At 49.3% G+C, this 67500-nt stretch overlaps 2 protein-coding genes across 2 annotated transcripts in view; one reads left to right on the top strand and one right to left on the bottom strand.

The window, feature by feature from the left end:
* Window positions 1-18659: 18659 nt before the first annotated feature.
* On the bottom strand, window positions 18660-44987 carry LOC145337740 (leucine-rich repeat-containing protein 55-like). Its single transcript, XM_080182579.1, has 3 exons — window positions 44861-44987; window positions 41208-41931; window positions 18660-18966 (listed from the first exon to the last, which is right to left on the bottom strand). Exons 2-3 carry the CDS (start codon window positions 41809-41811, stop codon window positions 18731-18733), a joined length of 840 nt encoding a protein of 279 aa, XP_080038705.1. The 5' UTR covers window positions 41812-41931; window positions 44861-44987; the 3' UTR covers window positions 18660-18730.
* Window positions 44988-60886: 15899 nt separating this feature from the next.
* The window catches only part of LOC145337754 (serine protease 55-like), a gene marked incomplete at its 3' end in the record, with an annotated part of 18482 nt that continues 11868 nt past the window's right edge, over window positions 60887-67500 (top strand). Inside the window, exon 1 of the mRNA XM_080182598.1 lies at window positions 60887-60941. Within this exon, the coding sequence (XP_080038724.1) occupies window positions 60887-60941 (55 nt within the window). The remainder of the gene's footprint in view (window positions 60942-67500) is intronic.

Raw genomic sequence — 67500 nt, 5'->3', positions numbered from 1 at the left:
AAGGCCGGAATGTCCCGCCTGAGGGCAGTGGGCCTTGGCACGCTGCGCCCCCCCCCGCCACTCCTACCCCCACCCTACCCCCGGCCCACTACGCTTCCTGAGGTGAGCAAAATGGGAAAATTCCACCCAGTGAAAAGTATTGTTTCTTGTGCGCTATACAGACAATGCATACCGTTCATAGAGTACATAGAGGAGAAGGATTTGATTTGATTTATTGTTGTCACATGTATTGGGATACAGTGAAAAGTATTGTTTCTTGTGCACTATACAGATAAAGCATACTGTTCATAGAGTACATAAGGGAGAAGGATTTGATTTAATTTATTATTGTCACATGTATCGGGATACAGTGAAAAATACTGTGTTTTGCGCGCTGTCCGGACAAAGCATACTGTTCATAGAGTACACAGGGGAGAAGGATTTGATTTATTATTGTCACATGTATTGGGATACAGTGAAAAGTATTGTTTCTTGTGCACTATACCGACAAAGCATACTATTCATAGAGCACATAAGGGAGAAGGATTTGATTTGATTTATTATTGTCACATGTATTGGGGTAAAGTGAAAAGTATTGTTTCTTGCGCGCTGTGCGGACAAAGCATACTGTTCATAGAGTACATAGGGGAGAAGGGTTTGATTTATTATTGTCACATGTATTGGGATACAGTGAAAAGTATTGTTTCTTGTGCACTATACAGACAAAGCATACCATTCATAGAGTACATAAGGGAGAAGGATTTGATTTGATTTATTATTGTCACAAATATTGGGATACAGTGAAAAATATTGTGTCTTGCACGCTGTCCGGACAAAGCATACTGTTCATAGAGTACATAGGGGAGAAGGGTTTGATTTGATTTATTGTTGTCACATGTGTTGGGATACAGTGAAAAGTATTGTTTCTTGCGCGCTATACAGACAAAGCATACTGTTCATAGAGTACATAGGGGAGAAGGGTTTGATTTGATTTATTGTTGTCACATGTATTGGGATACAGTGAAAAGTATTGTTTCTTGCGCGCTATACAGACAAAGCATACCATTCATAGAGAAGGAAAGGAGCAGAATGTAGTGTTACAGTCATAGCTAGGGTGCAGGGAAAGATCAACTTAATGCGAGGTAGGTCCATTCAAAAGTCTGACAGCAGCAGGGAAGAAGCTGTTCTTGAGTCGGTCGGTGCGTGACCTCAGACTTTTGTATCTTTTTCCCGACGGAAGAAGGTGGAAGAGAGAATGTCCGGGGTGTGTGTGGGGTCCTTGATTATGCTGGCTGCTTTTCCCCGAGGCAGCGGGAAGTGTAGACAGAGTCAATGGATGGGAGGCTGGTTTGCGTGATGGATTGGGCTACATTCACGACCTTTTGTAGTTCCTTGCGGTCTTGGGCAGAGCAGGAGCCCAGACCAAGCTGTGAATCAACCAGAAAGAATGTTTTCTATGGTGCATCAGCTATGTCTAAAAAGAATGACCCCTAATTTCAAAATATTGGCCCCCACCCACCCCCCTCCTCTAGCCCCCATACTCACCCAGGTGGCACAGTGGTTAGCACTGCTGCCTCACAGCACCAGGGACCTGGGTTCGATTCCCAGCTCGGGTCACTGTCTGCGCGGAGTCTGCATGTTCTCCCCGTGTCTGCGTGGGTTTCCTCCGGGTGCTCCGGTTTCCTCCCGAAGGATGTGTGGGTTAGGGATGCATTGACTTGAACAGGCATAGGAGTGTGGCAACTAAGGGAATTTCACAGTAACTTCATTGCAGTGTTAATGTCAGCCTTACTTGTGACTCATAGATAAACTTTACTTTAAACTTGTCTTGGGTTGGGGAAAGACCCCTTAACCTTTGGTCTCTGAGGCAAACAGGCTCCCTGATTAGACACATATGATACCCATAAAACTTCCAATCACAGGGGCTAACCCTCCGTACTTTTACTTCATTCATGGGATGTGGGCATTTATTGCCCATCCCTAATTGCCCCTTGAGAAGGTGGTAGGTGAACCGCCATCTTGAATCTGTGTGGTGTAGGTACACCCATCGTGGTGTTAGGGAGGGAGTTCCAGAATTTTGACCCAGCGGCAGAAGGAACGGCCGATATATTTCCCAGTGAGTGGCTCGGAGGGGAACTTCCTTGGTGTTTCCCAGGTATCTGCTGCGCTTGTCCTTCTAGATGGTAGAGGTGGTGGGTTTGGAAGGCGCTGCCTCAGGATCCTTGGCGAGTTTATGCAGTGCATCTTGTAGATATTGCCGGGGGGTGGTTCGCCTCAGTTAGTTGGGTGATTGGTGGCAGAGTGATACCAACAGTACGGTGGCATAGCGGTTTAGCACCGCTGCCTCACAACGCCAAGGACCCGGGTTCGATTCCAGCCTCAGGTCACTGTGCGGAATTTGCATGTTCTCCCCGTGTCTGAGTGTTCCGGGTGCTCTGGTTTCCTCCCACAGTCCAAACATGTGCAGATTGAAGGATTGGCCATGCTGAATTGCCACTTAGTGTTCCAAGATGTGCAGCTTAGGTGGATTGGCCATGCTGAATTGCCCCTTAGTGTCCAAAGATGTGCAAGTTAGGTGGATTGGCCATGCTAAATTACCCCATAGTGTCCAAAGATGTGCAGGTTTGACAGATTGGCCATGCTAAATTACCCCACAGTGTCCAAAGATATGCAAGTTAGTCAGATTAGCCATGCTACCTTGCCCTTTAGTGTCCAAAGATGTGTGGGTTAGGTGGATTGGCCATGCTAAATTGCCCCTTAGTGTCCAAAGATGTGCGGGTTAGGTGGATTGGCCATGCTAAATTGTCCCTTAGTGTCCAAAGATGTGCGGGTTAGGTGGATTGGCCATGCTAAATTGCCCCTTAGTGTCCAAAGATGTGCGGGTTAGGTGGATTGGCCATGCTAAATTGTCCCTTAGTGTCTAAAAATGTGTAGGTTAGGTGGATTGGCCATGCTAAATTGCCCCTTAGTGTCCAAAGATGTCTAGGTTAGGTGTATTGGCCATGTTAAATTGTCTCTTAGCATCCAAAGAAGTGTAGGTTTGGTGGATTGGCCATGCTAAATTGTCCCTGAGTGTCCAAAATGTGCAGGTTGGGTGGATTATCCATGCTAAATTTCCCCTTAGTGTCCAAAGATGTATAGGTTAGGTGGATTGGCCATGCTAAATTGCCTTTGGTGTCCAAAGATGTGTAGGTTAGGTGGATTGGCCATGCTAAATTGCCCCTTAGTGTCCAAGACATGCAGGTTAGGTAGAATGGGCCAGACTAAACTATGTGTTAGTCTCCAAAGAGATGCAGGTGAGGTGGATTTACCTTTATTAATGCATGAGGTTACCAGAAACCAGTAGGGGAGTGGACCTAGGTGGAGTGTGTTTTTGGAGGGTCAGTGTAGACCCAATGGGCTGCATGGTCTCCTTCTGTACTATTGGGATTCTGTGGGTAAGTTTTAAGTTTACACGTTTATTTATTAGTGTCTCAAGTCACTTACGGGCAGCACGGTAGCAAAGTGGTTAGCACTGCTGCTTCAGTGCTCCATGGACCTAGGTTCGATTCCCGGCTCGGGTCACTGCCTGTGTGGAGTTTTCACATTCTCCTCGTGTCTGCGTGGGTTTCCTTCGGGTGCTCCGGTTTCCTCCCACAGTCCAAAGATGTGCGGGTTAGGTTGATTGGCCATGTTAAAAAAGTTGCCCCTTAGCGTCCTGAGATGTGTAGGTGCGAGGGATTATTGGGTAATGTGTGGAGGGATATGGGGGTAGGGCCTGGGTGGGGTTGTGTTCGATGTAGACTCGATGGGCCGAAGGGACTCTTTCCGCACTGTAGAGTTTTATGACTCTACGAAGCCAGCTTACATTAACACTGCGATGAAGTTACTGTGAAATTCCCCGAGTCGCCACACTCTGGCGCCTGTTCGGGTAACACTGAGGGAGAATTTAGCACGGCCAACGCACCCTAACCAGCACGTCTTTCAGACTGTGGGAGGAAACCGGAGCACCCGGAGGAAACCCACACAGACACGAGGGGAGAATGTGCAGACTCCACACAGACAGTGACCCGAGCCGGGAATCGAACCCGGCTCCCTGGCGCTGTGAGGCAGCAGTGCTAACCCACTGTGCCACCGTGCCGTACCACAGTTTGTGCAATGCAGGAACATGTCATTTTGATAGGGTCGGAGAACTATGATGTTCTGTCCCGCTATCTTGAACCTGTTAAGACACTGATCCGTAACACGTTGGAGTTCCTTACCCCACCCGTGACCTGGCAGTGTCTGTACACACCATCTGTTAACATTGTGTTCAGTACAATTGCACGTCCCCTACACAGAGTGAACTACGGACCTCGGTAGCCGGAAGGCTTATTGATTTGAGGATCAGACAGATCAGAAATAAAAACCTTCCCCACCCCCCCACCACCCCCACAACCACCTCTCCAATCCTGCAACTCCTGACCAGCTTGAATACCTATTGGGGGCTGGGGAGTGGGGGAGGCTCCATTTATCACAGCGGGGGACCGGCTTTGAGACTGGTTCTGCAAAGGCACTAATTGGGCGTGGCACAACGGGGGCTCTTGACAACTCTGCACAGGAGGAATCCCAGGCATCGACTTCCAGAGAACACATCTGCCTGAGCGAAATGTCAACTGGCAGGTGACTCGGCTGGAGTTCGGGGACTAATGGCCTTACTTCAAAAAGAAAACCTCAATGGCTTTGCACTAACCGCGCTCTCTCCTGTGGCTCCGTTGCCCTTCACAGATTTCCTATTTGCGTTCGGTTCGTCGAGATGCTAGCTGTTTGCTGTCAGTTTTGGAGGGGAGGAGTGGGGGAGGGGGCGATGGTGGGGAGAGGAGGGCCATTTTAACAGCTAAAGTTAAACAGCTAAGATTTTCCCAGCATAGAACGTAGAGAACATTACAGCGCAGTACAGGCCCTTTGGCCCTCAATGTTGTGCCGAGCTATGTCCAAACCCAAGATCAAGTTATCCCACTCCCTATCATTCTGGTGTGCTCCATGTGCCTATCCAATAACCGCTTGAAAGTTCCTAAAGTGTCCGACTCCACTATCACAGCAGACAGTCCATTCCACACCCCAACCACTCTCTGAGTAAAGAATCTACCTCGGACATCCCTCCCACCATAAACCTTATAGTTATGCCCCCTAGTAACAGCTACGTCTACCTGGGGAAACCGTCTCTGCTCGTCCACTCTATCTATCCCCCTCATCGTCTTGTAAACCGCTATTAAGTCGCCTCTCATCCTCCTCCACTCCAAAGGGAAAAGCCCCAGCTCCCTCAACCTTTCCTCATAAGACCTACCCTCCAAACCAAGCAGCATCTCCTCTGCACTCTCTCCAATGCTTCCGCATCCTTCTTATAGCGAGGTGCACACAACTGGGCGGCACAGTAGCACAGTGGGTTAGCACTGCTGCTTCACAGCTCCAGGGTCCTGGGTTCGATTCCCGGCTCGGGTCACTGTCTGTGTGGAGTTTGCACATTCTCCCCGTGTCTGCGTGGGTTTCCTCCGGGTGCTCCGGTTTCCTCCCACAGTCCAAAGATGTGTGTGTTAGGTCGATTGGCCATGCTAAAATTGCCCCTTTAGTGTCCTGGGATGTGTAGATTAGAGGAATTAGTGGGTTAATGTGTAGGGATATGGGGATAGGGCCTGGGTGGGATTGTGGTCGGTGCAGACTCAATGCGCCGAAGGGACTGTTTCTACACTGTAGGGTCCTATGTCTATGTTATTCCAAATGTGGTCTCACCAACATCCGGTATAGTTGCAGTGTAACCCCACGGCTCTTAAACTCAAACCCCCTGTTAATAAACGCTAACACACGATAAGACTTCTTCACGGCTCTATCCACTTGAGTGGCAACCTTCAGAGATCTGTGGATATGAACCCCAAGATCTCTCTGTTCCTCCACACTCCTCAGAACCCTGCTGTTGACCCTGTAATCCGCATTCAGGTTTGTCCTACCAAAATGAACATGGGAGCATTTCCCACAAATTGGACTACGGAGCGTCTTGAAGGCAATAATTCACGGGGAACAGACGTTAAGATACTTCAAAACGTCTCACGTTGAGTATTAACCCTCTGAAAATTCACCAGCTGATCAAAAATGCAAAGAACTTTCAAAAAAAAGGACGTTTTAAAAGCAAGAATAGATACTGACGTTAGATGGCTGCCACAAGTCACCTGATATCCAGCATTGCAAGTTCTCTTTCCCTGGTTGGCACTGCTGCCTTGCAGCGCCAGGGACCCGAGTTCGATTCCCGGCTCGGGTCACTGCTTGTCTGGAGTTTGCACATTCTCCCCGTGCCTGCATGGGTTTCCTCCGGTTTCATAGAAAGAAATATAGAAACCTTACAGTACAGAAAGAGGCCATTCATCCCATCGAGTCTGCACCAACCACAATCCCACCTCAGCCCCTAACCCCATATATTTACCCATTAATCCCTCTAACCTACACATCTCAGGACACTAAGGGGAAATTTTTAGCACGGCCAATCGACCTAACCCGCACATCTTTGGACTGTAGGGGGAAACGGGAGCACTCGGAGGAAACCCACGCAGGCACGGGGAGAATGTGCAAACTCCGCACAGACAGTGACCCGAGCCGGGAATCGAACCCGGGTCCCTGGAGCTGTGAGGCAGCAGTGCTAACCCACTGTGCTACTAAAATCCCAACAGAGCAGGAAGTCATTCGGTGCATCAAGCCTGCATTGACCCACTCACACCCTATTCCCGTAACCCCACAAATTTCCCCTGCTAATCCCTCTGATACTAGAAACCCATGCAGACATGGGGAGAATGTGCAAACTCCACACAGGCAGTGACTCAAGCCGGGAATCGAACCCAGGTCCCTGAGGTTGTGAGGCAGCTGTGCTAACCCACTGTGCTACCATGCCACCCCATCATCCCACCCAGGCACTATCCCCATATATTTTACCCACTAACCTACACATCCTTGAACACTAAAGGGGCAATTTTAGCACGGCCAATCCACCTAACCCGCACATCTTTAGACTGTGGGAGGAAACCGGAGCACCCGGAGGAAACCCACGCGGACACGAGGAGAATGTGCAATCTCCACACAGACAGTGACCCGAGCCGGGAATCGAACCCAGGACCCTGGAGCTGTGAAGCAGCAGTGCTAACCCACTGTGCCACCGCACCACCCCATTATTCGATGCTGCGTTCTATTGAATTTAAGTTCTGCCATGGAGGGGGATTCGAACCCAGGTCCCCCAGCTGAGTTCCTGGATTAACAGTCAACAGTAACACTAACAGGCCATCGCCTCCCCCTATATCTGGTGACAGATGGCAAGACCACATGACAGGAGTAGGCCATTGGGCCCTTCAGGGCCTGCACCATCACTCGGTATCACTCTGCATGTGCCCCGGTTTCTTCCCACACTCCAAAGATGTGCGGGTTAGGTGGGTTGGTTGGCACAATCCCCCTAACCCGCACATCTTTAGAGTGTGGGCAGATTGGTGGTGTTAATCCCTCTGATACTGGGGTCAATTAATTTGGTTTAGCATGACCCATCAACCTAACCCACACATCTTTGGATTGGGGGAAGAAACCGGAGCACCTGGAGGAAACCCACGCAGACACGGGGAGAATGTGCAAAGATGTGCTGGTTAGGTGGATTGGCTGTGCTAAATTGCCCCTTAACGCCCGGTGGACTAACTGTGGTAAATGCATGGGGGTTAGGGCCTGGGTGGGATTGTGGATGGTGCAGACTCGATGGGCCTCCTTCTGCACTGTAGGGATTCTATGATAAGTTTCTACTATCCTTAAACAGCATCTTCCAAACGCATGAACTTCCATCTAGAAGGACAAGAGCAGCAGATAAATGAGAACACCACCTACCTGAGGTTCCCCTCCGAGCCGCTCACCATCCTGACTTTGAAATATATCGGCCATTCCTTCGCAGTCGCAGTCAAAGCAAGAAAAGGTGCAGAGGTTAGATGGCTGCCACAAGTCACCTGATATCCGGCATTGCGGGTTCTCTTTTTCTGGGCGGCACAGTGGCACAGCGGTTATCCAGGGTTCACTTCCCGGCTGGGGGGGGGGAGTCATTATCTGAGTGGAATTTGCACATTCTCCCCGTATCTGAGTGGGTTTCCTCCAGGTGCTCCGGTTTCCTCCCAAAGATGTGCGGGTTAGGTGGATTGGCCGTGCTAAATTGCCCCTTAGCCTACAGTGGGCTAGCTGTGGTAAATGCATGGGGGATAGGGCCTGGGTGGGATTGTGGTTGGTGCAGACTTGATGGGCTGAATGGCCTCCTTCTGCATTCTACGGATGCTATGAACCGGTTGTGGGAAACTTTTGATCTGAATCAGAACTCCGGCACACCCACACATCCTCGTAAAATTTCACTGCGGTTGATGTCAAGAACCTCTTTGAAAGCATTTACTGGACTGCGACAGAAGTCACTCAGAGGCTGGGAATACTGCGGTGAGTAACTCACCCCCTGACTCCCCCTCCCAAAGCCTGTCCACCGTCTACAAGGACACAAGTCAGGAGTGTGATGGAGTATTCCCCGCTTGCCTGGATGGGTGCGGCTCCCAACAACACTCGAGAAGCTCGAAGCCACCCAGGACAAAGTAGCCCCATCCACAAACACCCACTCCCTCAGTAACAGCCCTGTGTACCATCTACAAGATGCACTGCAGCCACTCACCAAAGATCTATGGTTGCGCAGTGGTTAGCACTGCTGTCTCACAGTGCCAGGGACCCAGGTTCAACTCCAGCCTTGCGTGACTGAGTGGAGTTTGCATCCTGTGTCTGCATTGGGTTTCCTCCGGTTACCTCCCACACTCCAAAGATGTATGGGTTAGGTGGATTGGTCACGCTCGGGGGACGAGCTAGGGTAATGTCATTGGATAATGGGGATAGGGCCTGGGTGGGATTGTGGCCGGCGCCGACTCAATGGGCCAAATGGCCTCTTTCTGCCATTCCTTCGTAGCCGCTGGGTCAAAGCAAGAAAATCTGCTGGTGTAAGATGGCTGCCACAAGTCACCTGATACCCGGCTTGCAGGCTTTCTTTCTCTGGGCAGCACGGTGGGTTCCGAGTTCAATGCCCGGCTGGGGGTTCACTATCTGTGTGGAGTTTGCACATTCTTCCCGTGTCTGCGTGGGGTCCCTCCGGGTGCTCCGGTTCCCTCCCGCACCCCAAAGATGTGCAGGTTCGGTGGATTGGTCGTGCCAAATTGCCCCTTATAGTGTCGGGGGGTTTAGCCAGGGTAAATGCATTGGATAATGGGGATAGGGCCTGGGTGGGATTGCGGTCAGTGCCGACTCAATGGGCTGAATGGCCTCCTTTTGCACTGTAGGGATTCCATGGTAAGTTTGGCCGTTCCACGCAGTCGCTGAGTCAAAGCAAGAAAATCTGCTGATGTTAGATGGCTGCCACAGGTCACCTGATATCTGGCATTGCAAGTTTTGTTTTTCCGGAACTCCACCCCCATCGTGGGTCAACCCTCAGCACATGGACCGCAGCGATTCAAGAAGGCAGCTCACCACCACCTTCTCAAGGGGCAACTCAGGATGGGCAATAGATGCTGGTCCCACCCAGCGATGCCCATGCCTTAAGAATACATTTTTTAAAAAATTGCATTTTCCATAAGGATACCTTGTTAGTGGAGACAGAGGGCAGGATTTTCCAGCTACCCTTGTACCAGAGGCCAGAAAATGCCATCCAGGGTCAACAGATCTTTGCACAGCCCTGGGCCACCCGCTACCGATTCCATGAGGGCAATAGCTATGTGGAAAGGTATTTTCCCGATCTCATCAAGCTGGATTAAGAATCGTTCAGATGCTAATGTGTGGAGCATCACAGACTCTAAGCATGTCTGGGGGCAGCAGGGTGTGGCACAGTGGTTAGCACTATTGCCTCACTGCGCCAGGGATCTGGGTTCAATTCCAGCCTCGGGTCTTTGTGGAGTTGGCACATTCTCCCCGTGTCTGCGTGGGTTAATAAGAACATAACAAAATAGGAGCAGGAGTAGGCCATCTAGCCCTTCGAGCCTGCCCCGCCATTCAATAAGATCATGGCTGATCTGAAGTGGATCAGTTCCACTTTCCCGCTTTCTCCCCTTAATTCCCTGTCTATCAGAAACCTATCTACCCGTGACTTCAATATATTTAGCGAGGCAGCCTCCACCACTTCAACGGGCAGAGAATTCCAGAGGTTCACCACCCTTTGATGAAGAAGTTCCTCCTCAACTCCGATCTAAACTGCCCCCCCTTTATCTTGAGGCTGTGCCCTCTAGTCCTGCTGTCCTTTCTAAGCAGGAAGAATCTCTCTACCTCTACCCTATCCATCCCCTTCATTATCTTATACGTCTCTGTAAGATCCCCCCTCATCCTTCTAAACTCTAACAAGTACAGACCCAGTCTATTTAGCCTCTCTTCAGAGGCCAACCCCCTCATCTCCGGGCCAACCCCCTCGTCTCAGGGGCTTTCCTCTGGGTGCTCCAGTTTCCCCCCACAGTCCTCAAGAAGTGCGGGTTAGATGGGTTGGCCATGTGAAAAAAGAAAAAAAATTGCCCTTAGGGTCTTGAAATGCGTAGGTTAGAGGGATTAGCAGGTAAATATGTAGGGATATGGGGGTAGGGCCTGAGTGGGACTGTGTTCGGTGCAGACTCGATGGGCCTCCTTCTGTACTGTAGGGATTCTATGTTCTGTGAATTAACTCTTGGTGAGAGGGAGTTAACAGAGTAAGTGTGAGGACATTAGCTATGAGGAGAGGTTGGAGAAACTTGGTTTGTTCTCACTGGAGCAACGGAGGTTGAGGGGAGACCTGATAGAAGTCGACAAGATTATGGGGGGGCAGAAGATTTTTCCCCAGGGAAGGAGAGTCAGTTTCTTAAGAGATGGGTAAGATTCTAAATGAATATTGCTCATCAATACTTAATGTACCTGATACGTAATGAATTCTCTGGAATTCTCTGCCCGTTGAGGTGGTGGAGGCTGCCTCGCTAAATATTTTTAAGACGCGGGTTGATGGGTTTTTGATAAGAGAGGGGATTAAGGGTTATGGGGAGAGGGCGGGAATGTGGAACTGAGCCACGACAGATCAGCCATGATCTTATTGAATGGCGGGGCAGGCTCGAAGGGCTGGATGGCCAACTCCTGCTCCTATTTCTTATGGTCTTATGTTGAGGAAAGCGTGGATGGGGAGGAAATGGGGGAAATAAATCGTGATGTCTTGAGGAGCGTACGTATTACAGAGAGAGCAACAAGGTAGATAAATCCCCAGGACCTGATGAAGTGTATCCCAAGACGTTGTGGGAGGCGAGGGAAGAAATTGCGGGTCCCCTAGCCGAGATATTTGAATCATCGATAGTCACGGGTGAGATGCCTGAAGCTTGGAGAGTGGCAAAATTTGCACCTTTGTTTAAAAAGAGCTGCAGGGGAAAGACTGGGAACTGCAGGCTAGTTGGCCTCACATCTGTGGTGGGTAAATTGTTGGAAGGTATTTTGAGAGACAGGGTCTACAGGCATTTAGAGACGCAAGGACTGATTAGGGACAGTCAGCATGGCTTTGTGAGTGGAAAAATCACGTCTCACAAACTTAATTGAGTTTTTTGAAGGGGTAACCAAGAAAGTAGATGAGGGCAGTGCAGTTGATGTTGTCTACATGGACTTTAGCGAGGCCTTTGACAAGGTAGGTTGTTGCATAAGGTTAAATCTCACAGGATCCAGGGTGAGGTAGCCAAATGGATACAAAATTGGCTTCTTGACAGAAGCCAGAGGGTGGTTGTAGAGGGTTGTTTTTCAAACTGGAGGCCAGTGACCAGCAGTGTGCCTCAGGGATCAGTACTGGGCCCACTGTTATTTGTCATTTATATTAATGATTTGGATGTGAATATAGGAGACATGGTTAGTAAGTTTGCAGATGACACCAAGATTGGTGGCATAGTGGACAGTGAAGAAAGTTATCTCCGATTGCAATGGGATCTTGATCAATTGGGCCAGTGGGCTGACAAATGGCAAATGCAGTTTAATTTAGACAAATGCGAGGTGATGCATTTTGGTCGATCGAGCCAGGGCAGGACTTACTCAGTTAATGGTAGGGTGCTGGGGAGAGTTACAGAACAAAGAGATCTAGGGGTACCTTGAAAGTGGAGTCACAGGTGGACAGGGTGGTGAAGAAGGCATTCGGCATGCTTGGAAATACACTTATGGGTGGCACAGTAGCACAGTGGGTTAGCACTGCTGCTTCACAGTGCCAGGGACCCGGGTTCGATTCCCAGCTTGGGTCACTGTCTGTGTGGAGTTGGCACATTCTCCTCGTGTCTGCGTGGGTTTCCTCCGGGTGCTCCGGTTTCCTCCCACACTCCAAAGATGCGGGGGTTCGAAGCTGCAAGGTTACGCAGTGGTTAGCACTGCTGCCTCACAGCATCAGGGACCTGGGTTCGATTCCCGGCTTGAGTCACTGTCTGTGTGGAGTCTGCACATTCTCCCCTTGTCTGCGTGGGTTTCCTCTGGATACTCCGGTTTCCTCCCACAGTCTGAAACAATCCCACCCAAACCCTATCCTTGTAACCCCCACGAACACTAAGGGGCAAACCCACCCAGACCTGTTCCCTGTAAGCCTAAGTATTTACCCCTCTAATCCCCCTAACCTACACATCTTGGGGCACATTCTCCCCGTGTCTGCGGGGGTTTCCTCCGGGTGCTCCGGTTTCCTCCCACAGTCCGAAAGACGTGCTGGTTAGGGTGCATTTGCTGTGCTAAATTCTCCCTCAGTGTTACCCGAACAGGCGCCTGAGTGTGACGACGAGGGGATTCTCACAGTAACTTCATTGCAGTGTTAATGTCAGCCTCAGTTGTGACTAATCAATAAACTTTACTTTTAACTTCAGGTTGATTGGCCATGAGAAATTGTCCCTGACTGTCAGGCGACTTGGAGGGTAAATATATGGGGTTATGGGGATAGGATTATTCATGGTACAGACTCAATGGGCCAAATGGCCTCCTTCTGCACTGCCAATTCTATAACTTCTATAACCCAATAACTTCTGTAACAGAACACGCACGTCTTTCAGACTGTAGGAGGAAAATAGAGCACCCGGAGGAAACCCACGCAGACACGGGGAGAATGTGCAAACTCCACACAGACAGTGACCCGAGCCGGGAATCGAACCCGGGTCCTTGTGAGGCAGCAGAGCTAACTACTGTACCACCCTTGATCGTAGAAACCCTACAGTGCAGAAAGAGGCCATTCGGCCCATCGCGTCTGCACCAACCACAATCCTACCCAGGCCCTATCCCCGTAACTCCACATATTTCCCCCTGCTAACCCCGTTGATACCAGGGGCAATTTAGCATGGCCAATCCACCTAACCTGCACATCTTTGGACACAAAGGGGCAATGTAGCATGGCCAATCCACCTAACCCGCACATCTTTGGACACTAAGGGGCAATTTAGCATGGCCAATCCACCTAACCCGCACATCTTTGGACACTAAGGGGCAATTTAGCATGGCCAATCCACCTAACCCGCACATCTTTGGACACTAAGGGGCAATTTAGCATGGCCAATCCACCTAACCTGCACATCTTTGGACACAAAGGGGCAATTTAGCATGGCCAATCCACCTAACCCACACATCTTTGGACACTAAGGGGCAATTTAGCATGGCCAATCCACCTAACCCGCACATCTTTGGACACTAGGGGGCAATTTAGCATGGCCAATCCACCTAACCCGCACATCTTTGGACACTAAGGGACAATTTAGCATGGCCAATCCACCTAACCTGCACATCTTTGGACACAAAGGGGCAATGTAGCATGGCCAATCCACCTAACCTGCACATCTTTGGACACTAAGGGGCAATTTAGCATGGCCAATCCACCTAACCTGCACATCTTTGGACACTAAGGGGCAATTTAGCATGGCCAATCCACCTATCCTACACATCTTTGGACACTAAGGGACAATTTAGCATGGCCAATCCCCCTAACCTGCACATCTTTGGACACTAAGGGGCAATTTAGCATGGCCAATCCACCTAACCTACACATCTTTGGAGCGCAGGAGGAAACAGAGTACCCGGAGGGTGCCCACACAGACACAGAGAAGAACGTGCAGACTCCACACAGACAGTGACCCAAGCCAGGAATCGAACCCGGGTCCCTGGCACTGTGAGGCAGCAGCGCTAACCCGCTGTGCCACCGTTATTCATCAGTTTCCATTCCCCATGGGTTTCGACTCCTGGGAATTTAAGATCACCATGGAAAATATCTGCCGTAGCCGCAGGTTTTAAGTCGGTCCGCCTTGTTGTCCAACGAGGGGCATACACGCGATGGGTCGTACTTGGGCTGTTCTTGAATGTTCGAGATTGGCCTAGTTCTTCACGTCGTTAGTGTGCGCTTAAACTGGGACCAGATACTGGGCAAGACGACAGCTCGGTGACTATCACTGTTGGCTGTGCAGACACATGGATTTGGGCCGGTGTCTGCGGGAGTTTTGCGCATTCTCCCCGTGCTTGCGTGGGTTTTCTCCGGGTGCTCCGGTTTCCTCCCGCACCCCCAAAGATGCGCTGTTAGGCTGATTGGAGGTAATAAATTGTCCCTAAATTAGCTTCCCTCAATGTGGATGGCCGTAGAACAATAGATAAGGGTCATGGAGGGGGGAGGGGTACTGGTAGTGTTAAAGTGGTGGCGTGGGCTCGTTGGGTCGAAGGGCCTGTTTCCCAGGCTGTTTTTGTTCGTTTGAAGGGCACCCAAATGGCAAACTCTGAATTTTGCTTTAAATTTTTCTAGTGTTGAATTTTAATTTGACTAAGAATTTAGCTACCTGCTGTGTAGCTTGTAAATCGTGCAACTTTATGTGTGAATGTAGATTGCAAATGCAACCTTTAGTTTTTTCATATGTTCTGAATGTTTTTACCTGGATTTTCCTGAATAGAATAATTAAAATCGTCCAATGAAAATGATCTTCTTTTTGTTTCCAGCACAGGAACAATTCTCCGACTACCTTCTGGGCAACTGAGATGTACGTGTTAAAGAATAGATTTCTCCCTGGAACGACAGAGGTTGAGGGGAGACCTGATAGAAGTCTACAAGGGGACAGAGTGGACACCCCTCCCAGGGTGGAAGAGTCAATTACTAGTGGGGGGCGCACAGGTTTAAGGAGCAAGGTTTAACGGAGATGTACGAGGCAAGTTTATTTTGAACGGAGGATTGGGCGGGGGGGGTTCCTGGAGCTCGCCTCCAAGGGAGGGAGTGGCGTGTATTTATGTAAGGTGGCACAGTGGTTCGCGTTGCTGCCTCACAGCGCCAGGGACGCGGGTTGGGTCTGTGCGGAGTTTGCACATTCTCCCCATGTCTGCGTGGGTTTCCTCCGGATGCTCCAGTTCCCTCCCACAGATGAAAGACGTGCTGGTTAGGGCGCATTGATCCAAGTAGAGTGTGGCGACGAGGGGAATTACACAGTAGCTTCATTGCAGTGTTAATGCAAGCCTTACTTGTGACTAATGTAGCAACTTACAAACTTAAATTTTCGTGGACGCAGATACGACAGTGTCTCTTAAGGGGCGTCCAGAGTAAAGTTTAATTATCAGACGTGATCGGAGAAGGCTCGATGGGATGAATGGCCTAATTCTGCTCCTATATCTGGTAGCCGAAAAGAACTCCCTTAGTTCTTCTTAGTCTGGGGTGGCACAGTGGTTAGCACTGCTGCCTCACAGCGCCAGGGATCTGGGTTCAGCTCCCGGCATGAGTCACTGTCTGTGGGGGGGTCTGCATGTTCTCCTCGTGTCTGCGTGGGTTTCCTCTGGATGCCCCAGTTTCTTCCCCGAGTCTGAAAGACGTGCTGGTTAGGGTGCATTGGCCGTGCTAAATTCTCCCTCAGTGTTACCCAAACAGGCGCCGGAGTGTGGCGACTAAAGGACAATTTAGCATGGCCAATCCACCTAACCTGCACATCTTTGGACACTAAGGGGCAATTTAGCATGGCCAATCCACCCAACCTGCACATCTTTGGACACTAAGGGGCAATTTAGCATGGCCAATCCACCCAACCTGCACATCTTTGGACACTAAGGGGCAATTTAGCATGGCCAATCCACCTAACCTACACATCTTTGTACACTAAGGGGCAATTTAGCATGGCCAATCCACCCAACCTGCACATCTTTGTAACTGAGGGGCAATTTAGCATGGCCAATCCACCTAACCTACACATCTTTGGATATTAAGGGGCAATTTAGCATGGCCAATCCACCTAATCTACACATCTTTGGATATTAAGGGGCAAAAAACATGGCCAATCCACCTAACCTGCACATCTTTGGACACTAAGGGGCAATTTAGCATGGCCAATCCACCTAATCTACACACCTTTGGACACTAAGGGGCAATTTATCATGGCCAATCCACCTAACCTACACATCTTTGGACACTAAGGGGCAATTTAGCATGGCCAATCCACTTAACCTGCACATCTTTGGACACTAAGGGGAATTTAGCATAGTCAATCCACCTAACCTGCACATCTTTAGACACTAAGGGACAATTTAGCATGGCCAATCCACCTAACCTGCACATCTTTGGACACTAAGGGGCAATTTAGCATGGCCAATCCGCCTATCCCGTACATCTTTGGACACTAAGGGGCAATTTAGCATGGCCAATCCACCTAACCTACATGTCTTTGGATACTAAGGGGCAATTTAGCATGGCCAGTCCATCTAACCTTCATTTCTTTGGACACTAAGGGGCAATTTAGCATGGCCAATCCACCTAACCTGCACATCTTTGGACACTAAGTGGCAATTTAGCATGGCCAATCCACCTAACCTGCACATCTTTGTACACTAAGGGACAACTTAGCATAGTCAATCCACCTAACCAGCACATCTTTAGACACGAAGGAGAAATTTAGCATGGCCAATCCCACCTAACCCGCACACTCTTTGGGGTGTGGGAGGAAACCAGAGCACTCGGAGGAAACCCATGTAGACACGGGGAGAACGTACAGAGTCTGCTCAGAGTACCCAAGGGGAGAAAGTGAACCCAGGTCCCTGGCGCCGTGAGACAGCAGTGCTAACCACTGTGCCACCGTGCCACCCCCATGATTCATCTAAATGATGACCGTGGAACCATTGTCGATTGCTGGAAAACCCCATCTGGTTCACTAATGTCCTTCCGGGAAGGGAATCTGCCGTCCTTACCCAGTCTGGCCTCCATGTGACTCCAGAGCTACAGCTATAGAGTTGACTCTCAACTGCGCTCGGGCAACTAGGGATGGGCAATAAATGCTGGCCCAGCCAGCGACGCCCGTGTCCCGTAAAAACAAATAAATGTTTGCTGAGGTGGAGCATCCGCATTAATCCAGCCGTCACTCTTTCCTTGGCTGATTAACATCCCTGAGTCATTTCTGGCAACATCGTCCTGACCCGGGTTTATTTCCAGAAAGTTGCATTTCATTCCCTCCTTTTTTTTTCAGAATAGCCAAACAGACGGCTCATTCTCTGAATTCATACCACGTTTACAAGGCAGGGAAGTATCAGATTAACGAATGATTAGACACCAGCGAAACACTGAGATGTATCCTATTAAAATTTTTAATAGTGTCATCGCCCCTTCCCCCCCCACCCCACAAAACACCCCCGCTCCCCCTCACAAATTTCCTCGGTTCCTCGAATGTCAATTTGACGTCGCGTTTTCCGTCAGTCAACCTCACAGACTTGAATTCAATCCCGATCATCAGTTACCTGTAGGACGGACCCGACAGCACACGGTTAGCAGCGTACAAGACGCACGTGCCTTCTCAGACCTCCCGTACGGACGATTAAAACTCCCCCCACCAGCTGACAGGGCGAGATGAAATAAAAGGGGTGGGAGGAGGCTATCATGGAGCATAAAGGCCCACACCGGCCCTGCTCTGGGTTTCTGTACAGCCTAAGTATGCCTACAAATGTCACAAATGAGCCCCTCATTCAGGCGCGAGGACTATGATGGAGAAATCAAATGTTCAAACCCCTGGTGCCCTAAGTTTCGGGTAACAAAAGCCCCATTTCTCTAAGGCTACGAAATCCATTTGACTTGACACATGACGCAGATTTAGCCCTCCTCAGCCGCCCTGCTTTTGCCAAGTGCCACGTTCAAGCGAAGAATCCATCTCCGATCTTCTTCCAGCTCCCTTGGCCCACCTCCAATCTTCCTCAAAGTTTGACGCAGGATCGTCAAGGTTGTCCTTCCTCCGCTGAGTTTGGAACGACGCACGTTTGTCTCAAAGACGCAATGAAAGACAGTTCTGGTGGATTGAAAGGCTCGCGAGCCTTGTTTGGCAACTCCGAGTTGACGTTGGACCCCCCCTACCGTCGCGGGGGACAGCGCGGCGAGTTAAGGCCCAGCCTTCCCGCGACAGTGGCAATCGCGTCGAGAAAGAAACGGCGGCCAAATCCAATGAGCTTCTTTGAATCCCTCTCCCCCACCCCCCCCCACCACGGCGGTGCCCACACTTTCCAGCCTACCCGCAGTGTCCCAACATCAACGGAGTCCGAATCCGTAGCTTCCCTCCCTCATGCGTCAAAGACAGCGAGAGCGCCAAATGAAAGGAGGAAAAGTCTTTCCCAGAACCCGGACACTTCTACTGACAAAACGCACCCACCCCCCTCCCCGTCTCTCCATCCCCCCCACCCCCGCCCTCCCCCCCCCCCCTCCCTCGCTCGTCCCCTGGTCCTGCGGGCTAGACGGAAGGAGGCGAAACGCGATCGGCCTGGCGGCTTGCGTGCGTCACATCTCTTCCTCTTCGGTTGCCTTGTTCCAGCGGTGACAGCAGTTGGCGGTGATGCCCAGCAGGAAGTTGGTGGCGACGGACGCGATTGAGACGATGAAGCCAACGAAAGCGATGAACAGGTAGTCGTCCAGGCTCAGGGAGAAGCGGCAAGCTTTGAAGCTCTCTTCCGTCAAGGTGTGGAGCGGCACGCCTTTGACCGCAGCCGGACCGGCGCACTCCACTTCCCGGGAATCTGCAACAAGAGTCTCACAAGGTTATGGAGGACGGCGGGAGCCAGTTGGACGCAACACAGATGAGGAAGACAGACCGTTACTCAAAAGGGGCGCGCAGCGAGAGAGGTGGACGGCACGGGTGGTTAGCGCCGCTCCATCACAGCGCCAGGGACCCGGGTTCGATTCCTGGCTTGGGGTCACTGCCAGTGTGGAGTCTGCATGTTCTCCCCGTGTCTGTGTGGGTTTCCTCCCACAATCCAAAGATGTGTGGGTTAGGTGGATTGGCCATGCGAAATTGGCCCTGAGTGTCCAAAGATGTGTAGGTTAGGTGGATTGGCCATGCTAAATTGCCCCTTAGTGTCCAAAAATGTGTAGGTCAGGTGGATTGGCCATGCTAAATTGTCCCTCAGTGTCCAAAGATGTGCGGGTTAGGTGGATTGGCCATGCTAAATTGCCCCTTAGTGTCCAAAGATGTGCGGGTTAGGTGGATTGGCCATGCGAAATTGGCCCTGAGTGTCCAAAGATGTGTAGGTTAGGTGGATTGGCCATGCGAAATTGGCCCTGAGTGTCCAAAGATGTGTAGGTTAGGTGGATTGGCCATGCTAAATTGCCCCTTAGTGTCCAAAAATGTGTAGGTCAGGTGGATTGGCCATGCTAAATTGTCCCTCAGTGTCCAAAGATGTGCTGGTTAGGTGGATTGGCCATGCTAAATTGCCCCTTAGTGTCCAAAGATGTGCAGGTTAGGTGGATTGGCCATGCGAAATTGGCCCTGAGTGTCCAAAGATGTGTAGGTTAGGTGGATTGGCCATGCTAAATTGTCCCTCAGTGTCCAAAGATGTGCGGGTTAGGTGGATTGGCCATGCTAAATTGCACCTTAGTGTCCAAAGATGTGCAGGTTAGGTGGATTGGCCATGCTAAATTGCCCCTCAGTGTCCAAAGATGTGCAGGTTAGGTGGATTGGCCATGCTAAATTGCCCCTTAGTGTCCAAAGATGTGTAGGTTAGGTGGATTGGCCATGCTAAATTGCCCCTTAGTGTCCAAAGATGTGCAGGTTAGGTGGATTGGCCATGCTAAGCTGCCCCTTAGTGTCCACAGATGTGCAGGTTAGGTGGATTGACCATGCTAAATTGCACCTTAGTGTCCAAAAATGTGTAGGTTAGGTGGATTGGCCATGCTAAATTGCCCCTTAGTTTCCACAGATGTGCAGGTTAGGTGGATAGGCAATGCTAAATTACTCTTCGTGTCCAAAGATGTGTAGGTGTAATGCCCAAAGTTGGATACGTTAGGTGGATTGGCCATGCTAAATTGCCCCTTAGTGTCCAAAAATGTGTAGGTCAGGTGGATTGGCCATGCTAAATTGTCCCTTAGTGTCCAAAGATCTGTAGGTTAGGTGGATTGACCATGCTAAATTGCTCCTTACCCTAACTGGGGCTGTAACACGAAATTCTGCATTCTCTCCTTTCCTTCTCTATGAATGGTATGCTTCATCTGTATAATGCGCAAGAAACAATACTTTTCACTGTATCCCAATACATACGACAATGATAAATCAAATCAAATCAAAAAATTGCCCCTTAGTGTCCAAAGATGTGCGGGTTAGGTGGATTGGCCATGCTAAATTGCCCCTCAGTGTCCAGAGATGTGCAGGTTAGGTGGATTGGCCATGCTAAATTACCCCTTAGTATTCAAAGATGTGTAGGTTAGGTGGATTGGCCATGCTAAATTGTCCCTTAGTGTCCAGAGATGTGCAGGTTAGGTGGATTGGCCATGCTAAGCTGCCCCTTAGTGTCCACAGATGTGCAGGTTAGGTGGATTGACCATGCTAAATTGCACCTTAGTGTCCAAAAATGTGTAGGTTAGGTGGATTGGCCATGCTAAATTGCCCCTTAGTTTCCACAGATGTGCAGGTTAGGTGGATAGGCAATGCTAAATTACTCTTCGTGTCCAAAGATGTGTAGGTGTAATGCCCAAAGTTGGATACGTTAGGTGGATTGGGAATGCTAAATTGCCCCTTAGTGTCCAAAAATGTGTAGGTCAGGTGGATTGGCCATGCTAAATTGCCCCTTAGTGTCCAAAGATGTGCGGGTTAGGTGGATTGGCCATGCTAAATTGCCCCTTAGTGTCAAAAGATGTGCGGGTTAGGTGGATTGGCCATGCTAAATTGCCCCTCAGTGTCCAAAGATGTGCAGGTTAGGTGGATTGGCCATGCTAAATTGCAACATACTGTCCAAAGACGTGCTGGTTAGGGTGCATTGGCCGTGTTAAATTCTCCCTCAGTGTTACCCGAACAGGTGCTGGAGTGTGGCGACTGGGAGATTTTCACAGTAACTTCATTGCAGTGTTAATGACTAATAAATAATAAATATTATCTTTAATTGATTAAAATAAGGACTACGCCTTTGAACCACCATTGGATATTTTGTAGTGCTTTGGTTTTGAAATGCAACAATTTGATTGGTACTTCAGGCTTTCCGTAGTCATGTGACCATGCCATGAGGTTGCCATTGGAGGTAGGTTACTGCAGAAGAACTTCCACCCAGCAATAAATGGCAGAACCTTGAAGAGTATTGATAGGTAGAGGGATCTGGTGTACAGGTTACTGAAAGGGGCAATGCAGTTGGAGAAGGTGGTCAAAAAGGCAAACTTGCCTTCATCGGCCGGGGCGTTGAGTTTAAAAATTGGCAAGTCATGTCGCAGCTTTGTAGAACCTTAGTTAGGCCGCACTTGGAATATCGTGTTCAGTTCTGCTCGCCCACACTACCAGAAGGTTGTGGAGGCTTTGGAGAGGGTACAGAAAAGATTTACCAGGATGTTGCCTGGTGTGGAGGGCATTAGCTATGAGGAGAGGTTGGAGCAATGGAGGTTGAGGTTGAGGGGAGACCTGATAGGAGTCTACAAGATTGTGTGAGGCCTGGACAGAGTGGATAGTCAGAAACATTTCCCCAGAGCAATGGGGAGAGAGTGGGGCAGTGGGATGAGTTTGGGGATTGATACAGGGCTATGGGGAGAGAGTGGGGCAGTGGGATTAGTTTGGGGATTGATACAGGGCTATGGGGAGAGAGTGGGATTAGTTTGGGGATCGATACAGGGCTATGGGGAGAGAGTGGGGCAGTGGGATTAGTTTGGGGATTGATACAGGGCTATGGGGAGAGAGTGGGATTAGTTTGGTGATCGATACAGGGCTATGGGGAGAGAGTGGGGCAGTGGGATTAGTTTGGGGATTGATACAGGGCTATGGGGAGAGAGTGGGGCAGTGGGATTAGTTTGGGGATTGATACAGGGTTATGGGGAGGGAGTGGGACAGTGGGATTAGTTTGGGGATTGATACAGGGCTATGGGGAGAGAGTGGGGCAGTGGGATTAGTTTGGGGATTGATACAGGGCTATGGGGAGAGAGTGGGATTAGTTTGGGGATCGATACAGGGCTATGGGGAGAGAGTGGGGCAGTGGGATTAGTTTGGGGATTGATACAGGGCTATGGGGAGAGAGTGGGATTAGTTTGGTGATCGATACAGGGCTATGGGGAGAGAGTGGGATTAGTTTGGGGATTGATACAGGGCTATGGGGAGAGAGTGGGGCAGTGGGATTAGTTTGGGGATCGATACAGGGCTATGGGGAGAGAGTGGGGCAGTGGGATGAGTTTGGGGATTGATACAGGGCTATGGGGAGAGAGCGGGGCAGTGGGATCAGTTTGGGGATTGATACAGGACTGTCGGGAGAGAGCGGGGCAGTGGGATTAGTTTGGGGATTGATACAGGACTGTCAGGAGAGGGGGGGCAGTGGGATCAGTTTGGGGATTGATACAGGACTGTCGGGAGAGAGCGGGGCAGTGGGATCAGTTTGGGGATTGATACAGGACTGTCGGGGGAGTGCGGGGCAGTGGGATTAGTTTGGGGACTGATACAGGACTGTCGGGGGAGTGCGGGGCAGTGGGATCAGTTTGGGGATTGATACAGGACTGTCGGGAGAGAGCGGGACAGTGGGAATCTATCTAGCACACTCCAATGATTGGTACTCACAGTTTGAATGGTTGTGTGGGGTGGGGAGCATGGGGCAGTGCTCATGAACGCACGATCTCTCGGCGTCTGACTCTCCTCCTGCAAACTGGAAGCGTAGCAAGTTGAGATGTGAGTTAGATCTCCGCTAATCACCTGCACACCTCACAGACTGTGAACGATGGCTGTTCCGAAGGAAGATGGTGTATGTGAGATGGGCAAGGTGCCAAGCTAGTTGAGGCCACTGTTCCATCATCTCAGCTGAAGATATTATGAGTCAGCGTCCAACTCAATGTCACCAACACTGAGGTGTGAGCCGGGGCTGGATTCACAGTGACAGCAAGACTTTATCATCTCTTACCCTGCAAAGTCAAATCAAAGACACTCCGCATCCTCCTGATCTTATCTACTCTGTATTTGACTCTAGAAGATCGTCATTGGACTACAGATTGGACTCTTGCTGTGCCCAGTCAAAGTTCACTTTCCAGAATCTCGTGACAAGCTACACTGTTCCCCCCCATCAAACACTCCCAGGACAGGTACAGCACGGGGTTAGATACAGAGTAAAGCTCCCTCTACACTGTCCCCCCCATCAAACACTCCCAGGACAGGTACAGCACGGGGTTAGATACAGAGTAAAGCTCCCTCTACACTGTCCCCCCATCAAACACTCCCAGGACAGGTACAGCACGGGGTTAGATACAGAGTAAAGCTCCCTCTACACTGTCCCCCCCATCAAACACTCCCAGGACAGGTACAGCACGGGGTTAGATACAGAGTAAAGCTCCCTCTACACTGTCCCCCATCAAACACTCCCAGTGCGGTAGTTTGTACACCCTCCCTGTGCCTTAACTTTCTCCTTGCACCACTACTGCACATCTTTGGACACTAAGGGACAATTTAGCATGGCCAATCCACCTAACCTGCGCATCTTTGGATACTAAGGGGCAATTTAGCATGGCCAATCCACCTAACCTGCACATCTTTGGATACTAAGGGGCAATTTAGCATGGCCAATCCACCTAACCTGCACATCTTTGGATACTAAGGGACTATTTAGCATGGCCAATCCACCTAACCTGCACATCTTTGGATACTAAGGGGCAATTTAGCATGGCCAATCCACCTAACCTGCACATCTTTGGATACTAAGGGGCAATTTAGCATGGCCAATCCACCTAACCTGCACATCTTTGGATACTAAGGGGCAATTTAGCATGGCCAATCCACCCTAACCTACACATCTTTGGACACTAAGGGGCAATTTAGCATGGCCAATCCACCTAACCTGCACATCTTTGGATACTAAGGGGCAATTTAGCATGGCCAATCCACCTAACCTGCACATCTTTGGATACTAAGGGGCAATTTAGCATGGCCAATCCACCTAACCTGCACATCTTTGGATACTAAGGGACAATTTAGCACAGCCAATCCACCTAACCCGCACATCTTTGGATACTAAGGGGCAATTTAGCATGGCCAATCCACCTAACCTACACATCTTTGGACACTAAGGGGCAATTTAGCATGGCCAATCCACCCTAACCTACACATCTTTGGATACTAAGGGGCAATTTAGCATGGCCAATCCACCTAACCTGCACATCTTTGGATACTAAGGGACAATTTAGCACAGCCAATCCACCTAACCCGCACATCTTTGGATACTAAGGGGCAATTTAGCATGGCCAATCCACCTAACCTACACATCTTTGGACACTAAGGGGCAATTTAGCATGGCCAATCCACCTAACCTACACATCTTTGGACACTAAGGGGCAATTTAGCACAGCCAATCCACCTAACCCGCACATCTTTGGACACTAAGGGGCAATTTAGCATGGCCAATCCACCTAACCTGCACATCTTTGGACACTAAGGGGCAATTTAGCATGGCCAATCCACCCTAACCTACACATCTTTGGATACTAAGGGGCAATTTAGCATGGCCAATCCACCTAACCTGCACATCTTTGGACACTAAGGGGCAATTTAGCATGGCCAATCCACCTAACCTACACATCTTTGGACACTAAGGGGCAATTTAGCATGGCCAATCCAACCAAACCTACACATCTTTGGACACTAAGGGGCAATTTAGCATGGCCAATCCACCTAACCTACACATCTTTGGACACTAAGGGGCAATTTAGCATGGCCAATCCACCTAACCTACACATCTTTGGACACTAAGGGGCAATTTAGCATGGCCAATCCAACCAAACCTACACATCTTTGGACACTAAGGGGCAATTTAGCATGGCCAATCCACCTAACCTACACATCTTTGGACACTAAGAGACAATTTAGCATGGCCAATCCACCTAACCTACACATCTTTGGACACTAAGGGGCAATTTAGCATGGCCAATCCACCTAACCTACACATCTTTGGACACTAAGAGACAATTTAGCATGGCCAATCCACCTAACCTGCACATCTTTGGACACTAAGGGGCAATTTAGCACGGCCAATCCACCTAACCTACACATCTTTGGACACTAAGGGGCAATTTAGCATGGCCAATCCACCTAACCTACACATCTTTGGACTCTGGGAGGAAACCGGAGTGCCTGGACCAAACCCACGCAGACACAAGCGAGAACGTGCCTACCCTGCACAGACGGTGACCCGACCTGGGAATCGACCCGTGTCCCTGGCGCTGTGCCAGCTGTGCCACCCAGTTCAAGGGGCATTGAGGAAAGGGCGACAAATTCTGCCCCCACCCCCTCCCCGCAACCCCCCCGCCCCCCCAAATAAGAGTGAAAATTGAAGGAAGATCCAACCAGGAGAACTCATTCGGAACTGGGTCACAGTGTGCGAGGGATAAACTCGTTGCATGGCACCAGGGGACCCAGGCAACTTGGCAGCGGAGTGGCAAAGCAATAAGCGCTTCCACATTCAGTGTGCGTCTCGGTGACAATAAGAGAGAGAAGATAAATGAACAGAAGTAGCGAGGACATTGTAGAGGCAGCAATAAATCTGCCCAAGCTCGCGGAGAGACAGGTGAAATATTGTGTCCCAGGCCTTGCCGAGCGAGTTTTCCGATTCCAGTCACACTCCAAGGCAGCTGGCTGCAAAGCAGGCCTGCCCTCCTCTGCCCGTTCCGAGTTACAACCTGGCTCTCCATCCAGTGCAGGAAACGGACGCGCAGTCAGTCGATTAAATTTGCCCAGGGCACGAAGGGTTAGGGTGATGAGGGCGGCACGGTGGCGCAGGGGGTTGGCGCTGCTGCCTCCACAGCTCCACACACGCCCGGGGTTCGATTCAGGTCACTGTCTGTGCGGAGTCTGCACGTTGTTCCCCGCCTCCGCGTGGGTTTCCTCCGGATGCTCCGGTTCCCTCCCGTCGCCCGAAAGACGTGAGGTGGATTGGCCATGCTAAGTTGCCCCTTAGTGTCCAAAGATGTGCAGGTTAGGTGGATTGGCCATGCTAAATTGTCCCTTAGTGTCCAAAGATGTGCAGGTTAGGTGGATTGGCCATGCTAAATTGTCCCTTAGTGTCCAAAGATGTGCAGGTTAGGTGGATTGGCCATGCTAAATTGTCCCTTAGTGTCTAAAGATGTGCAGGTTAGGTGGATTGACCATGCTAAATTGCCCCTTAGTGTCCAAAGATGTGCAGGTTAGGTGGATTGGCCATGCTAAATTGTCCCTTAGTGTCCAAAGATGTGCAGGTTAGGTGGATTGGCCATGCTAAATTGTCCCTTAGTGTCTAAAGATGTGCAGGTTAGGTGGATTGGCCATGCTAAATTGTCCCTTAGTGTCTAAAGATGTGCAGGTTAGGTGGATTGACCATGCTAAATTGCCCCTTAGTGTCCAAAGATGTGTAGGTTAGGTGGATTGGCCATGCTAAATTGTCCCTTAGTGTCCAAAGATGTGCAGGTTAGGTGGATTGGCCATGCTAAATTGTCCCTTAGTGTCCAAAGATGTGCAGGTTAGGTGGATTGGCCATGCTAAATTGTCCCTTAGTGTCCAAAGATGTGCAGGTTAGGTGGATTGGCCATGCTAAATTGTCCCTTAGTGTCCAAAGATAGAAACATAGAAAACCTACAGCACAGAAGGAGGCCCTTCGGCCCATCGAGTCTGCACCGAACACAATCCCACCCAGGCCCTACCCCCTTATCCCTACATATTTACCCACTAATCCCCCTAACCTATGCATCTCAGGACACTAAGGAGCAATTTCTTAGCATGGCCAATCGACCTAACCCGCACATCTTTGGACTGTGGGAGGAAACCGGAGCACCCGGAGGAAAACCCACGCAGACACGAGGGGAATGTGCAGACTCCGCACAGACAGTGACCCGAGCCGGGAATCGAACCCAGGTCCCTGGAGCTGTGAAGCAGCAGTGCTAACCACTGTGATACCATGCACGTGTGGGTTAGGTGGATTGGCCGTGCTAAATTGCCCCTTCGTGTTCCCTGAACAGGCGCCAGATTTTCACAGTAACTTCATTGCAGTGTTAATGTAAGCCTACTAATAAATAAACTTTAAACTTAATCTGAGTGTCTCGGTAGACTATTTCAGAGTGGCAGTTAAGAGTCAACCACATTGCTGTGTCTCTGGAGTCACATGTAGGCCAGACCAGGTAAGGACAGCAGATTTCCTTCCCTAAAGGGGACATTATTTTAGTTTATTTATTAGTGACGCAATTTGGATACGTTAACACTGCAATGAAGTTACAGTGAAAATCCCCTCGTCGCCAGTGCTTGTTTGGGTAACACTGAGGGAGAATTTAGCACGGCCAATGCACCCTAACCAGCACGTCTTTCAGACTGTGGGAGGAAACCGGAGCACCCGGAGGAAACCCACACAGACATGGGGAGAACATAGAACACTACAGCACAAACAGGCCCTTCGGCCCACAAGTTGCGCCGATCACATCCCTACCTACTAAGCCTATCTATAACCCTCAATCCCATTAAATCCCATGTACTCATCCAGAAGTCTCTTAATAGACCCCAGCGAGTTCGCCTCTACCACCACCACCGATTCCACTCACTCACCACCCTCTGAGTGAAAAACTTACCCCTGACATCTCCTCTGTACCCGCTCCCCAGCACCTTCAACCTGTGTCCTCTCATAGCGACCATTTCAGCCCTGGGAAATAGCCTCCGAGAATCCACCCTATCTATTCCTCTCAACATCTTATACACCTCTATCAGGTCGCCTCTCAACCTTCGTCTCTCCAGGGAGAACATAAGGACATAAGAAATAGGAGCAGGAGTAGGCCATCTAGCCCTTCGAGCCTGCCCCGCCATTCAATAAGATCATGGCTGATCTGTCGTGGCTCAGTTCCACTTTCCCGCCCTCTCCCCATAACCCTTAATCCCCTCGCTTATCAAAAACCCATCAACCCGCGTCTTAAAAATATTTAGCGGGGCAGCCTCCACCACTTCAACGGGCAGAGAATTCCAGAGATTCACCACCCTTTGAGTGAAGAAGTTCCTCCTCAACTCCGTTCTAAACCGCCCCCCCTTTATCTTGAGGCTGTGCCCTCTAGTCCTACTGTCCTTTCTGAGCGGGAAGAGCCTCTCCACCTCTATCCTATCCATCCCATTCATCATCTTATACGTCTCAATGAGATCTCCCCTCATTCTTCTAAACTCTAACAAGTACAAGCCTAGTTTATTCAGCCTCTCCTCATAGCTCAACCCCCTCAACTCTGGTATCAGCCTAGTAAACCTCCTCTGCACTCCCTCCAAGAGAAGAGACTTAGCTCCCTTGACCTATTCTCATAAGGCATGCCTCCCAATCCAGGCAACATCCTTGTAAATCTCCTCTGCACCCTCTCAATAGCTTCCACATCCTTCCTGTAGTGAGGCAACCAGAACTGCGCACAGACCTCCAAGTGGGGTCTGACTAGGGTCTTATAAAGTTGCAGCATTACCTCCTGACTCCTAAACTCAATCCCTCGATTAATGAAGGCCAGTACACCATACGCCTTCTTGACCACATCCTCCACCTGTGAGGCCGATTTAAGAGTCCTACGGACCCCGGACCCCAAGATCCTTCTGCTCTTCAACATGCAGACTCTCACACGGACAATGACCCAAGCCGGGAATCGAACCCTGGGTCCCTGGCGCCGTGAGGCAGCAGTGCCACCGTAAAATGAACCGGACGGGTTTTTTTTACAAGAATTGGTAAGAATTTCCTTATCGCCGTTACTGAGACTAACTTTATATTCCACATTTTATTCATTGACTTTAAATCCCCACCCACAGCTGCTGTGGTGGGATTTGAACCTGCGTTTTTTGAATTAATTTGTGGGGCATGGGTGTCGCTGGCTGGGCCAGCATTTAGTGCCCATCCCTAGTTTCTCTTGGAGGCCAATCGAGAGTCAACCACATTGGCTGTGGCTCTGAAGTCGCATGTAGGCCAGACCAGGTAAGGACGGCAGATTTCCTCCCCTAAAGGGAACCGGATGGGTTTTTCCGACAATGGGTCATCAGTAGATTCTTAATCCCAGATTTTTTTTATTGAATTCAGGTTCCACCATCTGCAGGATTCGAACCTGCGTCCCCCAGAACATTTGCTGAGTTTCTGGATGAAGATTCGAACGATATAAGACCTCTGACAAGGTAGGTTGTTGCATAAGGTTAAATCTCACGGGATCCAGGGTGGGGTATCGAAATAGATACAAAATTGGCTTCTTGACAGAAGCCAGAGGGTGGCTGTAGAGGGTTGTTTTTCAAACTGGAGGCCTGTGACCAGCGGTGTGCCTCAGGAATCAGTGCTGGGTCCACTGTTATTTGTCATTTATGTTAATGATTTGGATGAGAATATAGGGGGCATGGTTAGTAAGTTTGTAGATGACACCAAGATTGGTGGCATAGTGGACAGTGAAGAAAGTTATCTCCGATTGCAATGGGATCTTGATCAATTGGGCCAGTGGGCTGACGAACGGCAGATGCAGTTTAATTTGGACAAATGCGAGGTAATGCATTTTGGTCGATTGAACCAGGGCAGGACTTACTCAGTTAATGGTCGGGCGTTGGGGAGAGTTACAGAACAGAGAGATCTCGGGGTACAGGTTCATAGCTCCTTGAAAGTGGGGTCACAGGTGGACAGAGTGGTGAAGAAGGCATTCTGCATGCTTGGTTTCATCGGTCAGAACATTGAATACAGGAGTTGGGACGTCTTGTTGAAGTTGTACAAGACATTGGTAAGGCCACACTTGGAATACTGTGTACAGTTCTGGTCACCCTATTATAGAAAGGATATTATTAAACTAGAAAGAGTGCAGAAAATATTTACTAGGACGCTACCGGGACTTGATGGATTGAGTTATAAGGAGAGGTTGGATACACTGGGACTTTTTTCTCTGGAGCGTAGGAGGCTGAGGGGTGATCTTATAGAGATCTATAAAATAATGAGGGGCACAGATCAGCTAGATAGTCAATATCTTTTCCCCAAAGGTAGAGGAGTCTAAAACTAGAGGGCAGAGGTTTAAGGTGAGAGGGGAGAGATACAAAAGTGTCCAGAGGGGACAATTTTTTCACACACAGGGTGGTGAGTGTCTGGAACGAGCTGCCAGAGGTAGTATGCTTTGTCTGTATGGTGTGCAAGACCCTCATATAGTGAACATAATTGTTTCTTGTACATTATACAGTTAAAGCATACTCTTTACAAAGTACATTGGGGAGAAGGATTTGATTTATTGTTGTCACATGTATTGGGATACAGAGAAAAGTATTGTTTCTTGCACGCTATACAGACAAAGCATACCATTCATAGAGTACACAGGGGAGAAGGATTTGATTTATTATTGTCACATGTATTGGGATACAGTGAAAAGTATTGTTTCTTGCACGCTATACAGACAAAGCATACCATTCATAGAGTACATAGGCGAGAAGGATTTGATTTATTATTGTCACATGTATTGGGATACAGTGAAAAGTATTGTTTCTCGCACTATACAGACAGAGCATACCATTCATAGAGAAGGAAAGGAGAGAGTGCAGAATGTAGTGTTACAGTCATAGCTAGGGTGTAGAGAAAGATCAACTTAATATATGATCATGAGTGTCACAAAGTCACAGAGGTTTACAGCACGGAAACAGGCCCTTCCGCCCAACTTGTCCATGCTGCCCTTTTTTTAAAACCCCTAAGCTAACCCCCCACGCACCCCGGACATTCTCTCTTCCACCTTCTTCCATTGGGAAAAAGTCTGAGGTCCCGTACCAACCGATTCAAGAACAGCTTCTTCCCTGCTGCTGTCAGACTTTTGAATGGACCTACCTCGCATTAAGTTGATCTTTCTCTACACCCTAGCTATGACTGTAACACTACATTCTGCACCCTCTCCTTTCCTTCTCTATGAACGGTATGTTTTGTCTGTATAGCGTGCAAGAAACAATACTTTTCACTGTGTCCCAATACATGTGGCAATAATAAATCAAATCCTTCTCCCCGGGTACTCTATGAACAGTATGCATTGTCTGTATAGCGCGCAAGAAACAATACTTTTCACTGTATCCCAATACATGTGACAATAACAAATCAAATCAAATCCTTCTCCCCTATGTACTCTATGAATGGTATGCTTTGTCTGTATAGTGCGCAAGAAACAATACTTTTCACTGTATCCCAATACATGTGACAATAATAAATCAAATCCATTAGTGGGAGAGACTAGGATCTGAGGGCGCAGCCTCAGAGTAAAGGGACAACTCTTTAGAATTGAGATGAGGAGGGATTTCTTCGGCCAGAGAGTGGGGAATCTGTGGAACTCTTTGCCACAAAGGAGGTCGGGTCACTGAGTGTCTTTGTGACAGAGATAGATCGGTTCTTGATTGGCAAGGGGGGGGTCAAAGGTTAGGTGGGAAAGGCAGGAAGTGGGGTTGAGAAACATATCAGCCTTGGTGAAGCAGACTCAATGTTTAAAGTTTATGTATCAGCGTCACAAGTCGGTTTACATTAACACTGCAATGAAGTTACTGTGAAAATCCCCTAGTCGCCACACTCCGGCGCCTGTTCGGGTAACACTGAGGGGGAATTTAGCACGGTCAATGCACCCTAACCAGCACGTCTTTGAGAGGAAACCGGAGCACCCAGAGGAAACCCACGCAGACATGGGGAGAATGTGCAAACTCCACACAGACAGTGACCCAAGCTGGGAATCGAACCTGGGTCCCTGGAGCTGTGAGGCAGCAGTGCCAACCCACTGTGCCACCCTAGGTTTAGAGTCAGAGGGTTAATGTTATAGGGTGAGGGTTTTAGAACATAGATAAACTACAGCACAAACAGGCCCTTCGGCCCACAAGTTGCGCTGATGATATCCCTACCTACTAGGCTTACCTATAACCCTCAATCCCATTAGATCCCATGTACTCATCCAGAAGTCTCTTAAAAGACCCCAGCGAGTTCGCCTCTACCACCACCACCCCCGATTCCACTCACTCACCACCCTCTGAGTGAAAAACTTACCCCTGACATCTCCTCTGTACCTGCTCCCCAGCACCTTCAACCTGTGTCCCTCCCGTAGCGACCATTCCAGCCCTGGGAAATAGCCTCTGAGAATCCACCCTATCTATACCTCTCAATATCTTATAAACCTCTATCAGGTCACCTCTCACCCTTCGTCTCTCCAGGGAGAAAAGGCCAAGCTCTCTCAACCTATCCTCATAAGGCATGCCTCCCTATCCAGGCAACATCCTTGTAAATCTCCTCTGCACCCTCTCAATAGCTTCCCCATCCTTCCTGTAGTGAGGCGACCAGAACTGCGCACAGTACTCCAAGTGGGGTCTGACTAGGGTCTTATAAAGTTACAGCATTACCTCCCGACCCCTAAACTCAATCTCTTGATTAATGAAGGCCAGCACACCATACAGACCCAGCATAGACAGTGACCCAAGTCGGGAATCGAACCCAGGTTCCTGACGCTGCGAGACATTGTACCACCCTCGAATTATAGTTATTGGGATAGGGTGGGGTTAAAGTTACAGGGTGAGAGTTACAGACTCCGCACAGACAGTGACCCAAGCCGGGAATCGAACCCGGATCCCTGACGCTGTGAGGCAGCAGCGCTAACCACCGCGCTGCCCCCAGTGGCCTAACACTGCTCTCACGGCTCTGGGCGACCCGCAGTATAACTCAGGTCCGTCGGTTCCATTTCACTGCCAAATTGGAGCCGCTTTCTCCGCAATCCTGCAGAGAAACGATTCCGCGTAAATCCCGGACACAGGGTGCCCTCGTTTTTATCCGTGAGTGTGACAACGTCTGCACTGGAAGATTAATGGTCTCCGCACCCCCATCCAGTCATAATTAAAAGCAATCCCAGGAATCTATTGGGGTCAGTACATCCGCTACACTCCAGGAAACTATAATGGGAAACGAGAAGCTGCCAAACTGGATTCTCAAAACAAAGTAAGTGTTTCAAACTTATATGGGGCAAAGTCTTTTTGCTGGAGAGTTCGACTAAGTGATTTGTGCATCAGGCATTTTATGTGAGAGAGGGAGAGAGAGAGGAGAGAAGAAAGTGAGAGAGAGGGAGGGAAAAGAGGGACGGGGGGAGTGAGAAAGAGAGAGAGAGACAGAGAGAGAAAAAGGGAGAGAAAGTGAGGGAGAGAGAGAGAGGGAAAGACGGACTAAAAGTGAGAGAGAGGCAGAGGGAGAGACATAGAAAGTGTGAGAGAGAGAAAGGGAGAGAGACAGACAGAGAAAGAGACAGAGAGAGAGAGAAAGTGAGAGTGAAAGAGAGAGAGAGAGAGACAGAGTGAAAGAGAGAGGGAGAGAAAGAGAGAGAGACACACACAAAGAGAGAGAGAGAGAAGGAGAGACAGAGAGGGAGAGAGAAAAAGTGAGAGAGACAGTGAAAGAGAGGGAGAGAGAGGGGACAGGGAGAGAGAGAGAGAGAAAGACAGAGAAAGAGAGACAGAAGAGACAGAGAGAGAAAGAGAAAGAGAGAGAGATTGAGAGAGAGAGAGAGACAGAGGAGACACACACAGGGAGAAAGTAAGAGTGAGAAAGAGAGAGAGAGAAACTGAGAGGGAGAGAGAGGAAGAAAAAGAGAGAGAGACACACACACAGAGAAAGGGAGATGGCGAGAGACAGAGAGAGGAAGTGAGAGAGAGAGAGACAGAGAGAGAGAGAAAGAGAGAGAGAGAGGGAGAGAGAGAAAGTGAGAGAGAGGGAGTGAGACAGAATAAGACAGAGAGAGAGACAGAGATAGAGGAAGTGAGAGAGAGAGAGAGCAAGACAGAGAAAAGGAGAGGGAGAGAGAGGGAGAGAAAGAGAGAGAGACACACAGAAACAGACAGAGACAGAGAGAGGGAGAAAGTGAGAGAGGAAAAGGGAGAGAGAGAGACAGAGAGAAAGACAGAGAGAAAGTGAGAGAGAGCGAGACAGAGAGAGACAGAGACACAGAGACAGAGAGAGGGAGAAACAGGCACACAGAAAGAGAGATAGAGGGAGAAAGTGAGAGAGAGAGACAGAGACAGTGGAAGAGAGAGAGGAAGAGGGAGAGAGAGAAAGAGAGACAGACAGAGAGAGAGAGGGGGAGAGAGAAAGTGAGGGAGAGGCAGAGAGAGAGAAAGTGAGAGTGAGAGAGACAGAAACAGAGAGAGAGAGACAGACAGACAGAGAGAAAGTGTGGGTGTGATTTTATAGCCTTGCTTATACCAAACAGGTGAATGGATCTGTCGGAGCAGCGAGGGCCAGGCCGTGGGAAAGCCCACTGACCCCAGATGGGATTTTCCAACTCAATCACCTCCAAACCAGAAAATCCCACCCAGTGAGTGAGAGAGAGTGACAGAGACAAAAAACAGAGAGAGAGAGAGAAGCAGAGAGAGACAGAGAGAGAGACACACAGACAGAGACAGACAGACAGACAGAGAGAGAGAGAGAGACAGGCAGACAGTGTGTATGTGTGAGAGAGAGAGAGAGGCAGAGGATGAGGGAGACAGAGAGAGAGAAAGAAAGACAGAGAGAGAGAGACAGAGACATAGATAGAGAGACAGAAATAGAGAGAGAGAGAGAGAGACAGAGGGAGAGAGAGAGAGAGACAGAGAGAATACGAGAGTAAAAGAGAAAGAGAGACAGAGTGAGAAAGAAAGAGAGATAAAGAGACAGAGTGAGAGACACAGAGAGAGAGAGAGATCAAGGGAAGTGAAGTTTATTTATTTGTCACAAGTACATTCACACTGCAATAAAGGTACTGTGAAAATCCCCTCGAGAAAGAGAGAGGAAAAGACTGAATGAGACAGAGAGAAAGAGAAAGTGACAAACAAAGGTAGAGTGGGGGAGTGAAAGAGACAGAGAGACAGAGACAGAGACACAGAGACAGAGAGAGACAAAGATAGAGTGAGGGAGTGAGAGAGACAGAGAGAGAGAGACAATGAGAGAGACAGAGACAGAGAAGCAGAGAGACAGGGAGACAGAGGCAGAGAGAGACAGAGAGAGAGAGAGACAGGGACATAGGGAGACAGAGAGAGAATGAGAGAAAAAGAGAGAGATAGAGAGAGAGGCAGAGACAGAGACACAGAGACTGAGAGAGATAAAGATAAAGTGAGGGAGTGAGAGAGAGACAGACAGAGAGAGAGAGACAGACAGAGACACAGAGAGAGGCTGAGAGAGACAGAGAGAGAGAGACAGGGACATAGAGACAGAGAGAGACAGAGACAGAGACACAGAGAGAGAGAAAAACAGAGTGAGGGAGTGAGAGAGATAGAGTCAGAGAGAGAGAGACAGAGACACAGAGGCAGAGAGAGGCAGACAGACAGACAGAGGGACATTGAGAGATACAGGTATTAGGTGAATGAGAAAGAAAATCAAAGAGAGAGAGAGGGTGAGAGTTGAAAAGCTATAACAGAGAACAAGGTATGGAGAGGACTGCAAAACATCTGGCTGGTTCCAAAAATAATATTCTGCCACTCAGTGACACGCTCTCTCAGATGTCTGGACTGTGAGATGAACAGGGTGTATTTTTAGATAGATCACGATTACTTTGGGCTTGTTAATTATAACAAGTGCCCTTCTATTCTGTAAGCAGAATCTCCCACCAGCCAGGACAACCTTCCGGTACACAGACACTGTAAATAAAACCTTTCCCTTTCACCAGGTGGCTGCAGGTACATTCTCTCAACCTCCATCGAAACCCTCCGCAGGTGTGTCCCCAACATCACCCCCCCCACCTCCCAACCCCCCCCCCTCCCCTGACAAAGTCCCGTCCACCGCCTGCCCCGCTGGGGGACACCCAGGCCTGACCTCGAGGCCTCAGCTTGGAAGGCAAGGCCTCTCGCTGTTTGTCTGTCTAAATCCTGGGCCTCTCTCCCTAACAGCACGGCAGCTGCACCTACATCACGGGGACAGTCGCAGGTTCGAGGGGAAGTTTTCTCTTCTTAAGTGCCTCAAGTCAACTCGCATTAACACCGCAATGAAGCTACTGCGAAAATCCCCCAGTCGCCAGCACCTGTTCGGGTAACACTGAGGGAGAATTTAGCACGGCCAATCCACCTAACCTACATATCTTTGGACACTAAGGGGCAATTTAGCATGGCCACTCCACCTAACCTGCACATCTTTGGACACTAAGGGGCAATTTAGCATGGCCAATCCACCTAACCTGCACATCTTTGGACACTAAGGGGCAATTTAGCATGGCCAATCCACCTAACCTGCACATCTTTGGACACTAAGGGGCAATTTAGCATGGCCAATCCACCTAACCCGCACATCTTTGGACACTAAGGGGCAATTTAGCATGGCCCATCCACCTAAACTGCATATCTGTGGACATAAGGGGCAATTTAGCATGGCCAATCCAACTAAACAGCACATCTTTGGACACTAAGGGGCAATTTAGCATGGCCAATCCACCTAACCCGCACATCTTTGGACACTAAGGGGCAATTTAGCATGGCCCATCCACCTAACCTGCACATCTTTGGACACTAAGGGGCAATTTAGCATGGCCAATCCACCTAAACAGCACATCTTTGGACACTCAGGGGCAATTTAGCATGGTCAATCCACCTAACCTGCATATCTGTGGACATAAGGGGCAATTTAGCATGGTCAATCCAACTAAACAGCTCCTCTTTGGACACGAAGGGGCAATTTAGCATGGTCAATCCATCTAATCTACGTATCTTTGGACTGTGGGAGGAAACTGGAGCACCCAGAGGAATGCCATACAGACATTGAGGAGAACATGCAGACAGTAACCCAAGCCAGAAATCGAACCCAGGTCCCTGGCATTGTGAGGCAGCAGCTCTTAACTGCGCCACCGTGCCGCCCATCACCTTCCCAAAGGGGCAATAAAATATTGAGACTTGCCAACAATGTCCATATCCCATGAGGTGCGTTCCCCTCCTCCCCCGCTCATTGTGCCAAGGTCTATCCATGGGATCTCTAGAGACTAGGGCAACACCCTGATGCCCAGTCCACCCAGACTTACGCAACCCATGACGAACAGCAAATGGAGTTTAATTTTGATAAATGCAAGCTGATGCATTTTGGTCGATTGAACCAGGGCAGGACTTACTCAGTTAATGGTAGGGCATTGGGGCGAGATACAGAACAGAGAGATCTAGGGGTACAGGTTCATAGCTCCTTGAAAGTGGAGTCACAGGTGGACAGAGTGGTGAAGAAGGCATTCGGCATGCTTGGTTTCATCGGTCAGAACATTGAATACAGGAGTTGGGACGTCTTGTTGAAGTTGTACAAGACATTGGTAAGGTCACACTTGGAATACTGTGTGCAGTTCTGGTCACCCTATTATAGAAAGGATATTATTAAACTAGAAAGAGTGCAGAAAATATTTACTAGGATGCTACCGGGACTTGATGGATTGAGTTATAAGGAGAGGCTGGATAGACTGGGACTTTTTTCTCTGGAGCGTAGGAGGTTGAGGGGTGATCTTATAGAGGTCTATAAAATAATGAGGGGCACAGATCAGCTAGATAGTCAATATCTTTTCCCCAAAGGTAGGGAAGTCTAAAACTAGAGGGTATGGATTTAAGGTGAGAGGGGAGAGATACAAAAGGGTCCAGAGGGGCAAATTTTTTCACACAGAGGGTGGTGAGTGCCTGGAACGAGCTGCCAGAGGTAGTAGTAGAGGTGGGTACAATTTTGTCTTTTGAAAAGCGTTTAGACAGTTACATGGGTACAGAGGGATATGGGCCAAATGCGGGCAACTGGGGCTAGCTTAGGGGTTTAAAAAAAAGGGTGGCATGGACAAGTTGGGCCGAAGGGCCTGTTTCCGTGCTGTAAACCTCTATGACTCTATGCATAAATGTCTTTCGCCTCTACGAGGCAAAGTATTGATCTCACAACAAGGTGGAGACCAATGTCAACATTGGCACAGAGCTCTTTCTGTTCTAGTTAATGTCTACGTAATGTCGATTGTAAGTGCCAGATTCCATAAATTTAAACAGTAAACAGAATCTAAGGAGACCTTTCGGCCCACTGCATCTCTGCTGGGTACAGTTATCCTTTTGTTTCCCTCCTGTCACTTCCAATTATCCTCCCGTACCTAGTGACGCACTAAACCAGAGCTTCTTGTCTTCCCGTCGCTAATAATTCCCAGAACAGGTCACTAGTCTGTTGCCAGGGGGCTTATAGCTTGACAATCATAGAATCATAGAATCCCTACAGTGCAGAAGGAGGCCATTTGGCCCATCGAGTTTGCACCAGCCACAATCCCACCGATCCTTGGAACCACACTTATTTACCCTGCTAATCCCCCAGACACTCAGGGATATATTTAGCATGACCAATCAACCTTGCCGTCAAGTTGGCACACAGGTTAGCACTGCTGCCTCGCAGCTCCAGAGGTCTGGGTTCGGATTCCCGTCCGTGTGGAGACTGCACATTCTCCCCGTGTCTGCGTGGGCTTCCTCCGGGTACAACTCGCGCGCCAAAGATGTGCGGGTTAGGTAGATCGGCCATGCAAAATTGACCCTTTACCTGGGATGCGTAGGTTAGAGCGGTTAGTGGGGTAGATATATGGGATGACAGGGATGGTGCATGGATGGGATGGTTGTTGGCGCACTGTCGATGGGCTGAATGGCCTCCTTCTGCACTGTAGGGATTCCACCTTTGGACTGTGGGAGGTACCCGGGAGAAACCCACGGGGAGAGAACGTGCAAACTCCGCACAGACGGTGACCCGAGCTGGGAATCGAACCCAAGTCCCTGGCGCTGTGGGGCAGCAGTGCTAACCACTGTGCCAGAAGGGCACCACTCCACATCAAGGGGGGCCAACCAAGAGTCTCTCCCAAGTCTACTGCAGCCATTGGACTGTTTGCATCTCAACACAACTGCCTTAGCTGTCAAGTCCTGGGCTGGGACTCGAACCCAGGGCTTCTGGCTCGGAAACAGGGCTGCGTCTCAAGATCTCTCCCCCTTAGCCCTTTAATTACCTTCCCTTCTCAAGGAATGGTGATGGCCAAGTGGTATTACCGCTGCATTATTAATCTAGAAACTCAGCTACTGTTCTGGGGGACCTGGGTTCGAATCCCGCAGATGGTGGGACTCAATAAAAGCTATCTGGAATTAAGAACCTACTTGTCGGAATGACAGATTGTCGGAAAAACCCATCTTTTCATTTATTAATGTCACAAGTAGGTTGACGTTAACACAGCAATGAAGTTACTGTGAAAATTCACTCGTCACCACAGTCGCAGTTCAGGTAACACTGAGAGAGAATTTAGCATCTGGCCAGCATACCTTTGGACACTAAGGGGCAATTTAGCACGGCCAATCCACCTAACCTGCACATCTTTGGGCACTAAGGGGCAAGTTAGCATGGCCAATCTCCCTAACCTGCAATCTTTGGGCACTAAGGGGCAATTTAGCATGGCCAATCCCCCTAACCTGCACATCTTTGGACACTAAGAGACAATTTAGCATGGCCAATCCACCTAACCTGCACATCTTTGGACACTAAGGGGCAATTTAGCATGGCCAATCCACCTAACCTGCATACTGCATATCTTTGGACACTAAGAGACAATTTAGCATGGCCAATCCACCTAACCTGCACATCTTTGGACACTAAGGGGCAATTTAGCATGGCCAATCCACCTAACCTGCACATCTTTGGACACTAAGGGACAATTTAGCATGGCCAATCCATCTCACCTGCACATCTTTGGACACTAAGGGACAATTTAGCATGGCCTATCTCCCTAACCTGCACATCTTTGGGCACTAAGGGGCAATTTAGCATGGCCAATCCACCTAACCTGCACATCTTTGGACACTAAGGGGCAATTTAGCATGGCCTATCTCCCTAACCTGCACATCTTTGGGCACTAAGGGGCAAGTTAGCATGGCCAATCTCCCTAACCTGCAATCTTTGGGCACTAAGGGGCAATTTAGAATGGCCAATCCACCTAACCTGCACATCTTTGGACACTAAGGGGCAATTTAGCATGGCCAATCCACCTAACCTGCATATCTTTGGACACTAAGAGACAATTTAGCATGGCCAATCCACCTAACCTGCACATCTTTGGACACTAAGGGGCAATTTAGCATGGCCAATCCACCTAACCTGCACATCTTTGGACACTAAGGGGCAATTTAGCATGGCCAATCCATCTCACCTGCACATCTTTGGACACTAAGGGACAATTTAGCATGGCCTATCTCCCTAACCTGCACATCTTTGGGCACTAAGGGGCAATTTAGCATGGCCAATCCACCTAACCTGCACATCTTTGGACACTAAGGGGCAATTTAGCATGGCCTATCTCCCTAACCTGCACATCTTTGGGCACTAAGGGGCAAGTTAGCATGGCCAATCTCCCTAACCTGCAATCTTTGGGCACTAAGGGGCAATTTAGAATGGCCAATCCACCTAACCTGCACATCTTTGGACACTAAGGGGCAATTTAGCATGGCCAATCCACCTAACCTGCATATCTTTGGACACTAAGAGACAATTTAGCATGGCCAATCCACCTAACCTGCATATCTTTGGACACTAAGAGCCAATGTAGCATGGCCAATCCACCCAACCCGCGTGTCCCTGGATACTAAGGGACAACTTAGCATGTCCAATCTGTATAACCCGCGCACTTTTGGACTGCGGGAGCAAATTGGAGCACCCAGGAAGAAACCCACGGAGACACGGGGGGGTGGGGGAGAACGTGGAAACTCCACACAGATGGAGAGTGACCCAAGGCCAGGAATGCAATCAATCCGGCGGTGGGGGAGGGGGTGACCAGAAATGGTCAATTCTGGGTGGACCCCCATTGAGACACTCTACCCACCCACTACGCGCCCAAGCCCACCCGCCCTTCCCCTCCTTACCCGAGTTGCACTGGTGCAGGTTCCTGGTGACCCACTTGAGGAGGGGTTCGGTGGCGCAGCCGCAGAACCAGGGGTTGCCGGCCAGCCGGAGCGAGGCGCCGTCCGGCAGCCCCTCCAGCAGCTCTCGGGCGGCGGAGGTGAGGCCATTGTGGCTGAGGTCCACGTGCTGGAGGCGGGCCAGGCCCCAGAGGGCCCGGGGGGCGATGACGGAGAGGCCCGGGTTGTGGCTGAGGAGCAGGGTCACCAGGCCGCGGGTAGGCCGCAGCAGCTCCTGGCTGATCTGGCTCAGGTTGTTGTAGCTCAGGTCCAGGTGGGCCAACCTCCTCAAGGGCAGGAAGAGTCCGGAGGGCAGCTCGGCCAAGGAGTTGTTGCGCAGGTCCAGGTAGGTGAGTTCGGCGTGGCAGGAGAAGTAGCCCAGGGGCAGGGCGGGCAGCCGGTTGTGCGCCAGGCTGAGGTTGGTGATGTGCAGGGGTAGGCCCGAGGGGGCCTCCAGCAGGTCCTTCTGGCTGCAATCCAAGGCCTTTTCCAAGCAGGAGCAGAATGCCGGACAACTCCTCGCCAAACCCCGAGCCACGAACATCAGGAGCAGAGAGCCCACATACATAATCCTGGCGTCTGGACAATCACGCCACCTTCCGTCCCCTCCGCTGGGAGCCTGGAGCCCGGGCCTACGCCAAAGGAAGCCCCGCGGTCACCCTTAGCCACGCATCGCTCCGACGGGGCCCTGCCAACGAGAATGGGGAGATCTCAATCAGAGGAACGGCGGTCGTAGAACACCACGGCACAAACAGGCCCGCAAGTTGCGCCAATGATATCCCTACCTGACCTACCTATAACCCTCAATCCCATATACTCATCCAGAAGTCTCTTAAAAGACCCCAGCGAGTTCCCCTCCACCACCACCCCCGATTCCACTCACTCGCCACCCTCTGAGTGAAAAACTTACCCCTGACTTCTCCTCTGTACCCGTTCCCCAGCACCTTCAACCTGTGTCCTCTCGTCGCAACCATTTCAGCCCTGGGAAATAGCCTCCGAGAATCCACCCTATCTATACCTCTCAACATCTATCAGGTCACCTCTCAACCCTCGTCTCTCCAGGGAGAAAAGGCCAAGCTCCCTCAACCTATCCTCATAAGGCATGCCTCCCAATCCAGGCAACATCCTTGTAAATCTCCTCTGCACCCTTTCAATAGCTTCCACATCCTTCCTGTAGTGAGGCGACCAGAACTGTGCACAGTACTCCAAGTGGGGTCTGACAAGGGTCTTATAAAGTTGTAGCGTTACCTCCCGACTCCTAAACTCAATCCCTCATGGAAGGAATGGATCGTGAGGTGGGGGCAGCCCTCACTCAGCTTAGACTCAGCACTCACACACACACACACTCACACACTCACACACGCAAACACTCACACACACACTCACACTCATACACACACACTCACAGACACACACACATTCATACACGCACACAGACTTACACACACAAACCCACACACTCACACTCACACACTTACACACACACACACACACAAACACTCACACTCACACACTCATACACACACACTCACACTCACACATTCACACACACAATCACCGACACACTCACACACACACTCACAGACACACACACTCACAGACACACACACTCACAGACACACACACATTCATACACACACACACACTTACACACACTTACACACACAAACTCACACACACTCACACACACAAACACTCACACACTCATACACACACTCACACATTCACACACACAATCACTGAGACACTCACACACACACTCACAGACACACACACACTTACACACACAAACTCACACACACTCACACACACAAACACTCACACTCATACACACACACTCACACACACACACACACACACACACACACACACACACACACACACACACACACACACTCTCAAGAACAGTTTCTTCCCTTCTGCCATCAGACTTTTGAATACACCTACCTCGCATTAAGTTGATCTTTATAGCATCTATAGCACACAAGAAAAAATACTTTTCACTTTATCCCAATACATGTGACAATAATAAATCAAATCAAATCCTTCTCCCCATGTACTCCATAAGCAGGATGCTTTGTCTGTATCGCACTCACACACTCTCTCACACAGATACCCCCCCATACACCACACACACACATAGATACACTCACACACTCTGTCACACACATACCATGCCCCCCACACTCACACACTCTCTCACATACCCTCCACCCTCCACACTCACACGCTCAAGAACAGCTTCTTCCCTGCTGCTGTCAGACTTTTGAATGGACCTACCTCGCATTAAGTTGATCTTTCTCTACACCCTCGCTATGACTGTAACACTACATTCTGCACTCGCTCCTTTCCTTCTCTATGAACAGTATGCTTTGTCTGTATAGCGCGCAAGAAACAATACTTTTCACTGTCTCCCAATACATGTGACAATAATAAATCAAACCAAATCCTTCTCCCCCTATGTACTCTATGAACAGTATGCTTTGTCTGTACAGCTCTCACAGAGACAGAAATACAGGCACACACACATTCACACACACACAATTACACCCACACTCAAACACTCGCACACACTCACACACATACATACACAGACAAGAGACAGATGCACAGACTTACACACACACACACACACTAGATAGACACACACACAAAAAACAGAAGCACACATAGACACACACTCTCACTCACACACTAATACACAAACAAGATAGAGTCACACAGATTCACACACACTAGACAGAGACACACCAGATACACACACACACACACAAAAAAGACAGACATAACAGAGGCACACGGACACACACTCTCCCTCAAGCAGTAACACACAGATAAGATATAGATACACAGACTCACACACACACACAAGACAGAGACCCACACAAAACAGAGGCACAAACAGACACACACACATTCACATGGCTCATACACACAGACTAGACAGAGACACACACAAAATAGAGGCACAGACACACACACACTAAACAGAGACAGAGATACACACACTGGACAGAGACACACACACACAGACAAGATAGAAACACACACAAAATAGAGGCACAGACACACACGCACACGAGACAGAGACAGACATACACACACTGGACAGAGACACACACACACAGACAAGATAGAAACACACACAAAATAGAGGCACAGACACACACACACACGAGACAGAGACAGACATACACACACTGGACAGAAACACACACACACAGACAAGATAGAAACACACACAAAATAGAGGCACAGACACACACACACTAAACAGAGACAGAGATACACACACTGGACAGAGACACACACACACACACACACACACAGACAAGATAGAAACACACACAAAATAGAGGCACAGACACACACACACACGAGACAGAGACAGACATACACACACTGGACAGAGACACACACAAACACTCAGTAGACTGAGGCACACACAACATACGGACTGACACTCACACACAGATAAAACAGCAAGAGAGAGTGAGAGAGAGAGACAGCAACAGGAGGGAGCCATAGATGCACAATCAAGTCGCACTTTCTCTCTCTCTCTTTGTACCTGGATAGCTTTGCTGGAGAGGAAAAAAAAAACAGATGCATTCACTCACCAGATCTGTCAGAGACAAAGCAGAACAAAGCCACTTCTCGGTCTCGCTCTCCTCTCCCTCGTTCTCTCATGCTCGCCCGCTTGGTGTTATCCTGAGGAGCAACCCTCCCCCTCCACCCCAGTGAGGAGGGATGCCGTCTCGTCCTTGTTTGGATCGTAGCAACCCCCTACTTCACCCCACCCCACCCCTAACCCTCCCTCCCCCCCCCCCACCCTCCCCCCACCCCCCCACCCCCCACCCGCCCCCCCCACCCCCAACTGAAGCTAAGCTCTTTGGACTTGCGGAGGGTCGACGGAGAGACGTTTGTTTGTACAAGAATAGATAGATAGAGAGAGAGGAAGAGAGAGGGAGATCTGCTTGGACTCAAACTGCCTTCTTGAAATCTTTTGTGTGTGTGTGTCGTGTATCTGTGTGTGTGTGTGTGTGTGTGCGTGTGTGTGTGTCTTATGTTGTGTTATCGCCTCGTAGGGCCCAGAGAATCCAATGACGTGAAAATGTTCCCTAGCAACTCCCTCAAAAAAAAATCCCCCACCCCTTCCCAAACCAACTGTAGCGGAGATTCCAGATTATCGCTCCTGTCAAACGTTCCCCCCACAACCCTTGCCAGTGACACAGAGACCACCCCCCCACTCCTCCAGGCCCTCCAAACACACAGTGCGCTAGGCCGTGACAAAAAAAAAAGAGACAGAAATCCGGGAGGGGAAGGTGAGGTGAGTTGGGGGGGGTGGGGTTGCCGGTGATTGAGGAGGGAGAGGCCTTGGCGTGACCCTACGGTGCAGGAGAGGCCCATCGGGCCTGCACGAAAGGCCGTGGCCTTGTCCCCTCAGTCCCGGCACTTGGCCTCGCCGTACGGGGAACGGTTGAAGACTCTGGGGTTCTGCGCTCGTTGGAGTTTAGGCGGGTGAGTGGTGGGGTGGAGGGGGTGGTCTTATTGAGAGTTACAGGGCACCGCGAGGCCCGGATAGAGTGGAGGTGGAGAGGACTAGTAGGGAAAAAAAAACTAAGAACGTAAGAAATAGGAGCAGGAGTCGGCCATCTAGCCCTTCGAGCCTGCCCCGCGATTCAACAAGATCATGGCTGATCTAGAACATAAGAAATAGGAGCAGGAGTAGGCCAACTAGCCCTTCGAGCCTGCCCCGCCATTCAATAAGATCATGGCTGATCGAGAACATAAGAAATAGGAGCAGGAGTAGGCCATCTAGCCCTTCGAGCCTGCCCCGCCATTCAATAAGATCATGGCTGATCTAGAACATAAGAAATAGGAGCAGGAGTAGGCCAACTAGCCCTTCGAGCCTGCCCCGCCATTCAATAAGATCATGGCTGATCTAGAACATAAGAACATAAGAAATAGGAGCAGGAGTAGGCCATCTAGCCCTTCGAGCCTGCCCCGCCATTCAACAAGATCATGGCTGATCTAGAACATAAGAAATAGGAGCAGGAGTAGGCCATCTAGCCCTTCGAGCCTGCCCCGCCATTCAACAAGATCATGGCTGATCTAGAACATAAGAAATAGGAGCAGGAGTAGGCCATCTAGCCCTTCGAGCCTGCCCCGCCATTCAACAAGATCATGGCTGATCTAGAACATAAGAACATAAGAAATAGGAGCAGGAGGAGGCCATCTAGCCCTTCGAGCCTGCCCCGCCATTCAATAAGATCATGGCTGATCTAGAACATAAGAAATAGGAGCAGGAGTAGGCCATCTAGCCCTTCGAGCCTGCCCCGCCATTCAACAAGATCATGGCTGATCTAGAACATAAGAAATAGGAGCAGGAGTAGGCCATCTAGCCCTTCGAGCCTGCCCCGCCATTCAACAAGATCATGGCTGATCTGTCGTGGCTCAGTTCCACATTCCCGCCCTCTCCCCATAACCCTTAATCCCCTCGCTTATCAAACTCTCTTATCAAACCCTTAATCCCCTCTCTTATCAGTCATCTCTTATCAAAGATCTTATCAAAGATCTGAAGTGGATCAGTTCCACTTTCCCGCTTTCTCCCCTTGTCTATCAGAAACCTATCTACCCGTGACTTAAATATATTCAGCGAGGCAGCCTCCACCACTTCAACGGGCAGAGAATTCCAGAGATTCACCACCCTTTGAGTCAAGAAGTTCCTCCTCAACTCCGATCTAAACCGCCCCCTCTTATCTTGAGGCTGTGCCCTCGAGTCCTGCTATCCTTTCTAAGCGGGAAGAATCTCTCTACCTCCACCCTGTCCAATCCCCTTCAAAACTAGAACCAAGAGGGCACAATCTCAAACAGAGATGAGGAGGGATTTCTCCAGAGGGGAATCTGTGGACGTTTTTTTCCGCAGAGGAGGCGGGGTCATTAAGACAGAGATAGGGAGGTTCTTGATTCATGAGGGGATCAGGGGGGAAAAGGCAGGAGAATGGGGATGAGTAAAATACCAGCCGTGATTGAACGGTGGAGCAAACTCGATGGGCTGAGTGGCCTAATTCCACTCCGATGTCTTATGGTAGGTTATGGTGTGCCAAGTAAATCGTCCAGGTGGAGGTCTCCTGCCTCCACCACCCTCTAAGGCAGTGCATTCCAGGCACTCTGAGTGAAGAAAGATTTTCCTCAAATCCGCCCCCCCCTCAATCTCCAGCTCCCTCACTGGAGTCGCCTCGTAGCTGACCCTTCAACTAAGGGGAACAGCTGCCCCCCCACCCACTTCCATTCCATTCATGCCCCTCATAAGCTTGTACACCTCGATCAGCTCTCCCTCAGTCCTCTCTTACCGCACTCGATTATTAACTCAGGCTAATGTCCTCGGGGACCCGGGTTCGAATCCCCGCCATGGCAGATGGTGGGATTTGAATTCAGTCATTCAACAAAAAAGACAAATTTGGAATTAAGAATCGGCACAGTGGGTTAGCACTGCCGCCTCATAGCGCCAGGGACCCGGGTTGGATTCCCAGCTCGGGGTCACTGTCTGTGTGGAGTTTGCACTTTCCCCCCCTGTATCTGTGAGTGTTTCCTCAGGGTGCTCCGGTTTCCTCCCACAGTCCAAAACTGTTTAGGTTAGGTGGATTGGCCATGCTAAATTGCCCCTTAGTGTCCAAAGATGTGTAGGTTAGGTGGATTGACCATGCTAAATTGCCCCTTAGTGTCTAAAGATGTGTAGGTTAGGTGGATTGGCCATGCTAAATTGCCCCTTAGTGTCTAAAGATGTGTAGGTTAGGTGGATTGACCATGCTAAATTGCCCCTTAGTATCCAAAGATGTGTAGGTTAGATGGATTGACTGTGCTAAGTTGCCCCTGAGTGACTAAAGAGGGGAAATTTAGGTGGATTGGCCATGTTAAATTGCCCCTTAGTGTCCAAAGATGTGCGGGTTAGATGGATTGGCCATGCTAAATTGCCCATTAGTGTCCAAAAATGTGTAAGTTAGATGGATTGACCGTGCTAAGTTGCCCTTGAGTGACTAAAGAGGGGCAATTTAGGTGGATTGGCCATGTTAAATTGTCCCTTAGTGTCTAAAGATGAGCAGGTTAGGTGGATTGGCCGTGCTAAATTGCCCCTTAGTGTCCAAAGATGTGCGGGTTAGATGGATTGGTCATGCTAAATTGCCCCTTAGTGTCCAAAGATGTGCGGGTTAGATGGATTGGCCATGCTAAATTGCCCCTTAGTGTCCAAAGATGTGCGGGTTAGATGGATTGGCCATGCTAAATTGCCCATTAGTGTCCAAAAATGTGTAGGTTAGATGGATTGACCGTGCTAAGTTGCCCTTGAGTGACTAAAGAGGGGCAATTTAGGTGGATTGACCAGGCTAAATTGCCCCTTAGTGTCCATGTGTCCATGTCAAGTTGCCTCTTAGGGAGATTAGCAGCGTACATGGGGTTAGGGAGCTAGGGCCTGGGTGGGATTGTGAACACGATGGGCCGAGTGGCCTCCTTCTGCACTGCAGGGATTCCATGCTCCCACTGATGACCATGAAACCATGATCGAAAAACCCATCCGGTTCCCTTTAGGGAAGGAAATCTGCCGTCCTTACCCCGGTCTGGCCTACACGTGACTCCAGAGCCACAGCCAATGTGGGTGACTCTCAACTGCCCCTCCAAGGGGCAACTAGGGATGGGCAATAAATGCTGGAACCAGCCACGATACCCATGTCCAAAGAACGAAAGAATAAAAAGAAACAGGGAATAAAATTTTGAGTACGAAGAGAGACTAAATAGACTGGGTCTGTACTCGTTGGAGTTTAGAAGGATGAGGGGGGATCTTATAGAGACGTATAAGATAATGAAGGGGATGGATAGGGTAGAGGTAGAGAGATTCTTCCCGCTTAGAAAGGACAGCAGGACTAGAGGGCACAGCCTCAAGATAAGGGGGGGGAGCAGTTTAGATTGGAGTTGAGGAGGAACTTCTTCACTCAAAGGGTGGTGAATCTCTGGAATTCTCTGCCCGTTGAAGTGGTGGAGGCTGCCTCGCTAAATATATTTAAGACGCGGGTTGATGGGTTTTTGATAAGCGAGGGGATTAAGGGTTATGGGGAGAGGGCGGGAAAGTGGAACTGAGCCACGACAGATCAGCCATGATCTTATTGAATGGCGGGGCAGGCTCGAAGGGCTAGATGGCCTACTCCTGCTCCTATTTCTTATGTTCTTATGAATATATATGTGACAGATATTGGGACGTAACTTCAGCGTAGTGGCAATCAAAGCTGGATTGTTTTGAGTTACTCATCCCGAAATCCCGTCTGTTTCTCTGCACCTTCTGGGAACAGTTTTCCCAGCCGCTCGGCAATTCCGATGGCTTCCAGTCTATCCTTAATCTCTTAAAAGTGAAAAAGAAACCTTATTTATTAGTCACAAACAAAGCTTACATTAACACTGCAATGAAGTTACTGTGAAAATCCCCTAGTCGCCACATTTTGGCACCTGTTCAGGTAACACTGAGGGAGAATTTAAGTTTAAAATTTACTTATTATTGTCACAAGGCTTACATTAACACTGCAATGAAGTTACTGTGAAAATCCCCCAGTCGCCACACTCCAGCGCCTGTTCGGGTAACACTGAGGGAGAATTTAAATTTAAAATTTATTTATTATTGTCACAAGTAAAGCTTACATTAACACTGCAATGAAGTTACTGTGAAAATCCCCTAGTTGCCACACTCCTGTTCAGGTAACACTGAGGGAGAATTTAAGTTTAAAGTTTATTTATTATTGTCACAAGTAAGGCTTACATTAACACTGCAATGAAGTTACTGTGAAAATCCCCTAGTCGCCACACTCCAGCGCCTGTTCGGGTAACACTGAGGGAGAATTTAAATTTAAAATTTATTTATTATTGTCACAAGTAAAGCTTTCATTAACACTGCATGAAGTTACTGTGAAAATCCCCTAGTCACCACACTCCCGGCACCTGTTCGGGTAACACTGAGGGAGAATTTAAGCTTAAAGTTTATTTATTATTGTCACAAGGCTTACATTAACACTGCAATGAAGTTACTGTGAAAATCCCCTAGTCACCACACTCCCGGCGCCTGTTCGGGTAACACTGAGGGAGAATTTAAGCTTAAAGTTTATTTATTATTGTCACAGTTCAGTTTACATGAACACTGCAATGAAGTTACTGTGAAAATCCCCTAGTCGCCACACTCTAGCGCCTGTTCGGGTAACACTGAGGGAGAATTTAAATTTAAAATTTATTTATTATTGTCACAAGTAAAGCTTACATTAACACTGCAATGAAGTTACTGTGAAAATCCCCTAGTCGCCACACTCCTGTTGGGGTAACACTGAGGGAGAATTTAGCAACGGCCAATGCACGTCTTGTCGGACTGTGGGAGGAAACCGGAGCAGCCGGAGGAAACCCACGCAGACATGGGGAGAATGTGCAGTCTCCACAGTGACCCCCCAAGCCGGGAATCGAACCGTGCTCCCTGGTGCTGGGAGGGCAGTGGGTGGGGTGGGGTGGGGGATAGGGGTGGGGGTTTGCGGGGGAGGGCGGGGGAGAGTGTGGATCTGTCAGAGAACGGGGATATCAGAGGCTGAATGTACTTAATCGGACTCTGCCCCGGAGCAGCCAGTCACCAGCTCGATGCAGCGAGGGAGACCAGGGAGAGATAAGTGGACAGATACAGCGATGTATAAATAGACTGAGTCATTTATAAATAGACAGGTAGACATTTACAGGAATATATAGATAGAGAGAGAGACAAGCAGAGAGACAAAACAATTAAGGCAGATATAGAAAGACAGACGGAGACACAGAAACAGGGAGAGGGATAGACAGATAGAGACAGAGAGAGAGGGCAGCATTCTCCCATCCTGCCCACCACAGGAATCATAGTGAGCAGGGTAAGGACCATGCGAAAGGTCCATTGACCCCGGGCCAGCATTTTCCGTCTTGGGGCGAACGCAGATGGAAAATCCCGCCAGAGAGAGAGAGAAAGGAGAGAGGGAGAGAGGGAGAGATAGAGAGAGAGAGAGAGAGATAGAGAGAGGGAGAGAGAGAGAGAGAGATAGGGAGAGAGAGAGAGATAGAGAGAGAGAGAGATAGAGAGAGGGAGAGAGAGAGAGGGAGAGAGAGAGAGGGAGAGAGAGAGAGGGAGAGAGACACGGAGAGGGAGAGACAGAGAGAGAGAGAGACGGAGAGACAGAGAGATAGAGAGAGAAAGACAGAGAGGGAGAGAGAGAGAGACGGAGAGAGAGAGAGAGACGGAGAGAGAGAGAGAGAGATGGAGAGAGAGAGAGATAGAGAGAGAAAGACAGAGACAGAGAGAGAGAGACGGAGAGAGAGAGAGATAGAGAGAGAAAGATAGAGAGAGAGAGAGAAAGATAGAGAGAGAGAGACGGAGAGAGAGAGAGAGAGACGGAGAGAGAGAGAGATGGAGAGAGAAAGACAGAGACAGAGAGAGAGAGACGGAGAGAGAGAGAGAGAGACGGAGAGAGAGAGAGATGGAGAGAGACAGAGAGCGAGACGGAGAGAGAGAGAGAGACGGAGAGAGACAGAGAGATAGAGAGAGAAAGACAGAGACAGAGAGAGAGAGACGGAGAGAGACAGAGAGAGATAGAGAGAGAAAGACAGAGACAGAGAGAGAGAGAGACGGAGAGAGGCAGAGAGAGATAGAGAGAGAAAGACAGAGAGGGAGAGAGGACGAGAGAGAGAGACATAGATTCAAAGAGAGAGACAGACAGACAGAGAGAAAGAGAGACAGGGAATCAGAGAGAGAGAGAGAGGGACAGAGAGAGAGAATCATAGAGTCAGAGAGGTTTACAGCATGGCAACAGGCCCTTCAGCCCAACTTGTCCATGCCACCCCTTTTTTTAAAAACCCCTAAGCTAATCCCAATTGCCCGCGTAGGCCCCTATCCCTCTCTACCCATCATACCCATGTAACTGTCTAAACACTTTTTAAAGGACAAAATTGTACCCACCTCTACTACTACCTCTGGCAGCTCGTTCCAGACACTCACCACCCTCTGTGTGAAAAAATTGCCCCTCTGAACCCTTTTGTATCTCTTCCCCTCTCACCTTAAACCTCTGCCCTCTAGTTTTAGACTCCCCTACCTTTGGGAAAAGATATTGACTATCTAGCTGATCTGTGCCCCTCATTATTTTATAGACCTCTATAAGATCACCCCTCAGCCTCCTACGCTCCAGGGAAAAAAGTCCCAGTCTATCCAGCCTCTCCTTATAACTCAATCCATCAAGTCCCGGTAGCATCCCAGTAAACCTTTTCTGCACTCTTTCTAGTTTAATAATATCCTTTCTATAATAGGGTGACCAGAACTGTACACAGTATTCCAAGTGTGGCCTTACCAATGTCTTGTACAACTTCAACAAGACGTCCCAACTCCTGTATTCAATGTTCTGACCGATGAAACCAAGCATGCCGAATGCCTTCTTCACCACTCTGTCCACCCGTGACTCCACTTTCAAGGAGCTATGAACCTGTACCCCTAGATCTCTCTGTTCTGTAACTCTTCCCAACGCCCTACCATTAACTGAGTAAGTCCTGCCCTGGTTCGATCGACCAAAATGCATCACCTCGCATTTGTCTAAATTAAACTGCATCTGCCATTCGTCAGCCCACTGGCCCAATTGATCAAGATCCCATTGCAATCGGAGATAACTTTCTTCACCGCCCACTGTGCCACCAATCTTGGTGTCATCTGCAAACTTACTAACCGTGTCTCCTACATTCTCATCCAAATCATTAACATAAATGACAAATAACAGTGGACCCAGCACTGATCCCTGAGGCACACCGCTGGTCACTGGCCTCTAGTTTGAAAAACAACCCTCTACAACCACCCTCTGGCTTCTGTCAAGAAGCCAATTTTGTATCCATTTAGATACCTCACCTGTGAGGTATCTAATCCTGTGAGATTTAACTTTAGAGAAAGGCAGAGAAACAGAGAGAGAGGGAGAGAGACAGACAGACAGTGAGAGGGAGAGAGATAGACAGAGAAAGAAAGAGAGACAGACAGACAGAAAGAGAGAGACAGACAGAGAGAGGGAGAGACAGAGAAAGAAAGAAAGGGAGAGACAGAAAGAGAGAGAGACAGAGAGAGAGAGAGAAAAAGACAGAGAGACAAAGGGGCAGGAGGAGGAAGAGAGAGAGAGAGGGAGAGAGAGAGAGCGAGGGAGAGAGAGAGAGAGACAAGGAGACAGAGAGAGGCAGGGAGAGAGAGAGGAGAGAGAGACAGTGACAGAGAGTGACAGAGAGAGACAGAGAGAGACGGGGGAGAGAGAGAGAGGCAGAGAAAAAGACAGAGAGACAGAAAGGGGCAGGAGGAGGGACAGAGAGAGACAGAGCGAGAGAGAGAGACAGGGAGACAGAGAGAGGCAGGGAGAGAGAGAAGGAGCGAGAGAGACAGACAGAGAGGGAGGCAGAGTGACAGAGAGAGAGAGAGGGAGAGAGAAAGGGAGAGGGAGAGAGAGAGATAGAGAGAGAAAAAGACAGGCAGAGACACAGAGACAGAGAGAGAGAGAGAGAGACAAGGAGAGAGGAAAAATAAATAGTGGGAAAGACAGGCAGAGACAGAGAGAGAGAGAAGCAGGGACAGAGAAAGAGAGAGAAAGACAGACAGAAATAAAGAGATAGAGAGACAGGCAGAGACAGAAGAAAAAGAGGGAGAGAGACAGAAAGAAGCAGAAACAGGTGGAGACAGAGATAGAGACACTAGACAGGTAGAGAAAGAAAGCGAGAGAGGCAGAGAGAGAAAGAGTGAGAGAGAGAGAGGCAGAGACAGAGAGAGAGAGAGACAGAGAGGGAGAGTCAGAGAGAGAGAGAGAGGCAGAGAGGGAGAGTCAGAGAGAGAGAGAGAGTCAGAGAGGGAGAGTCAGAGACAGAGATGGAGAGAGAGAAGCATAGAAACAGGGACACAGAGATGAAGGAAGAGAGAGAGATATTCCTGTATTAATGTAGGCTACCAGATGGATAAACAGGCAGGGAGAGAGGCAGATTAATAAATAATGACAGTAAAACTGCAGGAATATTACTTCCGAGCTGACAATACACCTGGGTCGTGGAACATATATTTAATTAAACACAAGTCATTTGCATTTTCAGGAACAGTTAGGCACAGTGAATGATCAGAACCAGGTCCCACTGAGCAAATCCTCAGGGGAGACAATCTCCAACAGTGACTAAATCACCAGTTCCAGTTTGTGATAGGGCAGGTAGAGAGATGGAGAGAGAGAGAGAGAGAGAAACAGACAGAGCGAGACAGAAAGAGAGAGAGAGATAGAGAGTCAGAGAGAGGGAGAGAGAGACAGAGAGAGAGAGCGAGGCAGAAAGAGAGAGAGTGAGAGAGTCAGAGAGAGAGGGAGAGAGAGGCAGACAGAAAGAGAGAGAGAGTCAGAGAGAGAGGGAGAGAGAGGCAGACAGAAAGAGAGAGAGAGTCAGAGAGACGGAGAGACAGACAGACAGAAAGAGAGACACAGAGACAGAGAGAGAGAGAAAAACAGAGAGCGAGGCAAAAAGAGAGGTAGAGAGAGAGTCAGAGAGAGGGAGAGAGAGAGAGACAGAGAGAGAAAGAGAGAGAGTGACAGAGAGAGAGACAGAAAGACAGAGAGAGAGAGAGACAGAGAGACTGAGACAGAAAGAGAGACAGAGAGAGAAAAACAGAGAGAGGGACAGAGAAAGAGAGATAAAGAGAGAGAGAGACAGAGAGAGAGAGCAAGACAGAAAGAGAGGGAGACAGAAAGAGAGAGACAGACAGAAAGAGAGAGATATAAAGAGAGAGAGAGGGACAGAGAGGGAGAGAGATGGACAGACAGACAGCGAGAGAAACAGAGAAGGAGAGAGAGAGAGAGAGAAACAGAAAGAGATAGAGAGAGACAGAAAACCAAGAACAAAGAAAATTACAGCGCAGGAACAGGCCCTTCGGCCCTCCAAACCTGCACCGACCATGCTGCCCCACTGAACTAAAACCCCCTCCCCTTCCGGGGACCATATCCCTCTATCCCCATCCTATTCATGGATTTGTCAAGACACCCCTTAAAACTCACTGTTGTATCTGCTTCCATTGAGAATGAGTGTACCCCAGTGAGAATCAGTGTACCCCAGTGAGAATCAGTGTACACACAGTGAGAATCAGTGTACCCCATAGAGAATCAGTGTACACCCAGTGAGAATCAGTGTACCACAGTGAGAATCTGTGTACCCCAGTGAGAATCTGTGTACACCCAGTGAGAATCAGTGTACACCCAGTGAGAATCAGTGTACACCCAGTGAGAATCAGTGTACACCCAGTGAGAATCAGTGCACCCCACTGAGAATCAGTGTATCCCCAATGAGAATCAGTGTACCCCCAGTGAGAATCAGTGTACCCCCAGTGAGAATCAGTGTACCTCAGTGAGAATCAGTGTACCCCAGTGAGAATCAGTGTACCCCCAGTGAGAAGCAGTGTATCCCAGTGAGAATCAGTGTACCCCCAGTGAGAATCAGTGTACACCCAGTGAGAATCAGTGTATCCCCAGCGAGAATCAGTGTACCCCGGTGAGAATCAGTGTACCCCACTGAGAATCAGTGTACCCCAGTGAGAATCAGTGTACCCCCAGTCAGAATCTGTGTATCCCCAGCGAGAATCAGTGTACCCCACTGAGAATCAGTGTACCCCACTGAGAATCAGTATACCCCAGTGAGAATCAGTGTACCCCAGTGAGAATCAGTGTACCCCCAGTGAGAATCTGTGTATCCCCAGCGAGAATCAGTGTACCCCGGTGAGAATCAGTGTACCCCAGTGAGAATCAGTGTACCCCCAGTGAGAATCAGTGTGCACCCAGTGAGAATCAGTGTGCACCCAGTGAGAATCAGTGTACACCCAGTGTGAATCAGTGTACCCCCAGTGAGAATCAGTGTACCCCCAGTGAGAATCAGTGTACCCCCAGTGAGAATCAGTGTACCCCCAGTGAGAATCAGTGTATCCCCAGTGAGAATCAGTGTATCCCCAGTGAGAATCAGTGTACACCCAGTGAGAATCAGTGTACCCCAGTGAGAATCAGTGTACCCCCAGTGAGAATCAGTGTATCCCCAGTGAGAATCAGTGTACACCCAGTGAGAATCAGTGTATCCCCAGTGAGAATCAGTGTACCCCAGTGAGAATCAGTGTACAAACAGTGAGAAGCAGTGTATCCCAGTGAGAATCAGTGTACCCACAGTGAGAAGCAGTGTATCCCAGTGAGAATCAGTGTACCCCAGTGAGAATCAGTGTACCCCCAGTGAGAATCAGTGTACACCCAGTGAGAATCAGTGTACCCCACTGAGAATCAGTGTACCCCAGTGAGAATCAGTGTACACCCAGTGAGAATCAGTGTACCCCACTGAGAATCAGTGTACCCCCAGTGAGAATCAGTGTACACCCAGTGAGAATCAGTGTACCCCGTCAGAATCAGTGTACCCCCAGTGAGAATCAGTGTACCCCCAGTGAGAATCAGTGTACACCCAGTGAGAATCAGTGTACCCCAGTGAGAATCAGTGTACACCCAGTGAGAATCTGTGTATCCCCAGCGAGAATCAGTGTAGCCCGGTGAGAATCAGTGTACCCCAGTGAGAAGCAGTGTACCCCAGTGAGAATCAGTGTACCCACAGTGAGAATCAGTGTATCCCAGTGAGAATCAGTGTACACACAGTGAGAATCAGTGTATGCCCAGTGAGAATCAGTGTACCCACAGTGAGAATCAGTGTATGCCCAGTGAGAATCAGTGTACCCCAGTGCGAATCAGTGTACCCCAGTGAGAAGCAGTGTATCCCAGTGAGAATCAGTGTACCCACAGTGAGAATCAGTGTATCCCAGTGAGAATCAGTGTACCCCAGTGAGAATCAATGTACCCCCAGTGAGAATCAGTGTACACCCAGTGAGAATCAGTGTACCCCATTGAGAATCAGATACCCCAGTGAGAATCAGTGAACACCCAGTGAGAATCAGTGTACCCCGTGAGAATCAGTGTACCCCCAGTGAGAATCAGTGTACACCCAGTGAGAATCAGTGTACCCCGTGAGAATCAGTGTACCCCCAGTGAGAATCAGTGTACACCCAGTGAGAATCAGTGTACACCCAGTGAGAATCAGTGTACCCCAGTGAGAATCAGTGTACACCCAGTGAGAATCAGTGTACACCCAGTGAGAATCAGTGCACACCCAGTGAGAATCAGTGTACCCCACTGAGAATCAGTGTACCCCAGTGAGAATCAGTGTACACCCAGTGAGAATCAGTGTACCCCACTGAGAATCAGTGTACTCCCAGTGAGAATCAGTGTACCCCAGTGAGAATCAGTGTACACCCAGTGAGAATCTGTGTATCCCCAGCGAGAATCAGTGTACCCCGGTGAGAATCAGTGTACCCCAGTGAGAAGCAGTGTATCCCAGTGAGAATCAGTGTACACCCAGTGAGAATCAGTGTATCCCAGTGAGAATCAGTGTACACACAGTGTGAATCAGTGTATCCCCAGTGAGAATCAGTGTACCCCAGTGAGAATCAGTGTACCCCAGTGAGAATCAGTGTATCCCAGTGAGAATCAGTGTACCCCCAGTGAGAATCAGTGTATCCCAGTGAGAATCAGTGTACACCCAGTGAGAATCTGTGTATCCCCAGCGAGAATCAGTGTACCCCGGTGAGAATCAGTGTACCCCAGTGAGAAGCAGTGTATCCCAGTGAGAATCAGTGTACACCCAGTGAGAATCAGTGTATCCCAGTGAGAATCAGTGTACACACAGTGTGAATCAGTGTATCCCCAGTGAGAATCAGTGTACCCCAGTGAGAATCAGTGTACCCCAGTGAGAATCAGTGTATCCCAGTGAGAATCAGTGTACCCCCAGTGAGAATCAGTGTATCCCAGTGAGAATCAGTGTACCCCAGTGAGAATCAATGTACCCCCAGTGAGAATCAGTGTACACCCAGTGAGAATCAGTGTACACCCAGTGAGAATCAGTGTACCCCATAGAGAATCAGTGTACCCCAGCGAGAATCAGTGTACCCCAGTGAGAATCAGATACCCCAGTGAGAATCAGTGAACACCCAGTGAGAATCAGTGTACCCCGTGAGAATCAGTGTACCCCCAGTGAGAATCAGTGTACACTCAGTGAGAATCAGTGTACCCCGTGAGAATCAGTGTACCCCCAGTGAGAATCAGTGTACACCCAGTGAGAATCAGTGTACACCCAGTGAGAATCAGTGTACCCCAGTGAGAATCAGTGTACACCCAGTGAGAATCAGTGTACACCCAGTGAGAATCAGTGTACCCACAGTGAGAAGCAGTGTATCCCAGTGAGAATCAGTGTACCCCAGTGAGAATCAGTGTACCCCCAGTGAGAATCAGTGTACCCCCAGTGAGAATCAGTGTACACCCAGTGAGAATCAGTCTACACCCAGTGAGAATCAGTGTATCCCCAGTGAGAATCAGTGTACCCCAGTGAGAATCAGTGTACCCCAGTGAGAATCAGTGTATCCCAGTGAGAATCAGTGTACCCACAGTGAGAAGCAGTGTATCCCAGTGAGAATCAGTGTACCCCAGTGAGAATCAGTGTACCCCCAGTGAGAATCAGTGTACCCCCAGTGAGAATCAGTGTACCCCCAGTGAGAATCAGTGTACCCCAGTGAGAATCAGTGTACCCCGCTGAGAATCAGTGTACCCCCAGTGAGAATCAGTGTACCCCCAGTGAGAATCAGTGTACACCCAGTGAGAATCAGTGTACCCCAGTGAGAATCAGTGTACCCCCAGTGAGAATCAGTGTACCCCCAGTGAGAATCAGTGCACACGCAGTGAGAATCAGTGTACACCCAGTGAGAATCAGTGTACACCCAGTGAGAATCAGTGTACACCCAGTGAGAATCAGTGTATCCCCAGTGAGAATCAGTGTACACCCAGTGAGAATCAGTGTACACCCAGTGAGAATTAATTTTCCCCCAGTGAGAATCAGTGTACCCCCAGTGAGAATCAGTGTACCCCCAGTGAGAATCAGTGTACCCCCAGTGAGAATTAATTTTCCCCCAGTGAGAATCAGTGTACCCCCAGTGAGAATCAGTGTACTCCCAGTGAGAATCAGTGTACCCCCAGTGATAATCAGTGTACCCCAGTGAGAATCAGTGTACACCCAGTGTGAATCAGTGTACCCCCAGTGATAATCAGTGTACCCCAGTGAGAATCAGTGTACCCCAGTGAGAATCAGTGTACCCCATCGAGAATCAGTGTACCCCCAGTGAGAATCAGTGTACACCCAGTGAGAATCAGTGTATCCCAGTGAGAATCAGTGTACCCCATAGAGAATCAGTGTGCCCCAGTGAGATTCAGTGTACCCCATTGAGAATCAGTGTACACCCAGTGAGAATCAGTGTACCCCATAGAGAATCAGTGTGCCCCAGTGAGATTCAGTGTACCCCATCGAGAATCAGTGTACCCCCAGTGAGAATCAGTGTACCCCCAGTGAGAATCAGTGTACACCCAGTGAGATTCAGTGTACCCCATTGAGAATCAGTGTACACCCAGTGAGAATCAGTGTTTCCCAGTGAGAATCAGTGTACACCCAGTGAGAATCAGTGTATCCCAGTGTGAATCACTGTACACCCAGTGAGAATCAGTGTACACCCAGTGAGAATCAGTGTACCCCAGTGAGAATCAGTGTACACCCAGTGAGAATCAGTGTACACCCAGTGAGAATCAGTGTACCCCAAAGGGAGCGAATGACCCAGAGACATCACCAAAAAGTGTAACCAAGATTTGGAAACAGTTTAGAACAACGAATGAAGATTGTGGGCGGGATTTTACGGCTTCCTTGGACGAGTCCGGAAACTCCTGTCCAAGCTCCGCGGGCGTTCCCGCCGTCCGTTCTTCACCCTCTCCGACCCCCGTGGCGAGTGGGGTGGCGGGATTACAGGGCTCAGCGTAAAGTTCATTCACTAGCGCCGCAAGTGGGCTGACGTTAACGCTGCGACGAAGCCGCTGCGAAAACCACACTCCGGCAGCCTGTGTGGGGCGACGCCGAGGGAGAGTTTAGCAGGGCCGACGCACCCCTAACCCAAGCGCGTCTATGGGACTGTGGGAGGAAACCCACGCAGACACGGGGAGAATGTGCAGACTCCACAGAGACAGTGACCCGAGGCCGGGAATCGAACCGGGGTCCCTGGGGCCGTGAGGCAGCAGGGCTAACCCACCGTGCCAGCCGCACCACCCCCCCCCCCCAGAGTGGACCCGCTGCCCTTCCTCCGACCAATGGGGGGGCGGGGTGATCCAGTCGATCTAATGTCCTGGACAGCCATTGGCTGTTGCGGGCGGGCGCCGATTGTGACAGACGGAGTGGAGGAGGTCGCCACTGGCCAATCAGGGGCGCCGAGGCTGTGCTCCGGGGCACGCCGATTGGTCAGGCAGCGATTGTGATGTCAGGCGGGTGGGGGCGGGGACTGCGTGTTGGAGGCGTAGCCACAGTGACGGGCGCTCGGTGCCAATGGATCCCTCAGCGTGGGCTCCCACGCTGGGTATGGGGGCCTCCTCCAGCTTGCGGTGCGTCCCCCTGGCCAGCTTCTCCCCCGTCTGCCGAGTGGCGTCGTTGTTCCTCACGGGACGTTAATCCCCGGAGGGATGTTGCCGTTCTACACCCTGCTGTTCCTGATCTGCATCGACCACTGTCCTGCAGGTGAGGGGTTTGGACTGAAGGGGGGTTATAGAGAGATACACACACACACACTCACTCACATACACATACAACTCACACACACACTCACACACACACACACACTCACACACATTCACACACACACAAACACACAAACACACACACACACACACACATTCACACACACACAAACACACTCACACACACACACACACACGCACACACATTCACACACACACAAACACACACACACTCACACACATTCACATACACACAGTCAGTCACTCACACACACACTCTCACACACACACTCACACTCACTCACACACATATACACACACATACACACTCACAGTCACTCTCACACACACACACACACATTCACATACACACAGTCAGTCACTCACACACACACTCTCTCACACACACACACACTCACACACATTCACACACACACAAACACACTCACACACACACACACACACATTCACATACACACAGTCAGTCACTCACACACACACTCTCACACACACACTCACACTCACTCACACACATATACACACACATACACACTCACAGTCACTCTCACACACACACATACACACACTCACACTCACACACATACAAACTCTCACACACATACTATCACTCACACTCACACACACACATACACACAGTCACTCTCACACCCACTCACACACACACACTCACACACACTCACACACACACACTCACACACTCACACTCACACACATACACACACATATGCACACACTCACTTACACACACACATAAACATGCACACACACTCACACACGCACTCACACAGACATTCACATTCAATCTCACACACACTCACACACACACTCTCACAATGATGGAGTGATATGTGCAAACACACACTCACATACAGACACACACACAAACTCACATATACACTTATACATTCACACACACACACACACACACACGTACACACAAACACAGGGTAATGGAATCACACACACACATAGCCTCGCACACACTCTTTCACACAGTCACACACACATTCACACAGTCACACTCAGAAATACACACAGACTTACTCCTCACACTCAGTCTTACGCACACACACACACTCACAAACGCATTCTCACACACCAGCACACTCACACAGGCACACACACTCTCACGCACTCGCTCACACTGATGGAGTGATACATGCAAACACACACTCACACACAGAAACACACACAAACTCGCATATAGGCTTATACATTCGCACATTCACACATCCTCACACTCTCTCTCACACACACACTCACTCACAAAGACACTCACTCACACAAACACAAACTCACACACACACACACATACACACACACACAATCACACATACTCACACACACACTCACACCCTCACACACACACACCTACACACACACAAACACACACACACAAACACACACACACAAACACACACACACTCAAATACACACACACTCTCACACACACATATACACGTACACACACACTCACACACACTCACTCACACACACCCACCCACACAAACACACTCACATATGCACATTCACAAACACACAGTCAGTCACTCACACACACACTCACACACGCTCACACACACATACACACACACTCACACACACTCTCACACATGCACACACTCACACACACATGCACACACGTTCTCATACACAGACATACACTCACATACAGACACACACACAAATTCACACGCACTCACACGCACACACACATTCACATGCACACACTCACACACACATGCACACACAGACACACACACACATACACACTCTCACACACTCTCACATGCACACATTCACATACACACATGCACATATAATCACATACACTCACATACATACACACTCACACACATGCACACACACTCACACACACAAACACACTCACACACACACAACTCACAAACATACTGATAAACACACACAGACTCACACACACACACTCACACACACACTAACACACACTCACACCCACAAGCTCTCTCACACACACACACACACATACACACACACACATACACACTCAAACACTCACACACACACACTCACATCCACTCTCACACACACACTCACACACACTCATGCACAAACACGGTCACACACACACATACACACACACTCACACACAGACGACTACACACTCAACACACACTAACACATACACACGCTCACACCCACAAGCTCTCACACACACAAACACATACACACTCATACACTCACACACACTCTCGCACATGCTCACACACACACACACACACACTCACATACAGGTGCACACACACACACACACACACACTCACACACACAATAAACTCACACACACACACTCACCCACACACACACGCTCACAAACATACACATACACACACTCACACACACACTCACAAACACACGCATACTCACACTCACCCACACACTCATACACACTCACACACACTCATACACACTCATACACACACACACACTCACACACAGGCACACACTCACATACACACACTCACTCACACACACTCGGATGTACACACACTCACAAAAACACAAACACACTCACATACACACACATTCACACTCAAATAGACTCTCATATACAGACACACACACACACTTTCACACACACATACTCACACACACACTCACAAATACCCACTCACATACACACACTCTCACACATACACACACACTCACTCACACACAGACACACACGCTCACACACAATCACAGACTCACAAAGACACACACTCACAGACACATACTCACATGCACACACATACACAAACACTCACACTCACATTCACATACACACATATTCACACACAAATACTCACATTCACACGCTCACACACACACACTCTCACAGACATTCACACATACACATTCACACATACACAGTGACGCACACTCACTTACACACACAAACACACACATGAACCCTTGCACAAACACACTCACACACACACACACACAGTGTCAGACACACACACGCACTCACTCGCACACACACACACATAAATACACACACAGTGACACACACTCACTTACACACACAAACACACACATGCACCCTCGCACAAACACACACACACACACACACAGTGTCAGACACACACACGCACTCACTCGCACACACACACACACTCATAAAGACACACATTCACACACACACGCACACTCACATACACTGACACTCACACACACTCCTTCACACACACACACACACACACACTCACATACACACTCTCACATGCACACACATACACACACACTCACAGACACTCATATACACACTCATTCACACAAACACGTTCACACACATACTCACTGACACACACACACACTCACATACTGACACACATACACACACACACTCACAATCACACACACACACATTCACAGTCACATGCTCACACACACACACTCTCACAGACATTCACACACACACATTCACACACACAGTGACACACGCACACAGTAACACACTCACTTACACACACAAACACACACATGCACCCTCACATAAACACACTCACACACGCACATACACTCACACACACTCACATACAGACACACTCACACACACACACACTGACACTCACAGTCAAAGACAGTCACGTATACACACACTCACATACATACACTCACACACACAGACTCATACATACACACTGACACACAAACACATACGTTCACATAAACTGACACCGACACACACACTCACACACTTACACTCACACACACACTCACACACACATCACACACACCCACACACACACATACACACACACTCACGTGCGCTCACACACAGACTCACACAAATACACTCACACACACACACACACGCACACAAACTTACGTAAACAAACTCACACAGAGACATACATACACAAACATACATACACACTAAAACGCACTCACATACACACACACACACACTCACACACACACAAACACACAAACAAACACACACACTCACACGCACAAGCTCTCTCTCAAGCTCACACTCACCCACTCACTCATACACACACACGCACACTCACACACACATGCACACTCACACACACTCACATACACAAACACACACACTCACACACACACACACTCGCATGCACACTCTCACACATAGACTTACACACTCAACACACACATACACACTCATGCACTCACACAAACTCACACACACACACTCTCACTCACACACACACTCACAATCACAGACACTCACATATCCATGCTCTCACACATACTCACACACACAAACTCACACACTCACGCACACACTCACATTCACACGCTCACACACACAGTCTCGTAGACATTCACACACAAACATTCACACACACACACTCAGTGACTTACACTCACACACACAAACACACACATGCACCCTTGCGCAAACACCCGCATACACACACACACACTCACACTCACATACACACACTCACACACACACACTAACACACACACTCATACACACACACAAATACATGTACACACACATACACAGACACACGCACGTACACGGACACACGCACTCACATTCACACACACACGTACACACACAGTGTCAGACACACACACTCACATACACACAGTCACACACACAAACATATTCACACAAACACTCACACACACACACACACTCTCATACATACACACAGACACACACATTCACATACACTGACACTGGCACACACACTCACACAGATTCATACACACACACACACACACACACACTCCCATACACACACTCACATACACACACTCACATACACACACTCACATACACACACTCACACACACACACTCACACAAATACACAATCACATACACTCACACACGTATGCCCACACACACACACACACAAATACTCACTCACACATCACACATTCATGCACATCCACACTCACAGACACACACACTGACACACACACTCATACACACACAGACACTCACATATCCATGCTCTCACACACACTCAGACACACACAAACATTCACACACACACAGTGACACACTTGCACACACAAACGCACACATGCAGCCTCGCACAAACAACCTCGCACACATACACACTCACACACACACTCACACACACACAAACACACGTACACACACATATGCTCACACACGCACATACACAGACACACACACACACATTCACACACACAGTGCCAGACACACACACTCACATATACACACATTCATACATACACACACACACTCACCTACACACTCATACAAACACACATACACACACATACACACACACACACATGCACACACACACAGATACACACACTCACACACTCACACACACACACACTTGTACACACACTAACTCACACATACACCTTCACACACACGCAGTCACAAACACACACATACACACTCACACAAACACACACACACACGCACACACACACACGCTCCCATACACACGCTCACAGACACATTCTCACACACCCATTTACTTATATACACAAACACACACAAACAGCCTCGCACAAACACACTCACACACACACTCACACACATTCACTCACACCCACACTCTCACATACTCAAACACTCACACACAAAGACACTCACACACACACTCACACACATTCACTCACACCCACACTCTCACATACTCAAACACTCACACACAAAGACACTCACACACACACTCACACACATTCACTCACACCCACACTCTCACATACTCAAACACTCACACACAAAGACACTCACACACACACTCACACACATTCACTCACACCCACACTCTCACATACTCAAACACACACACATACACACACACACACACGCACTCACACACACTCACACAAATACACAATCACACACACACACACTCCCATACACATGCTCACACACGCACTCACACATAGACACACATACACACACTGACACACACACACTCACAAACACTCACACACATACACATACACTCACACACAGAAACACACACACACACGCAAACACTCACACACACACACAAATACACAATCACACACACACTCTCTCACACACATACACACACTCATGCACACCCACACTCACAGACACACACTCACACATACACACACACTCACACTCACAGACACACTCACATACTCATACACACTCACACACACACACACACTCATACACTCACCCACACACACTCACCCACACATTCTCACACACATCACAAACTCCTATACACACACACACACTCTCACACACATACTCACACACACACACTCTCACACACACACACTCTCACACACACACTCTCACACACATACTCACACACACATACTCACACACACACACACATAGATACACACTCACACATACTCACACATGCACAAACTTAGAACGCACACACACATACACTCACACACACACTCACAGACACTGACACACACACACACTCTCACACATACACACACACACTCTCATACACACACAGACACTGACACACACACTCTCACAGACACACACACACACTCTCACGCACATGCACACTCTCTCACACATACGATCTCTCACAC

This window comes from Carcharhinus amblyrhynchos, unplaced genomic scaffold, assembly GCF_965287045.1.
Source record: "Carcharhinus amblyrhynchos unplaced genomic scaffold, sCarAmb.v2.hapA scaffold_69, whole genome shotgun sequence".
Taxonomy (NCBI): domain Eukaryota; kingdom Metazoa; phylum Chordata; class Chondrichthyes; order Carcharhiniformes; family Carcharhinidae; genus Carcharhinus; species Carcharhinus amblyrhynchos.
This window is presented reverse-complemented; position numbering and strand designations above follow the sequence as displayed.

What these genes read in the sequence shown, in the direction of transcription:
- LOC145337740 (XM_080182579.1), bottom strand. Translation starts at nt 41,811, where the DNA reads ATGTATGTGGGCTCTCTGCTCCTGATGTTCGTGGCTCGGGGTTTGGCG. An exon ending in CCTGCACCAGTGCAACTCGG is followed by an intron (nt 18,967 to 41,207) that starts GTAAGGAGGGGA and finishes CTCTTGTTGCAG; the next exon opens with ATTCCCGGGAAGTGGAGTGC.